Source organism: Bos indicus, chromosome 13, assembly GCF_029378745.1.
Source record: "Bos indicus isolate NIAB-ARS_2022 breed Sahiwal x Tharparkar chromosome 13, NIAB-ARS_B.indTharparkar_mat_pri_1.0, whole genome shotgun sequence".
NCBI classification, from domain to species: domain Eukaryota; kingdom Metazoa; phylum Chordata; class Mammalia; order Artiodactyla; family Bovidae; genus Bos; species Bos indicus.
This window is the reverse complement of record NC_091772.1, coordinates 68,368,280-68,440,368: the sequence shown is the minus strand read 5'-3', so window position 1 is coordinate 68,440,368 and position 72,089 is coordinate 68,368,280. Positions and strand designations below refer to the sequence as shown.

Here is a 72,089-nt window from a genome sequence, read left to right as displayed (position 1 = left end):
ATGAAACATTGTATATAAATATAAAATGTCATGTAGTTTTACCCATGAGAGTGTTTGTAGGAAAGAATGCCTTGTTGAAGAGTTCTTCTTCAGCTATTTCTGGTCAGAACTTAGATTTAACCAGTAAGAGCCTAAAGATTTCACTGAACAAAAAACGTCAAGAGGGGACTTTTGTTCTTAATCTCTGTGTCCTGTGTCTGTTCAATATTGAAGGAAGCCTCAAACCATCCCCTAAACTCCTGAATATCCTTTACCTGCCCCATTCTCCAACTGCTATTTCTTCCTAGTTTTCAATAATATCTGTCTTTGGCACCTGCCTGAAAGTTCCCTGAAAGAAAACCTTTCTGACATCTTTGTAGCTGCACCCATGATGTCTAGATAGTGATAGACTTCCCAAAACATAATTAGTAAATTAGGGACTGTTTGCCCCCACTAAACTGTAAACTACTGCCTCATCATCAAATGTCCTTCTCTTTCCCATCAGCTAGTTAATACAGAGTTGTGGTTAAGAACATGGCCTCTAGACACAGCTGCCTGGGCTCAAGTCTAGGGCCACTCATCATTCTTTGGCCTCAATCTCTTTTTCTGTGAACCAGGAGTAAAAATGGTACCCACTTCACTGGATTAATCAAGGGTGAAATCAGTTATGAGTTTAGACACCTGGTTACTATCCTTGGGATTCTATGGTAAAGGACAGCTCCTCAGAAAGGTTTTTGCCACCCTCTCCCAGACTAGATTAGGCCACCCCAGACCTCCTCTAATTTTCTGTCCTCTGTGTCATGCATTTATCCTAACAGTTACTTGTAAATTGCTTTCTTAGGTCTCCTATTAAACTTTAAGCTCCAATATGGAAGGATGGTGTCTCTATAGTTCATTGCTGTTCTTTAGTCGCTAAGTGGTGTCTGATTGTTTTGCAAAGCCTCTCCTATTCTCAGCAGAGTTCCTAGTTTGCAGAGATCCTTCATACAGTGGAAAACAAAACAAATTGAATTACTGAGTGAATGAATGAATGAACGTATTCTGGTGGACAGGGAACTCACCATAAGGGCAGAAATTGTGATCCTACATGTGCCTACGCCAGAAGCTGACACACTGTAGCCTTGGCTATAAAAGCTTTGTTGGAACACAGCCACACCCATCCACTGACATAGTCTATGGCTGCTTTTGCACTACAGTGGCAGAGTTTGAGTACTTGCAACAGAGACTTAACTGATGGGCTGCAAAGCCTAAAATATTTACTCTCTAGCGCTTTACAGAAAACACTGCAGAGGGGTTGGTTCTCAAACACGAGAATGCATCAGAATCACCCGGAGATCTTATCAAAATACACATAGTTGGACTGCACCTCAGAGTTCCTGTAGGTTTTAGGGTGAGGTCCCAAAATGTGCCTTTCTAACAAATTCCCAATTTAGCCTTCCCCTGCTGGTACAGGGACCCACTTTGAATCACATCAGTCTTTAATATTCAAGCACACCTGTATGATTCCCTGTGCAGCTCTGAGTACACACAAAGCTGAAATGCCAGGACCTAACATTGACAATTCCTGACAATGAGGTGATCCATGATTCCCTTCAGTTTTAATCAAGTAGAAGACCCATTGCCAAGACAACTTAGGGGCTAATTTTGTGGCTTTGATCATCCCCAGGATTTTGAGGAAGAGCTGGCCCCAGAGATTCTGCTGAAGTACCTGGGTGACCCTAACAGGACTACTGCCCGCAAAGCACAGGCTGAGACTTCTGTTGTCATCACACTAATATCAGCATGAGAAAAGGTGAATGAGTGGAACCTCTCCCTTCTCTGACATACCACCAAAGATACAAACAACAGCAATAAAGGCTAACTTTGAGAGCATGCTATCTGCTCTAGAAAAGAGCTTTATGCCAGCATGTGAGGTGTGTGCAATATTATTTTCATTTTACAGGGGAGAAAACTGAGATTCAGAGAAGTCACACCACTGTTTCAGGGTTGGACAGCTGGGAAGTGCCTTAGCCAGGCATAGAAGTTAGTCTAGCTCCAGAGTTCATTGTTGTTCAGTCTCTCAGTCACGTCAGACTCTTTTTCACCCCGTGGACTGCAGCATGCCAGGCTTCCCTGTTGGAGAAGGATGGCAACCCACTCCAGTACTCTTGCCCGGAAAATCCCATAGATGGAGGAGGCTGGTAGGCTACTGTCCATGGTGTTGCTAAGAGTCGGACACGACTGAGCGACTTCACTTTCACTTTTCACTTTCATGCATTGGAGAAGGAACTGGCAACCCACTCCAGTATTCTTGCCTGGAGAATCCCAGGGACAGAGGAGCCTGGTGGGCTGTCGTCTATGGGGTTGCACAGAGTCAGACACAACTGAAGCAACTTAGCAGCAGCAGGCTTCCCTGTCCTTCACTATCTCACAGAGTTTGCTCAAACTCATGTTCATTGAGTCAGTGATGCCATCCAACCATCTCATCCACTGTCGTCCCCTTCTCTGGCCTTCAATCTTTCCCAGCATCAAGGTCTTTTCCAACGAGTCAGCTCTTCACATCAGGTGGCCAAAAGTATTGGATCTTCAGCTTCAGCATCAGTCCTTCCAATGAATATTCAGGGTTTATTTCCTTTAAGATTGACTGGTTTGATCTTCTTACTGTCCAAGGGACTCTCAAGCATCTTCTCCAGCACCACAGTTCAAAAGCATCAGTTCTTTGGTGCTCACCCTTCTTTATGGTCCAACTTCACCTCCATACATGACTACTGGAAAACCCATAACTTTGACTCTACGGACCTTTGTCTGCAAAGTGATAACACTGTTCTACATAGAGCTCTTGTGCTTGCCAGGGAGCGGGGGGTTGGGGGTGGGGGCAGAGATTCCACAGTAGTCTGGATGACTGAGAGGAACTTATATATGCTTCAGTTCAGTTCAATCACTCAGTCATGTCTGACTTTTTGCAACCTCATGAATTGCAGCACACCAGGCCTCCCTGTCCATCACCAACTCCTGGAGATCACCCAAACTCATGTCCATCGAGTCAGTGATGCCATCCAGCCATCTCATCCTCTGTCATCCCCTTCTCCTCCTGCCCCCAATCCCTCCCAGCATCAGAGTCTTTTCCAATGAGTCAATTCTTCACATGAGGTGGCCAAAGTATTGGAGTTTCAACTTTAGCATCAGTCCTTCCAAAGAACACCCAGGACTGATCTCCTTTAGGATGCACTGGTTGGATCTCCTTGCAGTCCAAGGGACTCTAAAGAGTCTTCTCCAACACCACAATTCAAAAGCATCAATTCTTTGGCGCTCAGCATTCTTCACAGTCCAACTCTCACATCCATACATGACCACTGGAAGAACCATAGCCTTGACTAGACAGATCTTTGTTGGCAAAGTAATATCTTTGCGTTTTAATATGCTATCTAGGTTGCTCATAAATTTCCTTCCAAGGAGTAAGCATCTTTTAATTTCATGGCTGCAATCACCATCTGCAGTGATTTTGGAGCCCCCCAAAAAAAAAATAGTCTGACACTGTTTCCACTGTTTCCCCATCTATTTCCCATGAAGTGATAGGACCAGATGTCATGATCTTCGTTTTCTGAATGTTGAGCTTTAAGCCAACATTTTCACTCTCCTCTTTCACTTTCATCAAGAGGCTTTTTAGTTCCTCTTCACTTTCTGCCATAAGGGGGTGTCATCTGCTTATCTGAGGTTATTGATATTTCTCCTGGCAATCTTGATTCCAGCTTGTGCTTCTTCCAGCCCAGTGTTTCTCATGATGTACTCTGCATAGAAGTTAAATAAGCAAGGTGACAACGTACAGCCTTGATGTACTCCTTTTCCTATTTGGAACCAGTCTGTTGTTCCATGTCCAGTTCTAACTGCTGCTTCCTGACCTGCATGTAGGTTTCACAAGAGGCAGGTCACGTGGTCTGGTATTCCCATCTCTTGAAGAATTTTCCACAGTTTACTGTGATCCACACAGTCAAAGGCTTTGGCATAGTCAATAAAGCAGAAATAGATGTTTTTCTGGAACTCTCATGCTTTTTTCCATGATCCAGCGGATGTTGGCAATTTGATCTGTGGTTCCTCTGCCTTTTCTAAAACCAGCTTGAACATCAGGAAGTTCACGGTTCACATATTGCTGAAGCCTGGCTTGGAGAATTTTGAGCATTACTTTACTAGCGTGTGAGATGAGTGCAATTGTGTGGTAGTTTGAGCATTCTTTGGCATTGCCTTTCTTTGGGAATGGAATGAAAACTGACCTTTTCCAGTCCTGTGGCCACTGCTGAGTTTTCCAAATTTGCTGGCATATTGAGTGCAGCACTTTCACAGCATCATCTTTCAGGATTTGGAATAGCTCAACTGGAATTCCATCACCTCCACTAGCTTTGTTCATAGTGATGCTTTCTAAGGCCCACTTGACTTCACATTCCAGGATGTCTGGCTCCAGGTGATTCTCACTGAAATCTCTAGCATAGCAAGGAGTCATTGAATCAATTAGCAATTGGGTCTTATTTAGAATAATCTATTAGATAAACCCCTGTCAAACTTCCAATCAACCAAGAAAATGGCATTCCTAGTCCCCTAGCAAGATCCCAGTGGACACTGTGATGCACCACCCAAACCGTGTTTCACGGAAGGCCTTGCTGCCTTAGCTGTTAGGCAGGCCTTCAGCTGCTGAGTTAACCCATCTCACTCAAACTTGCCCTGAATACAATGACAAATCAATGCCATCATGCTAAAAAAAAGACCAGCCCCTTAGCCCGACTGGGGACAATTCTGAAAAATCATTCTAGCTCCAGATTTCTCCATGTGGTCAACCAAGGTTGTCCCTAGAGGGCATCACAGCTGAATTCTTCCCTCTGCCCACCCCTGCTTCTATCACCCACTGTCCACAGATGCAGATCCCAGGGGCATTGCTAACGAACATCATCCTTGTCTCAGCCTGTGTCCCAAGGAACCCAACTGGCAATAGAGACACCTCCTGTCTGAAGCCACTTACAGCACACTCTTACCTTCTACCGATAATAGTAGCTCCATATTCAGTAGCTCTATGAATCCAGCAAAACTTTCCAGCTGAAACTGCTTCCTTCTCTCCTTTTCAAAATATTCACCCCATTATCATCATTTATGGTCTCCTATTCCAGCAGGAAGCCCTGAGGAGGGTTAGTTCAAATGGTGCCCTGCCATGGAAACTCACTCATAGATCAAGGCAAAAACTGTCTGGAGTTTGCAGCCAAATATAGTAAAAAATGTTGAATATATCACTTTCCTTCACCAAAATGGTACTGCGTTAGCAAGTCTATTTCTTCCTCCACTCCTTGATTTAGTGGCTTCCTCCGGTTTATGAAATATTTTTCACCCAGGGCCCACTGAAAACATCTTTATAAAATAGAGTTCATCTCTGAACAGGTCACTTTCCTATTGAATTTTAACATTTCAAGAAGGAAAAGGGGAGTCTTTCTGACCCAGATATTATTTGAACAAGTACTTAAGTGGGTTCCTAGATGCCAGGATTTAAGCTCCGTTGACAGCCAATATAATCATCTGCTTGTAAAACAAAATCTTAAGTTCAAGCCTGTATAGAGCACAGTGAACAGGCCCTGCTCAAATCACTCCAGTGATGTGACACTAACAATTTCATTTCTGCCTGTGACCATAGCACCAGTCTTGAAGTCAAACAGTTAGTAAGTGACAAAGCCAAGACTGCTAAGAGACGAGCCTGAATACCTAGGCCATGATATTTTAACCATACTGTGCAATTCAACCAATATTTATTGGACACCATTTATGTGTGGTTAAGTATAGTATTTCTGAGATGCCTGAGTATGTGCTTTTCTCTGTCTCTCTCTCTGTCGTTATTTCTCTCTCTCTCTCTTTCTCTCTCTCTCTATCTCTGTTTTGTCAGTGCAGTTCCAAAGCAGCTTCTCTGGTGGCTCAGTGGTAAAGAATCTACCTGCAATATAGAAGACAGAGGTCAAGAAGATCCCCTGGAAGAGGGCTTGGCAACCCGCTCCTGTATTCTTGCCAGGAGAATCCCATGGACAGAAGAGCCTGGTGGGCTGCAGTTCATGGGGTTGCAAAGAGTTGGACATGATTGAAGCAACTGAGCATGTAATTCCAAAAGAAGGAGCCCGAGCCTCTTTCCATTATGAGCAGGAAGAGAAAGCCAGTTTACTCTTCCCTTGGGACTCTGAGATAAAGGTGGAGGGTAGCTTTTCTGTTTGGACCTTGGAGGATTATGGAAGAAAGAAGGGTAGTGGCCAGTGGGAGATCGGATTCTTCTTTCCTTCTTTGCACCAAGTAGGAAAGTTAGAAAGCTAAGAAGAAACTTTGACCTGACCCTCATCGTGGGATACTTGCAAGAGTAAACCTAACAGGCTGCCCCCACAAGGGCCTGAAGATGCCTGATTCAGAATTAATGTAAATGAGTGAACAAAGAGAGTGCTTCTCGTGGTACTCCTGGCTACCCTGACTCCCCTGTAGTGGAGCAGAAATCCAGAAGTTTCTGCATAGTCCAGGAGGTTAAAAGTAGCTAAGAGTCTACCAGGAAGGTCTGGCCAGAGGGGTCATGGAATGGTCCTTCTTGCTGGCAAAGCCCAGCCTTGGCCCTCCTGTTGTTGCCGGTAGATGGTGCTTTCCACTTAGTTCCCAGTCCAAAAGCCCACCGGGAACCCTCGCACCACTCCACTAGGGAATCTTTGGTCCATCACCCTGAAAGGTTACTGACAAATAATTGCTATACTCCATCTGTTCATAGTTACTTTTAGAAATACTTGTGATGTGGCAATCTCCTAAATGTTTTACATGATAAAGTATTTAACCTCAACAACTCCTTGAGTTGGGCATTGTTTTCAACACCTCCTTTCAGAGAGGGGGAATCAAGGCAGGGGGAGAAGTGGCTTGCCCAAGGTCACGTGTTGGCAAGAGGCAGACCTGGGATTCAAACACAAGAATCCATGAACTTGACCATTATGCTACATGGGCTCTCCTTCACAGGAGCTGCTCAGGAAAGCCAAGTATACCAAGGACCGAAGCCATCAATATCAAAGTGTATTTTGATAATATACTTTCACTCTGCATTAAGAATTGCAGAAACAGCTTATTAAAACTCAGGTTCCTGGGACCCTCCTAAACAAACTGAATCAAAATTGGGGCAGGTGATTCTGAGGCAAAAACTCCAAGTAACAGACTTTGAGTAACTCTCTCTCACCTCCCCCTGTGTCTTTCCCTTTCTCTTCCCTAAATAGTAACTAGGTGGTTAAGGCCATGCCCCGTGGACAGCTCAGCTCCTAAGCTGCTCTATTAATATAAACAAGCAGAATTCTGAAGATGGGGACAAACAGCTTCAGCCCAGGTAAACATCTGTCCACAAGGAATATCCACCTGTTCCAGGAAGTGTCCCACAGCTGGCACAGAGGAGCCTCAGGTTTGAGGGCAGGATCCCTGCAAAATCCCTAACTATGTAGGGATGTTCACAAGGGCCCCAAGGAGGGACCCACCTACCCTGCGCAAGTGATACACATCATCCCTGGGTGTCACATTCACACATCACTGGGCTCCAGGTCCATCTTTCTGCTCAGCTCCCTGGACCCTCAGGCTGTGCAAGTCAAGATCTCAGTCTGTATCCCTCTAGGGAGTTCCCAGAGAGTGTGCTGGTGATGTTTATTACTGGTCACTGCCTCACTGATGATTGTTCAGTGAACCTTTGCAGCTCAGCTTAAAAATCTCAGACAGGCAACTTCTGAGACCTGGGTGGTTTAGGGAGGAAGAGAAGACCAGGAACCCAGATGATGGTGCAGGGGCCTGGGTCATCCTGCCTCAGTCTCAACTGAGTGTGTACAGTCAAGGAAGTGAATGAGAGATGCAAGATGAGAGATGCCCTCATTCACCCCATAGCCTACTGAAGCAGGTAGCCCTCCCCATGGTCTTCCTCTCACTCTGCCTCACCTTCTCAAGGAAAAATCCACAAAAGTAACCCTAGAAGATAATAGAGACCTTGGGAAAATGAAAAGCTATTTTGAGGACTTCTCACCTTCCTTGGATAGAGGAGCAAACCAAAGCCCAGAGAGGAAAGAAACTTGCTTGAATCTTGCAACCAAAATCAGGAAGGATCCCAGAGCTCTTTCCATACCTGCTTCTGTCTGGAGGATATTTTCAAGAGTCCAAAGAGCTCCAGAAACAGAAGAAACCCTTGGCTGAAGTGGAGATGGGAAGGGGCAACAGTTTTAAAAAAGGATGTATCCATTTGACAGCATATTTCCCCAGGAGTGTTTCAGACCTGAGAAAAAATGCTAGGCTGCTCCCGGCTTATAGCACGACCAGACTGCAATGGTTTCCTTCAGGTGACCATGAAAGGCCAGGGTGGTCAGAGGTCAATACCTGTTGTGTGTAAGGCCAAGGGAGCAATTTGAGAGACGCTTCCTTGGGGAGAACTGAAGCAAACACCAGAAGCTGTTGACCCAAAGCAAGAGGAAGAAGAGCAAGCTGGGTACCAGTCAGAGAGACATGGAGGTGTCCAGAATGAGAGGGTGAAGTTGAAGCAGATGGTGAGCTTGACCAGGACTGACTTCCCGGGCCAATGAGTGCAAATTCAGCTTGGCCTGTGATGCACTCACCATTGCCAAAATCATGATAACTATTTTAAGGATACTGTTTCAAGTACAGGTATGCTTCAAAATCCAAATATGTCTGGATCCTGGGTGCAGGGAGGGGTTGAGGATAAGGAGGGACATCTCCAGTTTTCCTCTGAATTTCAGAAAATGAGCAGCAAGAGTTTGGATGATAAGGAATTTATTCATAAAGGTATCTGGATCTGTTTAGTTCCCATATTTAGATAGAAAGAGTTTGGATAGTCAGAGTCCAACGAGTGAGGCAGACCTGTACGGTGATTCTTTCCAGTTTACCAGTGAAGAAAGTGAAGGTCACAGAGACAATATAATTTGTCCAGATTAACCCATTAGGGATGGAACCAGCATTGGTGCCCAGATGTTTCTGCCTCCAGATTCCAGTTTGTTGTGCTTCCTCCTAGCCTTGCAGGAATGGGATCTCAGGATTAGTTGGGAGCTGAGCAGGGGATTTGGGTGGGATCTGAATGGGGGCTCCCTGAGGGGCTCATGAGTAACTGTGGCATCTGAGAGCATGGAATTGGGGCCAATGGCTGAAGACAGACTGTTTTTAGCCTGATACCCTTTGGGCTTTTCTTATTTACTTTTAAATTGGAATATAATTGCTTTACAATGTGGTGTTACTTTCTGCTATACAACAATGTGAATCAGCTGTATGTGTACACATGTCCCCTCTAGGTCATCACAGAGCACCGAGCTGAGCTCCTTGTGCTGCCCAGCAGCTCTTTTGACTTTCTCAACCACATGAAGTATGTACTGAAGCATCTTTTTTTCCACAGATCCCAGGCACACCAGTGTGCATCGTCCCAGCTGTTAAAACCCTCGTTCGTTTTTAACCAGGCCCAGTGAATGAAAGGAGGGGGGAACTACTTTTCTGACTGGCAGAATTCATCAAAATGAATTGGCAACACCTATCAGCCTGAAACAGCAGTTTGCAACTTGCCCAGTAACAAATCTTTCTAGGGACGTTATCTCACAGGAAACGACACTGGATAAATTCTTATTTCAATAGGATGCCTCCCTCCCCTTACCTCCTCCCCACTTCACAAAGATTTAACATCTAATTCAGCTTTTGACGAGCCGCTTCATCTCTGTAGAAACACTGTTGATCTCTGTCGGACCCCAACGGCCTTGGGCAGAACAAACTGAAGAGATGGGGGAGCGTGGACCGTCAGCAGTGATAAATAAATACATTACCCACCGCTTCTGAAGGAGCACCGTGACCTCCAACACAACTGGCAGATGGCAGCGGTTTAACAAAAGTCACCCTATTTTCCTACAACCTCAGGGTCTTTGAGAGCCAAAGTAAGAGAAAGATGCTCAGGGAGGCAACCCCACTCTATCAGGATCCAGAAAGAGCTGGGCTTGCTGGCTCTTGTCAGAGCCTTGCCTTGGATTTCCAGAACAAGACAAACACCTCCCAGGAGATAAAGAACAGAAGGAAGCCTGTGCCTGCAAACTCTTCCCAACCAGGAAACAAGCTCTAAAGAACCAGGTAAACTGGCCAAGGCCAGGAAGCTAGAAAATAGTTGAGTGAGAAACCCAGTGCAAATTGTGCTTAAAAGTAATTTCACCGGAGGAATGGGTTTCATGGGGCTCATTACAACTGTTGTTGTTGCTTTAAAGAAAATATCACTTTTTTCCTAGTGAACTTGATCCATGGTACCATTTGGGAGTTTCAATCTTTGCATACACATGAATATAAAATAAATATAAAACTGATTGTGGGAAATAATGGCTGAATAGTAATTACTTAAATTAATTAAAGGATTGAGACTTTCAGAATAGGACCATAGTACTGCTCTAATCTTAGGGTAATTGATAATCCTTACTGGAAAAAAAAAAAGGAAAGATATCCATTTCTAAGTAAAATATAAACTCATGAATTGATAAAACAAACAGACTTGTTTGAATTCCCCAGAAAAGCTACCTTGTGTGTGCAGTTACCTGGGAGCTGGAAGAGACGTCAGCTGTCATCTCATCTTCATCTCACAGACTGAAAATGGAGAACCAGAGATATGGATTGAGCTGCCCGAGGTTGCAGAGCTGGTTCACAGCAGAGCTGGAAAAAAGCAGCTGTACCTTCACTCTCTGCCAAAGACATTTCCTTTGACCACTCCAAGTTGTCTTTTTTTTTCACAGAAGAAAATAAAACACAATGAACTTGAACCATGGAATGCTTTTGTTAACAAGAAATGCACCAACCCGTTTGTGACAAGCACTGTTTTAACAAAGAGTCAAGTGGGTCTGAGAAAATGACCAGAAGGAAGGCTTTTGTCCATGAGCTTGACTAAGAACTCACTTAACCTAACAGATAGCACCATGCCTGGCACACAGTAAATGGGCCATAAATATGTGTGGGGCAGATGAATGACCCTTCACATAGGACAAATGAACAGTGCAGGGAATATCTCAGCAGTGCCCACGCTAGACAGTTCTTTGACACTGAATCTTGTTTATCCCCTACAAGTGTCTGCCATTGTTTATTTCCCGACTTCTCTTCCTTTCTCTCTCTTTACTTGAATATTTCTCTAGAAGGTCAAGAACCATATTGTTTATTCACCAGCCCACCGGAAGCATCAGCCATCTCTGGATACTCAATAAATGAGCAGAGGGAATGAGTGTGCCCGCCGGACTTCCTTGCTGCGATTGTCCTGCGATATTATCTGTCTCTCCTGTTTGATTTGTAAGAGCGATCCATTTATTCATAAAATGTTAGCATCCAAAGAGATCTGAGTGCTGCCTCTCTAATTATTCAGTTTAAAAAGGTTAAGTTTATAGACAGGGATTTTTTTTCAAGGTCATCTATCTTGTCTATAGCAGACTTTAGACTAGAATTTAATTCTGTGTTTATTTCATGATAATATGTATATGTCTATATATGAATATATGTGTGTATTAATGAATATGAATATATTCATATGAATAAATACTTCGTGGCTCAAATGGTAAAGAAATTGCCTGCAATGCAGGATACCTGGGTTCCAAATTCCTGAGTGGGGAAGATCCCCTGGAGAAGGGAATGGCGATCCACTCCAGTATTCTTGCCTGGGAAATCCCATGGACAGAGAAACCTGGAAGGCTGTAGTTCGTGGGGTCGCAAAGAGTCTGACACAATTTAGCAACTAACACATATATATGTGTGTGTGTATGTATCATCTATTTGTGTGTGTATGTATCGTCTACATATGTGTGTTTATATATATATATAAAAATCTGTGTGTGCATAGTTTATGCTTGGTCATAGTCTTATAGTGAGCAAATGTGTGTGCGTGTCTGTGTGTGTTGGGAAGTTTGACCACTGGCTTTGTCACAGACACTTTTATGACTGAGGTTTCCAGAAAGAAATCATCTCCGTTGTGGCCGCCGTGGAGCTAATCTGCTCAAATCTCCCGTCATGGGAACCTGCCGCAGGGACCATGGGTCCCCGCAGGGACCAGGCTTCAGCTGCCACACCTTTGAGTCCATCTCTTTGATTATGTCAGGTCAAGATTCTGGGGCTGCTCCCAACAAATGCCAGCACAGCAGGGAGTGTTGGAACCAGGTTTCCCAGATGCCTCTACTGGGCAACTGCGGCCCTGAAACTCCCTGCAGATCGGACCGGCTGGAACTTCATCAGCACCATGCTCTAGCCTGAGGCCCCAGCCCTTCCCTCCCTCCATCCTTTCTTAGACCTGCAGACAACTGCAGAGAGTATGTGGAAGTCCCTTCCCCATGGAAATGAAAGGACCTGCCACGGCCTTCCTGCCTCCCAGGACCACTCGCATCTCTGGCTACAGCCTCAGGATGCAGAGAAGGGCCCTTGTCTCTATGAGAAAGGAGCGGGGAGGGACATTGCTAAGCCCAGAGCACCTACTATGTGCCAAACACTGATACATAGTGGAATAAGAGGCTGCATATCCCCCAAGGGTCTTACAGGCTAGTGGAGTGTACTGGCATGCAGTTACAGAGTGACAGCAGGCCCCAAAGGGGCTAAACCCAGACAAGTCATTTGTTTAAACAGCCCATTCATTCCTCAGGAATCACAATGAGCCAGGTACTGAGTTAATCACTTCGCCTGCATTCTCACTTTTACTAATTGCATCTGTTGCTATCATGTCCATCTGCAAGCTGAAGATACCTTTATGGAAGCTAAATTCTTTACCTAAGGACACCCCACTAGCAACTCGGTACATCTGACCCTAATATTTATACTTTTAACCACCAACATTAAAAGGATGCATTCCTAAAAGAAATCAGGAGCTGGTCACAGGGCAAGCCGAGTGAAGGGCAAAAGCCAGTTGGCACTGGACCTCATGTGGCTCCCTCAGTGGACAAGGAGTGCAGAAGGAGGGAGCAGAGCCACAGGCCTGGAGAAGAGGGGCCCTTCCTCTATAAGTCTAAGGTGATGTGTGTCCTTATCTGGACCCCAGGAGGCAAACCTGAAAAAGTCTTGGAATCAGATCCACAGAGTGTCAGAGCAGCATCAAGGGGATGGAGACACTGAGACCAGAGAGGGAAAGGCAGGCTTCCCCAAGAACACAGCTCTGGGCAGGGACTGAGCTCAGGGCAGAAGCTGAACCACTAACCCAATCATTGCCTTAGCATCCTTAGGGCTCTTATAGACTGAGGTTGTAAATTGGGGTAAGACTTTTTTTTAATTTTATTGGAGTTTAGTTAGTTTACTATGTTGTCTTAGTTTCATTGTACTGTATGTGTGTGTGTTCAGTCACTAAGCCGTGTCCAACTCTTTGAAGTCCCATGAACCGTAGCCCACCAAGCTCCTCTGTCCATAGGATTTCTCAGGCAAGAATACTGGAGTGGGTTGCCATTTCCTCCTTCAGGGGATCCTCCAACTCAGGGACTGAACCACGTCTCCTGCATTGACAGGTGGATTCCTTAGCACTGAGCCACCTGGGATATATCTAACAAAGGCTAAGTCTTTAAGTGAGAGCCTGACCACAGAAGATCTTCTTTGGCCTGACTCTTCCCGGGGCATATTTGTGTGGCTCAGAGGAGATTAAGTGAGACCCTGCTCGAATTACTTTTCCTTCGCTTCCTGTGCTTAGTCGCTCAGTCGTGTCCAACTCTGCAACCCCATGGACTGTAGCCCACCAGGCTCCTCTGTCCATGGGGATTCTCCAGGCAAGAATACTGGAGTGGGTTGTCATGCCCTCTTCCAGGGGATCTTCCCAACACAGGGATGAAACCCAGGCCCTGGTGATTCCCTGAGCCACCAGGGAATCCCAAGAATACTGGAGTGGGTAGCCTATCCCTTCTCCAGGGGATCTTTCCAACCCAGGAATCGAACCAGGGTCTCCTGCATTGCAGATGGATTCTTTACCAGCTGAGCTACCAGAGAAGCCCTAGGGCTTGTCATGAAAGGGCTCCTGAGTTTTCCAGCTGCTCACAGGCCTTCCAGGGTCCTCCTGTGCTGCCTTATTGCATGATCCCACCCCAGAAGGGGAGCTCACATCCCATTACCACCCTTGACTTTAGACAATTTTCCCAACTGTCAGAACAGAAGCCAAAGGTTGAATCCTGCTTCTGAATCTGAGCTGAGCTACTCAGTACTGACCCCTTCATCATCCACCTGCACATACACACACATACACACATGATGTGCACACACTTGTATATGTACACACATGCACACACCTACACACACACACACACACACACACACACACACACACATAAGCTCACACTCCAGGGTTCTGGCCACCCAGCCTGGCACAGCTCAGCTCTCACAAAGATCCCGCCTCCAGATTTCCGGTTCGCCTGGCTTCCTGGATCAACGTATGAACCCTGCCTGCACAGCTGGTCTACGCCTGCCTTCAAGGCTGAAGAAGCCAGTAACAGGAACAACAGTCCTCAGTGAGCACTAGCATTAGGCTTGGTGCTGCATTCCTTACATAAACTCTCATTTAATCTGCTGAAAACAACCAAAGGGGCTGAAATTATTATGCCACTGAAGGGAATGGCAACCCCCTCCAGTATTCTTGTCTGGGAAATCCCATGGACAGAGAAGCCTGGTGGGTTACAGTTCACAGGGTCACACAGAGTCAGACACGACTGAAGCAGCTGAGCATGCGTGGATAAGGAAACCAAGACTCAGAGAGGTTAAGAAACTCAGTGAGGGTCACAGAGCAGGAAGTAGCACAGCTGCATTTGGCTTCTTTTTAAATTTTATTCACTTATTTAATTTTTGGCTGTGCTGGTTCTTTGTTGGGTCTTCCTTGCCGTGCGTGGGCTTTCTCTAGTTTCAGTTCACAGGCTTCTCACTGCAGTGGCTTTTCTTATTGCAGAGTACATCTCTAGGTGCCCAGGCTTAGTAGTTGTGGCACACAGGCTTAGTTGCTCTGCAGAATCTTCCCGGACCAGGGATCAAATCCGTATCCCCTGTGGCTATGGACAGGCGAATTCTCAACCACTGGACCACCAGGGAAGTCTTTGCCTTTGTCTTCTTAACCCCAAGACAATGTGGATGTGCCTGGAGATTTAAGAAGTCCCAAAGCTGTGACAGATCCCTGATAAAATTACAGAGATAGAAGAGTCTGGTTTCAGTGCTTTCTTTCCAGGAGAATGCGTTTGTGAAAAGATCCACAGGTGAAACATATTTCCCCCAAATGCAACACTGTAAGGAATTTAGTGGATTGACAGCATGTCCTCTGTGTCGGATCCAGTGCAGGAGCCTGAACCACGCTGGGCTCTGAGGATGGTGTCCCAGCTGCATAACCCCTGGCCTGAGTCTTGGAAAATAAATATTTGACAGAAAACTTTTTAAAGGGATGGGGAATGCTCCAGACAGAGGAAATGTCATGAACAAAGGTTTAGAGGGAAGACACAGATCAGTATTTTAGGGAAATAGGATACGGTGAGTATAGCTGAAGGTGAGACCAAGCAAATAGCAAGAGTTCAGGGTTCAGGCCTTTAAGGGAATGAAAAAAAATATGAATCTGATTCTGTAGGCAGCACCTGGGCCCCATGGCAAGAGTCAGCATGAGTGTAATCTGTTCAGATTGTCACTTTCAATAGCTCACTCTGGCAGAGATTCTGATTACAACAGGGACACTGGTGATCCAGTCTATCACAGTGATCATGATGGAAGAAAATGAAGCCTGGGGAAGGGCAGCAGGATCAGTAACAGAAAGGAGCCCGGGGTTTGAGAGCCCATGACCTTGTAAAAATAAGTCTGCAACAATTCAGGAAATAAATGCAAGTTGACTTTACATATGGAGAAGGAAATGGCAAATATATACAGTACATGCAAACCTTTCTGAAACAATCCTGGGACAGGCATAGCAGTGGGCATTTATATTTATTTATTTATATTGGGGTATAATTGCTGTACAATGTTATGTTGGTTTCTGCCATAGGACAAAGTGAATCAGCTATACTTAAACGTATATCCCTCCCCTCTTGGACTTCCTTCCCATCCAACCCCCCCATCCCACCTATCCAGGTCACCACAGAGCACCCAGCTGAGCTCCCTGAACTACACAGCAGGTTCCCACCAGTTATCTGTTTTACACATAGCGGTGCACATTCAGGGCCGCCCAAGTGGCTCAGTGGTGAAGAATCCGCCTGCAATGCAGGAAATGTAAGAGATGTGGGTTGGATCCCTGAGTCATGAAGATCCCCTAGAGAAGGAAATGGCAACCCACTCCAGTATTCTTGCCAGGAAAGTCCCATGGATAGAGGAGCCTGGCGGGTGACAGTCCATGGGGTCGCAAAGAGTCAGACACGACTGAGCACACACACAGGGAGGACGGCACATACATCAATCCCAAATCTCCCAATTCATCCCACTCCCCGTCCCTGCTTCCCCCAAGTTGGTGCATCCGTTCTCTAGTTCTCCATGTGAGTGCTTATGACTACATAAGGATTAAACTCCACACAGAGACCCAATGATGACTACTGTTACTACCACTTTGCAGACGGGAAAACGGAGGCTTGGAAACACGCACCGATTTTCCCAGGGTCTTTTAACTACTGAGTTACAGAGCAGATTTTCAAGGCAGGAAATTCTGACTTCAGAACCCAGATATCTTTTTCTCTGTGTTTTCTCAGGGCCAGAAATTGGAGGCAAAGGTAGATGGAGGGTGGGCATTCAGAGAACCTTTGCATTCAGAAAGAGTGGCCTGAGGGGAGATCACTTTCCATCAGTCTACACCAGGGTTTCTCAGTTTCAGTGAAATTGACATTGTGGGAGGGGAGTGGTGAAGATGATTCTCTGCTGGGGGGTGGGGTGGGGGTGGCCTGTGCATTCCTGACCTCCACCCACTAGGTGCCAGTAGTTGAAATAACCAAAACTATCTCCAAACTTCCCAAATGGCCCTTCAGGATGGGGAGGGGGGACAAAATCACCCCTAGTTGAAAATCCCTGGTCTAACCTTACCCGAGGAGGTCCAGGCAAGAGAAAGATGCATTTGAAATCCATTAAAATTAGAGGCTGACAAGGAGTTCCCAGAGGCAATCGATAATTTGTTCTCTCACCGAGAGCCCTCTGCTCTGCATATTATTACTGGAATATTCCTGGGTGGTGAGATCCACTCTATTGCAGCTCCCTCAGCCCTCTACCCCAGCCATCAGAGAGGACCAGACTTTGAAGAGGCGGTGAAAAAAAAGTCTTCTCTAGGATCCAGAACATACTTCTATGAATTAAAGGGTCAGAGATTAAGTGGGCAATTCTGAGCTAGCCACCTGAGAGCCCAAATTAGCTTTGCTTCTCTGCGTATTAACTCCCCTCTGGTGTACTGTTTAATGATTTAATGATGGTTAACTCTGCGGTTCTTCAAAGCTGAGGAATTTGTACACCCCCTAAGGCAGTTTCTACCTCCCTGGAGCTGGAAGTCCATTGCAGCACCATTCTGGGACCCTCTCCTGCAGGTCTTGCCTGTGGGGCGACCACAGGCAGAGTTTGGGCAAGCCCAGGGCTGTGGGTTAAGTTCCAGGAAGCAGGTCTATGATTCAGAAGAAGAGTTTAGCAGACGAGACGGAGGAGAGAGTGAGTGATGCCTAATGAGATTCTACTGCTCCATTTCTCTGCTCTAAGAAGGACTTTCTTTTTATACTTGATCATTTCTGTAACAAGAATTCGTTTTATATTAAACATTTACATTTAAAGCAGCAGTATGTCTTTGGCCTCAGAAGACCCGCTGTTAAACTGACGTTGGTCAGGAAGATCCCTTGGAGAAGGAAATGGCAACCCACTCTAGCATTCTTGATTCAGAAATCACATGGACAGAGGAGCCTGGCAGGTCTATAAGATTGCAAAAGAATTGGACACAACTAAGTGACTAAATTACAACTACAAGTAACAGCTCCTTAGAACGGAAGAAACGTGGCAGAGACCAAGTACATGTAAACATATAAATATACTTTTGACACAGATAAAGATAAATGAGTTTTACATGTAAATGCATTTAAACATATAATATACATGGGAGGTAGGTCAGTTTACCTCCATTTTACAGGTGAGAAAGTTGAAGCTCAAGGCACATAAGTTCTACTCCCAAGGTCACAAAGTAGACAGAAAAGGGGATTTTGTAATCCCAGATGGTTTTGGTCACTGTATCCCATTATTACTCCCCCAACCTTCCAAACCTCAGCATTTTCCAGTCCCTAGCTACCTAATGGTGTTCCTCTGCCTGCCCAAATTGGACTCTTTGTCTTCATATATGCCAAGCCTCCTTGTGCACAAATACACAAGCATCCTTCATCCTCAGCATCTCCTTCTCTGAGTATGTCTTTGCAATGTAGGTTAGGGCTTCCCTAGTGGTTCAGTGGTAAAGAATCCACCTGCCAATGCAGGAGACATGGGCTCGATCCCGGATCCAGGAAGTTCCAGCGTGCCGTAGAACAACTAAGCCTGCGCACCACAACTATTGAGCCTGTGCTCTCGAGCCCACGTGCAGCAACTACTGAGCCCATGTGACTCCACTACTGAAGCCCGCACCCTAGAGCCCGTGCTTCACAACAAGAGAAACCACCACAGCGAGAAGCCTGCATGACACAACTAGAGAGAAGCCTCTGCTCACTGCAACTAGAGAAAAGCCTGAGCAGCAATGAACACCCAGCACAATCGAAAAAAAAAATAGTGCTCTCTTAAAAGAAAAATAAATGTAGGCTAAGGAGCCCTGACCCAGTTACTTAAAAGGCAAAATGAAATATCCCATGATGGTACCTAGGATAGTACATGTCATCTAGTAAAAATAGAGATAACTTTATATAGCCCTTAAGGCTTCCCTGATAGCTCAGTTGGTAAAGAATCCACCTGCAATACAGAAGACCCCAGTTCAATTCTTGGGTTGGGAAAATCCGCTGCAGTACGGATAGGCGTCCCACCCCAGTATTGTTGGGCTTCCCTTGTGGCTCAGCTGGTAAAGAACCTGCCTGCAATTCGGGAGACCTGGATTTGATCCCTGGGTTGGGAAGATCCCCTGGAGAAGGGAGAAGCTACCCACTCCAGTATACTGGCCTAGAGAATTCCATGGAGTGTGTAGTCCATGGGGTTGCAAAGAGTCAGACGTGACTAAGTGACTTTCACTTTCACTTTTCACTTTATATGCGGCTGCTGCTAATTTGCTTCAGTTGTGTCCGACTCTGTGCGACCCCATAGACGGCAGCCCACCAGGCTCCCACGTCCCTGGGACTCTCCAGGCAAGAACACTGGAGTGGGTTGCCATTTCCTTTTCCAATTCATGAAAGTGAAAAGTGAAAGTGAAGTCGCTAAGTCATGTCCGACCCTCAGCGACCCCATGGACTGCAGCCTACCAGGTTCCTCCATCCATGGGATTTTCCAGGCAAGAGTACTGGAGTGGGGTGCTATTTATATAGCCCTTAAAAATGTGCCAGTCCCTATATTAAGTGTTATGAGTATATTAACTGATTCTATCCTCAAAACAAAGTTGTGAGACTTCCCTGGTTATCTAGGGGTTTGGACTTGCACTGCAAGGGTCATGGGTTCTACCTGTTAGGCAGTTAGAATAGGGAAAAGGAGTCCAGAATGGCAGTGGCTAAAAGATAAGGAAGAGAAAAGCCCGTGAAAATAGAACAAAGGAAGGTCTGAGGACCGGAGTGAGGACCTCAAGTAAAAACAAACAACACTCCTGGCTGGCCCAATTTACATAGGACAGGCCCAGGGAGGGGGAAAAAAAAAACATATAAAAAAAGGAGCTAAAGCTCGCTCGCTCTCTCTCTCTCCCGTGTGCTGGGGCGCTCTTCTCTTCACGTCTTTGGATTGACATGCCTTCACGCCTCAAAGATGGATTTTCCTACTATCTTCTAAATAAAATAGAGCTGTAACACTGAGCTGTAACACTGATTTGTCTAAGAGCTATAACACGGTCCATTCGAGACCTGAGAGCTATAACATGGCCTGAGAGCTCTCGGTCTAGACCTGAGAGCTGTGACACGCCGAGGGGGCTTTAATGTCCGTCACTCCAAATTCTTGTTGTAACGAGACAGAACCGAGGAGCATACACTGGTGTGACATACCCCTGGTCAGGGAACTAAGATCCCACATGCTGCAGTGTTCCTAGCCTGCCCACAAAAAAAGACAAAAACAACCAAACTTGATTATGTTTATTTGACAGATGAGGAGACTGGAGCACAAAGAGATGAAATGACTTGTCCAAGATCCCAAGGCTTACAGGTGACAGAGCTGGCATTTGAGCCCAGACCCTCTGGTCCAGCATCTACAGCGTTCAGTTTAGTTTAATGCAGTCACTCAGCCATATCTGACTCTGTGATTCCAGGGACTGCAGCACACCAGGCTTCCCTGTCCTTCACCATCTCCCAGAGTTTGTTCAGATTCACATTCATTGAGTTGGTGATGCCATCCAAACAACATCCTCTGCCACACCCTTACAGCCCTGCAACTCTACTCAGTAAGTATCGTCCCCTTCTATCACCCTCCCTTCCCAACCTCCTACAGAATCTCTCATCCTCAACAGTAATTTGACAGCTACTGCATAATGCCTTACATTACAATTTCATGTGATCGTCTCACCTACCCAACCCCTCCAAAGTATTTATATCCTGACAGCAGCATAATATCTTTTTGGAAACCATGCCTGAGTTGGGCAATGAGACGTTAGATGTAAAAGCACCAAGGTGAGACTTCAAGTGGCCTCAGCAAGCCTTGGACACCCTATCATTCTGCTGTGTTCCCAGGAAGTTGTCACATTTGAAAAGGTTTTTATAAAAAGTTTTATTTATAGCTGCACTGGGTCTTGGCTGCTGAGTGGACTTTCTCTATTTGCAGTGAGTGGCCTTCTCATTTCAGTGGCTTCTCTTGTTGCAACGCATGGACTCTAGGTGCTCAGGCCCAGTAGTTGTAGTGCATGGATTTAGTTGCCCCACCACATGTGAGATCTTCCTGGACCAGGGATGGAACCCACGTGCCAAAGCAGGGATCACCAGGGAATTCCCTGGGAGGTTTTGCCTCTGCTTACAGGCAAGATATCTTCCTGCCTAAATTATGAGAGTTTTTACAGCCAGAGAGCAGGGGTTGACTATCCGAGGGGAGCCCTGAAAAAGCAGCAGCTTCAGCATGAGGCCACCAAAGTATAATGTATACAGAGTAGAGGCAAGGAAAGCAAGACCAGCACGAGTAGAATAGAATACACGTTTCCCTCACGATCTGAAAGTAAAGCGTTCCTTTGAGATTTCTCGTAAGCTGAAATAATTGCTTCTGGATACATCTTGCTAAAAGACACATGAAACAAACTGAGATAAAGCACAGATGCTCACAGACACAGTTCAAAGCCATAGCAGCTTGATACAGAGATGTGGAGTGCGGTTCCCAGGAAAGGATTTAGGGGTGCCTCTCTTGCTGTTTGGGGTACATGCTACATGCTATTTTGACTTTTGTCTTTTTTCATAAAAATGAAAAATCTCTTTGGATTTCTTTCAGTTAGTGAAGACAGGTACAGATGTAGGTCTTTTGTGAAAGCAGAGCAGCAAAAAGCAAACTTTTAAAAAGTGATAAAGACCTGTATGACACTACTTAAGACAGTCAAATATAGCAAGGATTTAAAAGACACTGGCCGGGACTTCCCTGGTCATCCAGTGGTAAAGAAGCCACCTGCCAATGCAGGGGACAGGGGTTTGATCCCTGGTCTGGGAAGATGCCACATGCCGTGGGGTAACCAAGCCTGTGCACCGCAGCTTCCGAGTCCATGCACTGCAACAGCTGAAGCTCTCGGGCCCTAGAGCCTCTGGTCCGCAATAAGAGAAGCCAGCACAGTGAGAAGGCTGCAGACCACAGCTAGAGGAAGCATGAAGCTTCGAAGCAACAAAGACCAAGCACAGCCAAAAATAAATAAATTTAAAAAAAATATATACTAGCCAGTCCATTCCAGTTGAAAAGATGACAGAAGATGCATCTTTACTTAAAGGGCAACACATGGGCATCAGTTTTCAAAGGCTTGCCCCAGAGAGTGAACTGTAGACATCACCCTGTATGCAGGTCAGATCTGGATGCTTCTACATAGTAAAGTATAACCAAACATAGGTTCCAACTTCTAATGCGCTGTGAGCAGGACTCACTGGCTGGCCGAGGGAAGTGTATACAGCATGCGGGTATATAATAACTAACATTTACTGCCTTTTTAACCGTGAGCCAGGAACTTCTCTAAGCACTTGGTACACATTAACGGGTTTAACTGCCACTTCAGCTCCATGATGTAGGGAGGCATGACCAGCGCTGCCCTCATACCTGAGCAAAAGAAGATTATCTCCTGATTATCTTGCCATTTAGACACTGCATTCCACACACATATACACAAAAATAGGCTTGTTCAAATCTCATGGTGGGGCTTCTTGGAGAAATAGCTGATTCATGGACAGAGACAGAAAATATACAAAATGAGCCTGTGGCATCTTATATAGAGAGGGAAAGAAAGGAAGTGCTCAAAAAGCTTAAACATACATACACACAGCAGTGGGAGTATGTCGAAGGGTTATAGAAGACAACTGGAAGGGATTGCAAGGACCACAATTTGAGGGAAAAAAAAGTAGTGTTAGACTATAACCAAAATATAAGATAAATACCCATGAGTCTACAATGATATCAATGCATGATTTAAGACAAAAATAAATGGAAGAGAACAGATGAATCTCCTATGCAGAAGACGTTCAGATAATTTATGTAAAGACTTCATCCTCAAGGAGGTGAAGCCATCTTCCCACACCTGAAGTCTGGGCAGTTTATGGTGATTTCTTTCCAAAGAGCACAGAAGAGAAAGGGGGAGGGGGATAAGTAACTTGATACGGAGGAAACTGACAAACACTACCTGAGTCAGTGACCAAGGTCAACATCAGCAGTAATAAGTCCTGTAGATACTATGTGCGCTTAGTATCACTGGATGAGAACGGTACACCACCTGCAGTCTTCTTCCTAAAATCGGTAAACCCAGTATAAGTGTTAAGTAAGTAAGTAAGTGTTAGTTGCTCAGTCGTGCCCGACTCTTTTCGACCCCATGGACTGCAGCCCACCAGGCTCCTCTGTCCATGAGATTTTCCAGGCAAGGATACTGGAGTGGGTTGCCATTTCTTTCTCCAGGGGATCTTCCCAACCCAGGGGTCGAACCCAGTGGTCTCCTGCACTGCAGGCAGATTCTTTACCGACTGAGCTACAAGGGAAGCTAAACCCAGTATAAACATAAGAAAAACACCAGACAAATCCCAATTTTGTCTCAAAATTCAAATCTCAGATTTCTCTAGGCCATCAGGAACAAGGAAAACCTGAGACATTCACATGCCAAAGAAGCCTCAGGAGACATGACTCCTAAGTATAATGTGATATCCTGGAGGGCACCCTGGAACAGAAATAGAATATTAGGGGGAAATTGAGGAAGCCTGAATAGAGTATAATAATGCACCGATATTGAGCTTTTAACTGTAACAAGGATACCATATGAATGTAAGATTTTTAAAAGAGGGCAAACTTAATGTCTATGAATTTCCTGTATTATCTTCGCAATATTTCTGTTAATCTACAACTATTTTAAAATCAAAAGTTTATTTATGTAAAAATTTTAAATACCTCGCAGCACTCTGTCATGTGGGACACAGTGCGTGTCAGTGTCACTCTCATCATTTACACTATTTAGATCCCAGAGAAATGTTTGCCACCATCCTCGCCCGATGGATGACCTTGACACCAAAGGACACTGTATTTGAATGTCAATAGATCTGAGGGTTCCACTGTTTCCATCTTCAGAGATGGATGCTGCTCTGGAGTTGGGAAGAATTTGAGAGGAGAGAAAAGATAAATGAATTAGCTTGTCAGATCTTTCCTACCCACTTGAATGCTATACCCAAATATTATTTCCTGGTGGTGACAAGTACCCATTTTCTTGCTTTTCATGTTCCAATTTAGAGTTTTCAAGCTATTCACAAATCAGCGCAGTATTCACAACCATCGCACATAGCAGCCATGGAATGTTTTGCAATGTTAAGCAATTTGTATTACTCTGAAATTTGAACACACGTAAGTCTAGACATTGCGTGCATGAAGCATGATACCACTTCGTTACACAAATAACTAGATGAATATTGAATCCCAGGGTGGTGATTGTTTTTGCAAATTTCTCCATGAAACTTTAATCAAATTTTTCATAAATAAAAATGCAACTTTATTGAAATGTTATTAGATTATTGACATTAATTCAATTTAATATGTGTTTGCCCTTGTTTTTATAAATAAACTTTTAATTTTGCTTTTAATAAGTACTTTTCAATATCCTAGAATATTGTTTTGAAAATATTTAAAACTATTTTTATATTTTACACTTACTTTTTTAAAATTTATATTGACATTTACAGCACTGACTTTGTTTGCATTTTTCATGGATATAAAATATTACTATATGAAAATATATACTGTAAATAAATCATATTTTATGTTATAGTTGTTTAGGTCATTATTGCCAAAAGGACAAAAATTATGTGAAAATCCAATTATAATAGCATCATTAGAGATTTTGCTGACAAAATTGAAAGGATAAATAAATTTTACAGAATAAATATAAAATAGTTTATGAATCACATTATCCTTAGTTTGTTACTCACCAACATCCCTATTCCACAAACAGCACATTCAAACCCATGCAATAATAATTATATAGCCATCTTTTCTATTTTGATGTCTTTTAATTATTTAAATAGGACAACTTTACACATTTTCATTTGGAAGGTATATGTATCAAAGTTGAAGGATAGAAAATACTTGTGTTAAGAGCTTGCTGGCTCGATGCACAGCTTTTAAATATTTAGTCATTAGTGTGAAGGTCTCATGGCAACCCACTCCAGTGTTCTTACCTGGAGAATCCCAGGGACAGGGGAGCCTGGTGGGAGGCTGTTGGGGGCCAGCTTGAGGCACTCCGCCCATGGCAAAGGTCATGAGGAAGGAGGCTCGACATACACAAAGGCGGGATCGAGCCTCAGGAGTCCCCCTGGAAATCCTTGAGCATCTACCCCCATAACCAGAGCCTGCCTACTTTACTACTTTGTGCTCTCACCTACACCTCTGACTTTACGGGGGGCTGTCCCCCACCACCTCTTTCAGAGAAGGAGTTAACTTAGAGCTCTGGTTAATAAAAGCTCCCGGGCATGACAAGAGTGTTTTAACCTACAAACTCCTCTGAAGGTTCTCTAGCCTGCCTGACAGGCTTGTCCGGCCACATGTGATTGCTCACAGCTTCCCAACCGTGAGAGGCACGAGATGCTTTAAACCTTCTAAAAACAGGTTCCTTAGAAAAGTTAGAAAACCATTAGTGTAAGTATAGTGAGCTGATTAGAAATTGTATTGGTGAAGGGTTTTTCATTTGTTGATCCAATGTTTGTTGCTAAGTCTCCACATCCCCTGCCCTTACACACATTAATGAATATATAGAAGAAATAAGTATTAACCTTTGATATCAATCACGTTAGACCTTAGGCTAACTAAATTCTTTCCTTAATTAAAACCCACTACACCCTCACCCTATAGGAATGTAACTTTATCTGGTACCTTCGGAAGGTGGAGTCTTTTTTAAGAATAATCACCCCTGGAGAAATAAGTGTCCTGGTTGACTGACTGCTGTCACAAGGAGAGGGTCATAAATTGTCAGCAGGCCCCCTGGCCAGAAGATGATGTAACACCCCTAAGACCTCTGTATACATTTGTATGAAGCACCTGACTTTGATAAAAGTCAGGACTGCTGACCCCACGTGACTTTTGCATAACACCTCAGTGTATAAAAGTAGACCATGGAAAATAAAGAATTGGGATCAGGTTCTCGAAATACTGGTCTCCCCATGTCGCTCTCTCTCTCAAACTCTGGCTGAGTCTCCATCTGGAGCACGGAACCCACCAAGCTTACTAATTTTGCCTGGGCTTCTAAGATCCAACCAGGGAGGCTTCAGTGTCTCCTCTCCTTCAGGAAAACTGAAGGATGCCTGCGGCCTACGTAAGTGGTGCAAGCTTCTTGTCTTGAAGTTTTATTGGTCTCCCACGTAAACCAAGCTACTCAGCCTCTTTTCTCCACTGAATTTTCCTACTGAGCTATCCTCATTCTATTACTCTTTACATCTCTAATTAATATCTAATTGAAGCTATTGTATCCTGATCCTCGACAACGCCGTCCCCGTTTCGAACTCCCTGGATCAGCCGGGGCTGGACCTCGGCAGGAGGCTGTCTATGGGGTTGCACAGAGTCAGACATGACTGAAGCGACTTAGCAGCAGCAGCAGCAGCATGAAGATCTCTGGACCCATGTCCAGGATCTGTGAACATCAGGGGCTGGGACTGTAAGGCCATTTTACAGACCAGAACACTAAGGCACAGAGCAGTTACAGTACTTGCCTGATTCCCCCCAGCAGGGAACCCTGACAGAGCTGGATCCAAACAAGGGGCAGCCCAGGCTCTCAACCAAGACACTGCCTTCAGAAGTAGTTGCTGTGGGAGCCCTGATTCCAGTTAAAACACTTGCCTCCTGGAGACCCTGAGTATTCTCTGGAAGGACTGATGCTGAAGCTGAAGCTCCAATATTTTGGCCACCTGATGCGAAGAGTTGACTCATCAGTAAAGACCCTGATGTTTGGAAAGATTGAGGGCAGGAGGAGAAGGTGACAACAGAGGATGAAATAGTTGGATTACATCATTGACTAAAATGGACATGAGCTTGAGCAAATTCCTGGAGATAGTGAAGGACAGGGAAGCCTGGCATGCTGCAGCACATGGGGTTGCAAAGATGTGGACATGACTTAGCGACTGAACAACACAGAAGTTTCTCAAGGCTTCCTTTTTAATAGGAATTGTGAGTCCAGGGGGAAAATACACAGAGAAAATATCCCGGGGCTGGAGCAGAGGGTGAAGAACACCCCTTCAGCACCACTAAACCACAGCCTCTCTCCCCCATCTTTACAAAGTTTAGAGTCCTATCTCAAATAGTCCTAGAGAGAATATAAAACAGCAATGACAACAAAAAAAAGCCCCTAAGATCAACCTTGAAGTGAGGAAAAAAACATCTCTCATCTAAAGACAAAACATATATTCTCTCCTTTCACTCCCACAATAAGACCTACTGCCATCTCCTTTCTCCCAGACCCATCTCTCTGGCCATCTCTGTGAGAAAGGAAGCAGAAAGGGTCCCTGCTCCATCCCCACACCCTCTGTTTCCACTTTCTTTTCCTGACAGCACTGGCAGTAGCAATTGCTGTCAGGCTGTAATTTAAAGCAAACCAGTGCAAACTTGAACCAGCTTTAAGTGGGTGATTGATGTGTCGAACTGGATTTTTTTTCCCCCACTTGCATGAGACTCTTGCAAGTAGGTATTATGATCCTAACACCTCTAATATTATTCCTTAATCTACTAAACAGAAATGTTTGGCATCTAGCTTTATAATAAAAGGTATCAATTAGGAGCTGTCGATGTTTTCCAAGGCAATATCTAATTATAGTCACTTGCTATAGGCTATCTTGTTAGAAAATTTGAGCAGAATGAGTAAGTATTCCTGACAAGTTCAATGCATTATTAAAGGTGTAATTACTCAATTATTGCTCATGTAATCCTGAGTTAATTATGTGACTTCAAAATTCATCACTTTTATGTTTATTGAACTTTGATAAGTTCACCCATATCTGATTTATCCCGATGATCCATTCCTTTCCTTATTTCAAACTGAATCTTTCAGACCAATTGGTGAGAAAGTGAATAGACTTTGGAACATGCTAGACCCAGAATTGACCACAGTGGTTATCCTTGGACTGCTGAGGCTGTAGCCAAGATGGGACTGACCTGTCGCAGTGGCCAGAGCTTTGCTCCTGACATTAAACTTGAGAGAACTCAAGAGTCAAAATGCTGTTAAGTAGAGATCTTAATTCTGATTCACACAAACCTTGAGGAAGGTGGTTCCAAGCAGCTTGCAGATAAGTGCCAGGTGAGGAACACAGCACAGAAGAGGAGGGAATGGGCTGCAGTCAGATGAGGCCATACACCACCTTCTCCTGGGTGCAGCATGAGAACTTCCTGTTCTTCCTCTGCTCTTGAGAGCAGATTCCTGTACCTTAGCTTGTCTGAGCCTGAGTTTGCACACCTGAAAATGGGGTTGAGCATCCCTGCCTTGCCTGCCTTTGAGAGTCCTTGTGAAGCAGAGGTCTTTACACATGGCTGATGAGGAAAGCCTTCCCTGGACTGTGGCCCACAGCATCACATTCACATCTCCACCTGCCCCAAATACCCTGATGTCTATTCTAGAGCATAGCAAGCAACTCAGAGGGTGGGAGGCAGCCTCTAAAATGCCCCCCATGACCCACCTCCAGTACTTCTCCCCCAGGATAGTTCTCTGGTTTGAGTGGGGTAGATCCCAAGTTTCATTTCTAACAGAAGGGACAAGATGTCCTTTCTGAAATTAGGGTACCAAAAGATTGTGACTTCTGTCTTGCTCATCTTGTTCTCTCTTCCTCTCTTCACTGGTAACTCATAGGGAAGCCTGCTTCCATGTTATGAACTGCTCCATGGAGAGGCCCCTGTGATAAAGAACTGATGCCTGACCAACAGCCATGTGAGTGAGTTAGGGAGGGCACCCTCCCTAGTCAGGCCTTCAGATGAAACCACAGCCCAGGCCCAGCTTGATGCAGCTTCAGGAGAGACCTTGAGGCAGAGGCACTCAACTCAGCTGTGCCCACAGACACTGGGAGATAAAAAGCATTGCTTATTCTAAGGCACTATTTCTTTGTTTGATTTGTTGGGCAGAAATAGATGATGAATACACAGGTCCATCCAAGAGACAGGTTTCTAAAGCCAACTTGGTTGATCTCAGGAGATAATATTACATAGTACTGAAAAAAATTACATTTTATGTCTGACCTGAGTTTAAACCCTAATATTGTGCGGCCATAGATGTAAACTCTGTGAGGCTTCATCCTCTACTTCGTAAAAGAGAGGTTGTTGTTGTTCAGTTACTATGTTGTGTTGGACTCTTTGCAACCCCATGGACTGCAGCACGCCAGTCTTCTCTGTCCTTCACTGTCTCCCAGAGCTTGCTCAAACTCATGTCCATTGAGTCAGTGATGACGTCCAACCATCTCATCCTCTGTCATCCCTCTCTCCTCCTGCCTTCAATCTTTCCCAGCATCGAGGACTTTTCCAATGAGTTGGCTCTTCACATCAGGTGGCAAAGCTGAGCTTCAGCTTCAGCATCAGGCCTTCCAATGAATATCCAATGAATATAATTAACAAGGTTTTAGTTCTTATCTCATTGTATTGTGAGCATTAAATAAGATGATATCTGCACAGCATTTCACTGGATAGCAGCCACTGTGTTTTCCTCAATTAAATGGTAGCTGTTATTTGTTACCTTCATCTCCTGGTCTTCACAAGACACCCAGTGACCTTTCATAGCTCTTCCTCTGTCATGGCAGCCCCACTGGATGCCTCTTGGGCAAATCTAAAGTCCCTCTCACTCTTCTACTTGACATTCATCTCTTTCTTATTTTACTCACAATATAAACTCATTTCTAGTCACATATTTCTTGATAAAAACACACTACAAGCAGTGACTACCTCTTCAAACAGGACTTGTAGAGATCATTTTTCCAAATAAATAATAATATATGATAATTACCTTTGAAGAGGACCTTATTCTAGAGGGTCAGACACATAAAAGTTCAAAGAATACTATAATGAAAAGCATGAAAATGATATCCTGAGGCACAGAGGCAAAACCCACAATTTCTGTCTTGAAAGATGAATGGATAATTCCCAAAAGAATAGGAGAAGTTGTCTTTAAGGAGAATAGGTTTGTCAGAGGTAAGTTAATGAGCAAAGGGCACCACATTCTTGGGGAAGGAGTGTATGTCGCTGTGTCTGCATCATAATGAGGTCTTATAGGAGGGGCAAAGGAAGGAGGAAAACCAGACTGGAGCCAGATTGTGAGGGACATAGTGTTCCCTTCCATGAGTTCTCTATTTCAATTTCAGAAAACAGAGTAATTAAAGTTTAGATAGAGGCTAACATGGCCTGACTTTTCCAGAGACTACATTATGAACTTCTCAAAGAATATCTTATTAAAATCCCTGTTAAATTGGGATTTTCTGTTCAGTTGATGTGTAAAGATAAATGATGATGATGATGATAGATAGGTGGATGGATGGATGGATAAACAGATAGATAGGAATTTGTTTTGTTTTGGAAAGAATTATGGGAAACTTAGGACCTCAAAAATGTTCATTCCCTTGAATCCAGTCTTATTGAACACAATCCTAAACTTTTCTAATCAGTTCTGCTAATAATTCCTTGTTTGTTAATTGTACCATTATCTCTCTTCCTATGTGAGGCACCTTCATTCTGTCCATTTCAGTAACTCTGAAGGTCGTTCTCACACATCCTTTGAACATTCCTTTCTCCAAACAAAATGCTCTCAATTCTTTAATTGGTTCTCAGATGCTATGGTTTCTGGATGAGTCTTGATTCTGGCCATCACTCCTTGAGTGTCAGGACTCCGATATGATCCCCACAGGTACTGAAGGCACTCCAGGTTTGTCCCAGCAGATTCTGGGGCCCTTGGTTTGGCACTTTCTAGGAGTTTCAGTGCTGTGTGTGTGTGCACTCAGTCATGGCGGACTCTTTGGGACCCCATGGACTGTACCCTACCAGGCTCCTATGCCCATAGGATTCTCCAGGCAAGAATACTGGAGTGGGTTGCCATTTCCTCCTCAGGGGATCTTCCCTACTCAAGGATCAAACCTGAGTCTCTAGCATCTCCTGCATTGGCAGAGGGATTCTTTTCCACTGCGCCATCTGGGAAGCCGCTTAATGCCGTAGGCAATGGCGAAGGCTAAAGATAAAAAGTAGGCCTGGGAAGAATTACTTTATTTTAAATTGCCTGCAAAAACAGATGAGTAGATCAGACTTGCCTTTATTTATCCTATTTCTCAGAATAATTTCTCATCATCCTTTGCTGGAGCAATCTTTGCCCACATCCTGAATGGATGTATCACTCAGGTTATTGCCTGCCTGGACCTCCTCAAACCCTCAAAAAGTCAGCACATGTGGTACTACTGACCTGGATCCCGGAGACATCTGATCTACCAAAGAAAATTCAGGCAGACAAAAATGTGGTTATTACCCAGGCTGAGGTGATAAATCCTACTTTGTTCCTGTTTGGAGGAAGAATCTTCAATTAAGTAAAAATTGATTTTCTAATGATTTTTTTTTTTTTCTCCCTCTGGCCATTGGTAGAGTGCTTGAATCAGCTCCAGCTCTGCCTCAGAGGAGAAAAATTAAGTCGCTGCCACCACTGACAAAAGAACTGACCTCAAGTATGGGAAACAACTTAATCCTTTTGTTTTGGGCAAAATAGAAGACACTGCCCATCATGGAAGGGGAAATGGTTCAGTTGACAAAAACCAAAAATGCCAAGCCCTTTGGTTGGAAATGTGAAACTATGTGGGTGCTAAGGTCCTTTTGTGACCCGGTGGTCTCGGTCTGAGCCACCTAAATACTATCAGGTACGACTAAGAATCTTGTTGTAGAGACTAAAGGACATGGCAGAGCAAGGAGAATTGGATGCAAATACTTTTTAATGTGTCTGTAAATGGCATTTCTTCTGAGAATCTAAAATCTGGACAAAGAATATTGAACTTTTTGGAAAAATCCTATGTAGGATGTTGTTTCTTCCTAATCTAATAATAAAGAGGAAAAATAAACTTTTAAAAAATAATATCGTTTCAAGTTGTCTGCAGTTATGTGATTTAAAATGTTCCTGCTCTGTTCAGAGATATAAGTAGCAAACTCATAAAGTAGTAAAGTTAGAAAAAATATCCAATCAGTCCAAAAAAATACAAAGAACCACAACCAAATCCTAAGTTACAACTTTCCTTTTATATCTATAGTAAGTATTAAAAAATCATATTTAGGAAAAGTGTTTATAAAACTATTGAGCCATAAGCTGTCATAAGCCATTTCTCGTTTCCATTTGCTACAGGAAAATGCCCTCTGCCACTCAGGCAGCCACCAGATCTGGATTTTGACGTGTGTGCTCACTCATGGGCCCAGAGAAGTGAGAGAGAAGACAGGAAATGCCAGCTAGACCTCTGTTAGAAGAGGCAGGTCAGATCACTGATCATAGGACAGGTTAGACGTAGAAAGTTCTTACAGCCTGCAAAACATGAAGGCAGAGTGGGGTCTTCTAGAACAGCCCTTGGGAAAAAGGGTGCCGGTGCTGAGAGGGGTGTCTTAGGACTTAGGGCATCGAACAGGCATATTGTATGGATGGGTACAGACGGCATCTGCTGCTGCGGGCTAAGTTGGAACTAGGACACCAGGCAAGGAAACCAGGACTGTTTTGGAACATGGAGTCCAAGGTGCATTTAAGACTCTAGGATAATGGCTTGAGAAGTGACTTATTAACAAAACAAATGTAAGAATCCAGTCTTAATAAGTATTAGGTATATACCCGAATGAGGGATGGTATGGGGAGGGAGGAGGGAGGAGGGTTCAGGATGGGGAACACATGTATACCTGTGGTGGATTCATTTTGATATTTGGCAAAACTAATACAATTATGTAAAGTTTAAAAATAAAATAAAATTAATTAAAAAAAATAAACATATACATATACATATATACACACATGTATATATATATATACATGCAAATATAAAATATATATGCAATTAACCCATATAATATATAATCCTAATATATAATAACCTGATGGGAAGAGCCAACTTATTGGAAAAGACCCTGATTCTGGGAAAGATTGAAGGCAAAAGGAGAAGGGGGTGGCAGAGGATGAGATGTTCAGATAGCATCGCCAACTTAATGGATATGAGTTTGAGAAAACTCCAGGAGACAGTGAAAGACAGGGAAGTCTGGCATGCTGCAGTCCATAGGGTAGCAAAAAGTATGGCATGACTTAGCAACTGAACAACAATAACAACAAATAATTTAAGTATATGTTATATAATAAAGATTTATATTTATAATTTATAATATAGTATTTATAATTATGTATTATAATTTATTTAACATATTTGATGTTATAAATACTATGGCATAATTGTAAATGTTAAATGTCTATATTTAATATTATAAATATATATTCTAGTATAAATATATAAATAACATACATATAAAGGCTTCCCAGGTGGCATAGTTGGTGGAGAATCAACCTGTCAATGCAGGAGACACAAGAGACTCAGATTCGATCTGTAGGTTGGGAAGATTCCCTGGAGTAGGAAATGAAAATCCACTCCAGTATTCTTGCCTGGAAAATTCCATGGACAGAGGAGCCTGGAGGGCTACAGTCCATGGGGTCACAAAGAGTCAGACGTAACTGAGCATGTATGCATGCACATACATATAAAATATATATGTAAGTTAGTATCCAGCCAGTCTGGACACACAAGGGAACCATATTTCAGGCTCTTCTACAGAGGGAACCCGCAGCAGCAAATAGAAAGACCCTGCTTCTGGCAGGTCACACCCTTGGGGTCACACACTCTCTGCTGCCACTTGCTGGGATCTGAACTTTATCCTCCTGTTAAATCCAGAGCCTTTAAGTTTCGCTTCAGAAGGAGATACTTCTCTTTGTCACCCTTTGAGGCACACTGCATTTCCTTAAAGTTTTTTTCTCAGCTGTCAATCAAGTTAACATCCCAGGCTTGGAGTTCAGGGACCTCATTGTCACCCTAGTGAGCCAGGTGAGTGTGCCCTCCTGGGAACAAACTCCATCTCATTACCAAGTTTAACTGTTCAGCCATAGCCCTGACAGCCCCGAAACCTCCCAAGCAGGCACAGCCAGCATGGGAAAGATTGTCTTTCCCATGTGGATTCAGGTGAGCAGAGGGTTCTCAGGAGAGAGGTAATCTCAGTCTCACTGTCTTTTCCATAAGATTCTGAAAATGTCACTGCCTATGGAACCCTTTGGGGCTTCCCGCCGTGGTTCAGTGGTAAAAAAAAAAACAAAAACAAAAAAAAACCCTCCTGCAATGCAGGAGACCCGGTTTGATCCCTGGGTCAGGAAGATCCCCTGGAGGAGGAAATGGCAACTCACTCCAGTATTCTTGCCTGGAGAATCCCATGGACAGGGGAGTTTGGCGGGTAATAGTCCATGGAGTCACAAAGAGACATAACTGAAGCGACCGACTTAGCACACAGAAATGCATGGAACCCCTTGAAGTCAAAAGACATGGGCAGGAAATAGAGTGCGGGGTCCTGTGGCCAACACTTCCAGAGCGCCTCCTGTTCTGGCAACTCCAGTCAAGTCTGGATGGTAGTTTTTGCCTTTTCACAGCCCAGCCTCGTTCAGGAGTGCACACCTGAGCCTGTAAAGGAGGATGACTCTCTAAATGAATCTGATTGCCTTTAAGATGTTTGACAAAACAGACCCGTCCTTGTTTGATCCTCCCGTGGACTCCTCTTAGAATCTGCTCTGACACTTTCAAATACACATCCCTCAACCTCAGTTTCCAACTATGCCCATTCCTCTTGCCCTCCTTTTCGTGACAAGTCACTGATTATCGTGGTGCCAATGAATCACACTGGACCTGTGCCCCATGTAATGGGATTTATAGCTTCTATCACTGAAAGGTGGAGCTTATTTCTCTACCTTCTTGAACATGGGCTGGTCTTGTGAGCTGATCTGACCAATAGAATGTGGTAGAAGTGACCTTGTGTTCCTTCTAGGGCTTAAGAGGTCTAGAAGCTTCTACTTTTACCCTCTTGGAACCCCCAGACTACCAAGTTGTGAAGAAGCCTGGGGTGAAGGACAACACCTATAGAGAGAGAGAGAACTGGCTTGAGTAGCTCTCCCAACTGTCCCATCAGCTGATGGAAACTGGAGAAGTGAATTGTGGTAAGCCACTGTTTTGTGGATGGCTTGATATGCAGCAGTGGATAAATGATATTTTCCCAACTGCAGAACTCAAAGTTTCAATGACAAAACTCCTCCCTCTTAGCTTTCCTCTCTCCTACATGTGGCTCCCTATATGAAAATGTATCCTAAGTCTTCACCCAACCTCTTCCCCATCCCAAAGAAGAGATATTTTTCTTCACCAAAGGTAACTGATACTCATGATTCTATCAACCGGTCCTGACCCATGGACCTGACTCCTGTGGTCATACCTGTTCCCAGATGCCACCACCACCCTCCTCTCACCACCTACTGGCAGCAGTGGCCTTGCTTTCTTGAGCAGCTAACATTGAAAACAAAACAGGGCTGGACCACAACATAGCTTGAGCATCAATAAAGCCTTTGCCCTTGATACCATAGGTGACACATTGCCTCAGAGAAAGAGAGAGTCCTCATTGGCCCAACCGAATGGTACAAACACCTGTCCTGAACCATTTCATAGGTGAGACTGGCCTCTAGTTGGTGTCCCACTAGCTTGGCTTCAAAATAGAAGCCTTGCCTCTCTCTCATCTTCACTACAGAACTTAGCACAAGGCCTTACTTCTATAAGGAAAAGAAAAGAATGGATGGCTTGTAGCCGTAAAGGAACCCTTGTTGATGGAGTGAATAACTGACATGGCATACGCTGGGTCCCCTGTGACCCTTGTAAGTGTTTACAGCATATAAATAAGTCAGGTGAGTATCTCTGCTTCACAGATGTGCTCCTTTTTTTTTACCTGAATTATTCAGTCTTTTAGGGACACGATTCCTAATCTTGACCATATGTTGCTAAGGGGTTTGGGGACCTATGATTCCCCTTAGAAAGAGAATAGGAATGAGGAAAGGTATGGAAATCCCAACGCTCATGCCTGTTTTTTTCCATATTTTGTTCAAGGATGGGACTCAAGAGGGTAGGACTACCCTGGGAAGGGGGGTGAGTGGAATGTTGTCTGCACAGCTGTATAGTGTGTGTAACTCAGAAGGGTGAACCCGCTCAGACCACCCACAATCCAGAGCAGAATAAGAATAGGAACCTTGAGGATCTGGTCTGACTGAAGAAAGGCCAGTTTCTGGGGTTTGGCGCTCTCCCCCATTAAACAAACATGGAGCTCCAGCTCCTTTTATTAGGTGAATGGGAAGAGAGAAAATTAAAGTGTAATAGAAAAGTAGCTCTGCACAAATTTTATTTCGGCTACTAAAGCGCTCTTTAATTCCACCCATTTTACTCTGAAGCCCAGTATCTGGAATAACTCAAGCAATGATGGCGAGCTCAGGTATTTCTTTTAATTATTCCAGCGCTACCTCACAGGCCAGCCCTACTGCGAGCACTCAGCTACTCCAAGCAAAACCATTCTAACAACTTTGATTAAATCCTGGCCTCTTCCCAATTGCACACAAATTAAAAGCATTACTGGACGATTCTAGCTCCAGCTCTTGGAAATGTTGTTATATAAAGAAAGAGGAAGGTTGCCAAAGGCTTGTTGGCATTTCCTTAGCCACAGGGGAGGATTAACCCCCCTGGGTTTCTTTAGGATGGAGAGATTCTCTTTTCCTCCCCATTTCAGCAGTCCTTTTTTTTTTTGTTTTGGAATTGTTCTTAACTGTTGTTTTAGCAACTGTTTTTAACTATTGTCTTTAACTGTGCAGACACACTTTAAACAGATTTGTGATGTGGGAGGCACCAATGAGATCTTAAATAGCACACATTTTGCCCAAATTTTGGAGTATAGCCCCCAAGACTTCATGTTTCTAAGATAGTGTCTCTGCTTGGCATGAGTTGACCAGTTTCATATTGTAGGGGATGTCTGGCTTCAAGGACCTCCCCAGGTCACTGCCTCATTTATTTGGGGACTTGAATAAGGGCTTCTGGGTTTACTTGACTTGATTGTCAGTCTCCCTTAGAGACTAGAGGAATCCAAAACCATTGCTCAAAGCTCTGCTCTCCATGGCCACCTGATGCTGCAAGCTCACAGTGCCCACCTCTCTCCCCTTTGGGGCAACAAGACTGACAAAAGGCAAGAGGTGGCAGAGAGGGCACCCAAACACACCTCAAGGAGAGACTGAGTCCCACTCACCAGACCTTCGAACAAAGTTGAGGCTCACAGATACAGGAGGTCAGTTTGGGGACACACATCCCACATGTGGCAAAACCTGAAATCAAGTCCAGGTGTTTGGACTCCTCTTACAACTTGTTTTTTCACTTTGCCCTGTCGCCTCGCGGTAGAGAAATGCCCACTGCTGGTCACAGGAAGATGTGATGAGTCAAGAAGGCAAAGGTGTGAGGCAAGGAAAATGGAAAGAAGGATCCAAGATGACAGGAATTCTTTCTGGCAGGTATGCCTCTCTTTATAAGACTTTATAAACTTTTTATTGATGTGCTCTTATCACAAGCGTAGGCTTCCCAAGTGGGGCTAGTGGTAAAGAATCCCCCTCCAATATAAGAAACATAAGAGGTGTGAGTTTGATCCTTGAGTCAGGAAGATTCCTTGGAGTAGGAAATGGCAACCCACTCCAATATTCTTGTCTTGGAAATCCCATGGGCAGAGGAGCCTGGTGGGCTACAGTCCATGGTGTCGCAGAGTCAGACACGAGTGAGCACTCACTCATTCACTTATGACAAGTGCACTGCTGGATAAATGTTCCCAAAACTAAATGCACTCATAAACTAGAGGCAATCAAAAAGCAAAACATGATCACCCTCCAGAAACCGTCCTTACCTCCTCTCCCAGCCACAACCTTGCCCAAGGTAGTATCACTCTAATATTTAACACCATAGAGCGGTTTCATCTGCTGTTGTGACTTAGCTCATAGGAACCACACGATATGCCCTCTTTTGTGTCTGTCTTCTTTCATTTATCATCATCTCCATTTATCCTCATTTAGGGATGTGGCTATAGACTTTTCTATCTCGTTGCAGTATAGTATTTCACTGTAAATAAAACACAAACATAGAAAAGGTAAAATGTATCTGCTTACTATAAATGACCACTTGCAATTCCAAATATGTTTGATTGGCTCAATGCTTTTGTGCCTTCAAATTTTGCCCTGTGCCACCATCAGGCTTTTCTTAAAAGTGAAATCATCTCTGCATATTGTCAAGTGGATGCCATTCTAAGACTTTCCCTCCAAATTCTAGGCTGTAGTGGGGATGCTTTGTTTTTCCAGTAATTTTCTTATCCCTTAAAGGGATAAAATTCACTTGGATTTTTTTTCCCCCAGCTATCATCAGAGACGTGCTTAAACCTGAAAAGAATCATTGATTCCAAGGATGAGGAATAGATTTCAACTGTCCTGCCCCAACTCTCATCTACTGAAAATGGCATCCTGGACTCTGCAATGAGAGCTGGAGTCTCCCTCCTAGCTCAGCAGCTACGGTTGATTAGTAGTGTCTGCCACTGATGAGAGTAGAGGGGAATGGTTATTGTCTGATGTTTTGTTCGACTTTCATTATGCAGACAAGTATCTGGGCAAGTCAAGGAGTGAGCTGGGTGTGGACCCATTCTCTCAGTTTGTCACTGCAAAATCATTGAAATTGTTGATTTGTTATATGGCACAATGAAGAATTGTTAAAACCTATTAGGGAAAGATTTTGGAGGCATGAACTATCCTTTCTTCTAAGAGAAGTTTCATCAGGAAATAGAACAAAAGAAGAGGGGGAACCTGCAGACTGGTACCTCGGCTGCCCCTTTGCTACCCTCCCTCCCCATTCATCAGTGCCCGTGTCCAGCCTGGCTGCTCTCGAAGGGCAGCCAAGCTCTGTGGCCCAGGGCCAGAGACCAAATCACTGCCTCCCGCACTTAAGAAAACACTCTCCTGTCTCCATCAATCAGTGGGCTCCCACTCAGAGCCCCTCCGCCATCCCCTCCCCAGAAAGGCCCAGATGTTTTATTTATGGGCTGGTCTCTTTAGGAGGGAGCCGAGTCAGACACATATCTTGCTTCCTATTATTCATGAGCTTTAGGTAGAGGGAGGCTACAGAGGCAGATGAGAGAAGCCTTCAATCAAATCTTGATGAAATAAACTAATTAAGGAGATTACACCTCCATAATGATGTTAATTGTGCAGACAGGAAATCACAGGCTTCCTGGCCAATTCTGGTGCTGCCTCCACAAAGGCATCCTTCAGCATCTTTAGAAATCAGTGGTGGTCCCTGCCTGTGTGTGCAGGGGCTGAGCCCCTGCCTGGAGGCCAGGGCTTTCCTCCATGAAGACCAAAAGCCTTGGTTCTGAAATTCTCTCACTCATCCTGTTGTAAGGAATCGGAGTGTGTTCAGGGCCCTAGAGAAGACTGATTTATTACTGTTGTCCTCATCATTGTTAATCAGCTAGAAGTAGAGTGTCAGATGACATGTAAGAGTCAGGCTTATAGGAAGCACCCCAAAGCAGACAAAGTGTTTCAAACCTCACTTACCAGTTCTTGCCCAGCCCAGTCCCCACTCCAAGGCCTATTGTAGCTAAAAGGTGTCCATACAAATTCCCTAGGTGGGGGATCAAAATAAAACCTATTCACTCATTCATTCATGCATCCATTCATTCACTGCTTTATTCAACAAATATTTATTTGAAGGCTACTCCATGCCAGACCTCATTCATAGGAGTGAACAAAACAGTGCTCTCACCTCTGCAGATCTTACACTTAATGAAGGGGAGAGAAAAGAAGCACACAGGTACCTGAGTCATGAGCTGGAGAGAGTTAAGTGTTACAGAGAAAAGCAAAGATGAGAGAGAGGCAGTTAGCAATCAAGGATATGAAGAGGAGCCTGGCAATATTTTACTAGAGGCTCTCAGAAGTTTCCCTGCAAAGATGAAGTCTGCACCAGCCATGGGGTGAGGAGGCTTCGGGACAGAGGGACAGCATGCATAGGTACCTCAAGCCAGAATGGAGCTGTGTGAGTCAAGATCATCACAGGTTAATACAGAAGTGGTGACACGCAGTTGCGGGTGATAACTTAATAAACATCTTCCTCTCCCAACGGGCTGGTAGATTCATGTGGGCAAAGTCTGTTTTGTCCTTTTTCATTCCCCTCATTCTTATAGGGAAAAGAGTGTTTTAGCACATTACCTGGCATATGGTAGGTGTTCAATACATGCTTGTTGATTGAATGAATCATTGAGGGCTCCCTGTGCAAACGTAAGGATGGAGACAGATGCTGAAAGGCAGAGGCTGAGTTGTGGGCTCACATGGGCAGAGTTAGAAGGTAAATGTCCCAGTGCCTCTTCTAGGCCCTGGCCCAGGGAGCAGAGAAGCCTCCTTGTCTATCTCATCTAGTCTCCTTAGCATCTTGCCAGCCTTAGTGCTCGAGATGGCAACCTTGAACACGAAGCAGCTGGCTGAGGAGAGAACCATAGTGGTATTCTTCTTACCTGAGGCAACTGCTAACATCAACCCTGAAAAGGCATAAAGGACAGAATTCTACGTGTATCAAATTGATGGTAATACGACCACCCAGGAAGTGTATGTTGCATGCAAAGAGTATACATGTGTAAAATACAGCCTGGAGTGCTGCAGTCCATGGGATCACAAAGAGTCAGACACAACTGAGTGACTGAACTGAACTGAAAGTATGCTTTAAAATGCAAATAAAGCAACTATGAAGTGCCACCATTAACTATTAAGTTAGTGAAAATACAAAATAAAATATTTACACTCCATGCTGGAAAGGAGGCTACGAAACTGTCATCAATTACTGGTAGGCAGAGTATATTTTAGCAACATTTTTTCAGAAACAAAACTAGGCAATAGATTTCCAGACAAATAAAAAAGAGTTTATGTATTTAACTCGGTGGTAATTCTAAGAATGTACTCAAAGTAAAATTCCTAAATATAGAAAGGCTATATGTTTGAAGATACCAGTATTATTTATAACACTGAAGAAAACATGCAAGCTACCTAAATATCCAAAAATAGGGATATGGCTAATTTAATTTAGGTTTATATTTATAGTCATTGGAATTGTGTGCAGTGACCACAGTGAACATTTTCTAGTTGAAATGGGAACACACACACATGCTTATAAAACAAGTGAAAGTGTTAGGCACTCAGTCCTGTCCAGCTCTTTGAGACCCTGTGGACTATAGGCTTTATATATAAAGGCTTTTATATATAGCCTTTATATATAAAAGCTCCCTGTGGAACCTGCCAGGCTCCCTTGTCCATGGAGCTCTCCAGGCAAGCATACTGGAGTGGGTAGCCATTCCCTTCTCCAGGGGTCTTCCCCATCCAGGGAGTGAACCCCTGCCTCTTGCATTATAGGCAGATTCTTTACCAGCTGAGCCACAAGGGAAGCCCAAGGATACTGGAGTGGGTAGCCTATCTCTTCTCCAGCAGATCTTCCTGACCCAGGAATCGAACCAGGTCTCCTGCATTGCAGGTGGATTCTTTACCAACTAGCTATCAGGGAGCCCTTAACATAGATGTCCATACCAAAAAATGCTGGATAATTTTCATTCAATAAGGCCAAAAAGTTACACTTTTAAACTGCTTCTCGGGTGATTTTGACATCAGCCAGCGCTGATAAACAGGAACAGAAGTAGCAGAACAATCAGTGGGAATCCAGGTGCTTCAAATCTTCTAGCAAGGGTGCAATTTACTCAGTGGTGACCAGGCACCAGACGCTATTCCAGATGCTTTGTGTGTGGATTGTTCATATTTTCCTTCTACTCACCTGGAGGTAGGAACCACTGTGATCCCATTTTACAGATGAGGAGACCGAAGCATGGGGCTTCCCAGGTGGCCTTAGTGGTAAAAAACCCACCTGCCAATGCAGGAGACACAGGAGACTCGGGTTCAATCCCTGGGTTGGGAAGATTCCCTGAAGAAAAAAAAAAATGGCAACCCACTCTAGTATTTTTGCCTGGAGAATCCCTTGGACAGAGGAGCCTGGTGGGCTACAGTCTATAGGGTCACACACAGTCAGACACAACTAAAGCAGCTTAGCATGCACACACACAGACACAAGCATAAGGCAGCACAGAAATTTGCAAAGTATAGATGCTTACAGCCACTTGTACAACTGGACCTCCCTTCACTGAGGACTTGGCCATACCAGGGATGTTCCAGGTACCCATGAGTAAATCCAACGGCGACGACTGCATTTCGAGCAGCCATTTCCACAGGTCTGGACACTTACCCCATTGCACCTTTCCTCTGGACATGGCCCCTTCCCTGATCTGACTTATATCCTCCCCTTATCTAGCCTCCACACAGGTCCATTGGAGTCTGACTGACAAGGGAAGAATAACTCACACAGTGGACCCTTAGAGGGAAGGGCCTGCAGGGATTGTGGACCCTGGGGTGTGGAGGAAGGATCCTCGGCCATGTGCCGAGTTCATAGCAGCCAGGGTGACATGCCTTCCTGGACCAGACGGCTCTCAGCCGCTGAAGATTGATTACATGCAAACAGTTTTCGTAGCAATCGGCACTTGCTTTAACAAAATCCAATGCAGCCCAAGTCAGGCTAATTGTTTCAGAGCACAAGCCACACGCTCTTGGTGACCTAGCAGCCCCATGAAGCCCCCAAGGTGGTTTTGAGCTATGGGCAGCTTTTTGTCACTCACATCATAGGATTTGCTCAGCAAGAACAGGAGAGGGGGGCTTTTAAGGTTTCCAATCCAGGTCACAGACCTGTTTCACATAAGGAGTGCCTCTTACTCATTCATTAGGCACAATCAGTAGAAATAAAATGACCTCTCTCTATGGGCCTGACATAGCAATGGGCATCAGGGCAAAAATAAGGGCAAAACTAGACTGGTTCTTGCCATCCTGGATCTCACAGTTGGTTTGGAGGATACAGGCAGCAATTTAAAAATCACGTGAGAAATGTATGTTTATAGCCAGGGGAAAGTGCTATACAACACTGTGAGCATTTAACAGGGTTTTCTGGCCAGTTGAGGGTTTCCCAGCTGGCTCAGATGATAAAGAGTCTGATTGCAATGCAGGAGACCTGGGTTCAATCCCTGGCTCAGAAAGAACACCTGGAGAAGGAAACGGCAACCCACTCTAGTATTCTTTCCTGGAGCATCCCGTGGACAGAGGAGCCTGGCAGACTACAGTCCATGGGGTCGCAAAGAGTCGGACACAACTGAGTGACTTCACTCACTCTGGGCAGTTGGGAGGAGGGGTTACCTGATGAGATCTGAAGGATGCACAAGACAATGACCAGAGGAAGGGAGAGAAGAAGTATGGTCCTTTCTAGAAATGTGAAAATATCCAGCTGAACTTAGAAAAGTCCTAGTTGACAGGGAAAGTGGAATTGGAGCGTTCACAGGACCCTGTCACGAGGGGAGCTTGTAATTGTTGCAGATGATCCAAAGTTCTCACAGTGGGGTTTAAGCTGGGAATGACATAATCAAATTTGCATTTTGGAAAAGATGGCTCTGGCTGCTTTTCAGGGAATGAACCTAGGGTGGGGACAGGAAGGACAAGGGACAGAAATAGGAGGCTGAATTCCTCTTTCAGCCTCTGGAGAAGGAAACCTGGGCCACAAAGAAAAGTGGGGATACGGAGAGAAGTAAATGACGTTAAGAGATCAGTGGACTCGGTTGGGAATTAGAGTGAAGAAGGAAGTGTGTCATCTCCAGAGATTACAGTCTACCTCACATGGAGCCCCACCAGAGTAAGTACTCACTAGATCTTTAATGCGAAGAACCCACTCCAGTACTCTTGCCTGGAAAATCCCATGGCCGGAGGAGCCTGGTGGGCTGCAGTCCATGGGGTCCCTAAGAGTCAGACACGACTGAGTGACTTCACTTTCACTTTCCACTTTCATGCATTGGAGAAGGAAACGGCAACCCACTCCAGTGTTCTTGCCTGGAGAATCCCAGGGACGGGGGAGCCTGGTGGGCTGCTGTCTATGGGGTCACACAGAGTCAGACATGACTGAAGCAACTTAGCAGCAGCAGCAGCAGATCTTTAATGACTGGCTTCTATGTGATTGTCTTTTCTTTGAACTTCAGAAACCTTGGGAAGAAAGTTCCAGAAGATTGGCCTCAATAGTCAAGACTCGAAAGTAATTCCTGGTGTTCATTAGCCTTCACACCACTTTTTGGTCCAGAGGTATTGAGAGAGGGAAGGGGTTGGTTCAAAACAAAAAGAACCTGTCAACTAAAAAGATACACAATCTGAGAGTTGCAAGTTAAGTTTTATTTGGGGCAAAATAAGGACTCAGCACCTCAGATAGCTCTAAGAGACTGCTCCAAAGAAGTAATGTGTTCAGTCACTTCAGTCATGTGCAACCCTATGGACTATAGCCCTCCAGGTTCCTCTGTCCATGGGATTATCCAGGCAAGAGTACTGGCGTGGGTTGCCATTCCCTTCTCCAGGAGATCTTCCCGGCCCAGGGATTGAACTTGGGTCTCCTGCATAGCAGGCAGATTCTTTACCCTCTGAGCCACCACATGCCAAATTGTAGCTGATAAACCTTTCCATATCCTGCAGAAATTGGCTGGTGGTCTGTGCTGTGGGGTGAACTGTTCTCTATTGGAAGTGCAGAAGCCCCAGAACTGAGTCACTGGGGTGGATGTCAGAGGTGGGTCTAGCTGTGTCACTAACTCGTCGTGGTTGGAGCTGTGTCAAAGTGACCGGTTTTGAACCTGGCACTTCAGGTAGAAGGCTTTCTGCCCAGGGTCCTCAGAGTCACTTAACAGCCCCAAGCTCCCTGTACCAAGCCAACCCCGAGGGCTCTGGGGGCTTGTAAAGAATAAGCAAGCACACAAACTCCAGAATTAACAAGGCTGCAGAAGGCCAAGGAAAAGGCAACTGGAGCTCCGGCTGCCCCGAAACAGAGGAAACTGCAACCCTGACCTAAAGGCCTCGAGTCTGCCTTGGAAACCGAGCCCCAGGGGCTGCTCAGAATGAAAGCCTGTCCCAAGCTTTGAAAAGAGCTCCAGAGTTCACATTTCCCCACAGCCAGCAGCAGTCCCAGTCATCAAGAACAATGGAAACAGGGCTGGCTCACCAGACAGAATGAACCCCAGGGAAAAGGCCACGTGACAAATCCATCCCCTTTGCGCACCTGCAGAAGGGCAGCCTCCCTGGCTCCACCCCGCCAGCTCCTCCAAGCTCCACTCCAAGCCCTGCCACGAGATCCCAGGAAGATTTCCATCCAAGACTTTCAATGTCACCACAGCTAGGTGCTGGCATCTTGACAATCAGGGATGTCCCTATAAGGATGTGTGTTTAAAAATGCAGATTCCCAGATGGGACTTGCCAGAGAGCCAACTCTAAGCTGGAACCCAGGAATTTTCATTTTTAATAGGACACCATCTCTAGTCTGTGGGTCACTGCTCTGAGAAATATTTTTGAAGAGTCTGGAAGCATTTTTTAACCTGGTACAGAATTCTTTCCGCGCGCATCACTCAGCCACGATGGATTCCAGAGAGAAGTATTCTGGAAGGTTGACAGACATATGGACCAGTGGCTCCTCCCTCCTTCTGACCTTTCCAAAAGTCTTCTAGTGGTAGCTTGTTAGTTCTGAATTCCTTACCAAGACCTCTTGTTTAAGATAACTCATGCAAGTGGTTGCTATGGTGCTTGGCCAGGTGGGCAGCTTCAGACAGTAGTTCCCCTAATAGAGGGAGCATTCGCTAGGTTTTAAGAACAAGCACATCAGACCTTCTGGTGCTGCATCTCGGTTCTGCCCTTCATTTCTGTGGGACCCTAAAGACATTGTCTGCCTATAATGCAGGAGACCCGGGTTCGATCCCTGGGTCAGGAAGATCCCCTGGAGAAGGGAATGGCAACCAACTCCAGTATTCTTGCCTGGAGAATCCTAGGGACAGAGGAGCCTGGAGAGCTATAGTCCATGGGGTCACAAAGAGTCGGATAAGACTGAGCAACTAAGTGGCGGCCAGTGCAGGAGACATAAGAGTCGGGGGTTCCATTCCTAGTTTAAGAAGATCCCCTGGAGAAGGGAATGGCAACCCACTCCAATAATCTCGCCTGGAGAATTCCATGGACAGAGGAGCCTTATGGGCTACAGACCATGGGGTCAGACATGACTGAGTGACTAACACTTTGACTTCAAGGATTTGACAGATGCTTAAAAGAGGTAGGGAGGAGTTGAAAGAGAGAATGAATGAATGAATGAATGACAATCCTTAAGGATGCTGGAGGAGGATCTTCATTTGGGGCACCTGGTATAAACACTTTAGCATCATTATTCCAGATCAAAATTACATTTTCCAAGTGGAGCTTAGGCTATGTTTTTCAGGCCTTTCATTTGCCAAAGTGCACAGAGGTCACTGAGTTGGCTGATTCAGGAAGCCTTTACCGTATTTCAAGCAAAAGACTTGCCATAAGTTCCCAAGCCACCATGGACCCCGCCTGTCTCAGTTTCCTGCCATTGACAATTAAGTGGGCATTGTTAATTAAACTATCATCACACTTAATTGAGAGTCAGATAACTGTGATTTTAATGAACTTGGATTGCTTTGGGTAAGACTATGCACTGGTTGGAGGAAAAACCTTCTTGCTATATTGCTACTGGAATTCAATTGTATCTGTTGGAGTAGATGACAGTAACATCACCAATACCCTGGACTTTTGTTCTAAGGAAGTGAAGTGGATTTAGCATGAAGGTGGGAGTTAGTTATCCAGAACCTATGTGGTTGAGATGGAGGGGAGGGGTTGTTCAGAGGCCTGAACTTCAGACTGAATAAAGAATTCTGAATTTTCTAGCAATCCATAGTAGCCCTCCAACCAGACCCAAACTCAGTCACGTCATAAATGCCAGTATAAAACATGTCAAAGTCTAGGTTCGTGGATAAATGAATGAATGAATTCATTAATGTCAGTTGCCCATTCTAAAAGCACAACTGCATTATTCTGTCAGGAATGACAGAGGAAAAGACCTAGTGGAGGGATCTGGAGTCAAAGCCAATGAATGATAAAGCAGGGGCCGGGGAAGGTTCTGTAATGAGCCAGAAATTAAATATTTTAGGTTTCACGGGTCTTATGATTTAATCAACTCTGCTGTTATAACACAGTCTTAAATAAATGGATATAGCTGTGTTCCTATAAACCTTTATCAACAAAAACAGGCAGTGAGCTGGATTTGGTGGCCAGAGGTTGTAGTTTAAACAAAGGTAATTTCATTGAGGATACCTAGTAGAAATAGGCAAGATTATTTAACACTTACACATGGAATAGCAATCAGTGCTTAACTAAAGAACAGATCAAAATGATTTGCAATTTTTCATCAATAAACAGATAAATAATGTTACAGGTGTGTTTTTTTCTATTTTAAATTAAAAAAAAAAAAAACTTTTTACAAAGAAAATTCAGAAGCAGAGAGGGAGAAAGAGCTTTCATCAGAGAAAACACAAATATTGAGTTGGCTAAAAAGTTTGTTTGGGTTTTCCTATAACATGGTATGGAAAAACCCAAATGAACTTTTTGGCCTAGCCAATACAAATTACCCTTTTGAAGTATTTCCTTCCAACCAGATTTCAGTGAAGACTTAATATCATTGTCATCATGTCACCATTTAAACATGTTTCTTTTACTTAATGTCATATTTCAAGCATTTCAAAGTTGCTTTATAATGTGCAAGGTCATTCTTTTAAGTATCTGTATAATACTCTATTTTATTAATATTCTATAGTTGTTAACTAAATCATTCCTCTAATGGACATTTTGCTTAATTTCTGTTCTTGTACCACTATGACATCATGATGGTAACAACTTTGTCCGCATTTTGGAGTTGTTTTCAGGGTAGTTTCCTTGAAGTTGAATTACAGAGTCAAAGCATCCAAATATGTTAATAGATACAGATAAAAATGCAAAAATTTCCCCAAAAGTATATGCTAATAGAATCTGTAAATAGCAGTGATCTAGAGTGCTACCCCAAATGGAGTATCTATAGTCATAAAAATCATTCTCTTTAATAGTTTTGAACATACCCGCTATGAGATCCAGGCCTCTTTCGAAGCAGAGACGTCAGTTAACTGTTTTGGAAGAAATGGTAAATGCAGACTTTACTTAGAATCCATCGTAAATTAAATCCATCAGTCCACAGATGTTAGCGAGTGCCTGGCCTCTGCAATACCTCTCCACCGTCTTGCCCTCACCACATAGAGACAGAAAAAGTGAAGTCGCTCAGTCATGTCCGACTCTTTGGGACCCCATGGACTGTATGTAGCCCATCAGGCTCCTCCGTCCATGGGATTCTCCAGGCAATAATACTGGAGTGGGTTGCCATTTCCTTTCCAGGGGATCTTCCCGACCCAAGGATTGAACCCAGGTCTCTCTCATTGCAGGCAGACGCTATAACCTCTGGGCCACCATGGCTCAGATGGTAAAGCGTCTGCCTACAATGTGGGAGACCTGGGTCTGATCCCTGGGTCAGGAAGATCTCCTGGAGAAGGGAATGGCAACCCACTCCCGTATTCTTGCCTCTCACCCACAAAAAAAGGGGCTCAAAGAAATAGAGACAGAAGTGAACCCCTAATCCAAAACTGAATCCAAGAAGAGTTTGGCAGGGAGTCATGGGCAAGAAAAAGGTCTGGAAGTCATCTTACTCCCAGCCTAATTCTCAGTTCATTTCAGTTAAGTGGCTCAGTCGTGTCCGACTCTTTGCCACCCCATGAATCACAGCACACCAGGCCTCCCTGTCCATCACCAACTCCCGAAGTTTGCTCAGACTCTTGTCCATCGAGTCAGTGATGCCATCCAGCCATCTCATCCTCTGTCTTCCCCTTCTCCTCCTACCCCCAATCCCTCCCAGCATCAGAGTCTTTTCCAGTGAGTCAACTCTTCGCATGAGGTGGCCAAAGTACTGGACTTTAGCATCATTCCTTCCAAAGAAATCCCAGGGCTGATCTCCTTCAGAATGGACTAGTTGGATCTCCTTGTAGTACAAGGGACTCTCAAGAGTCTTCTCCAACACCACAGTTCAAAAGCATCAATTCTTCTGCACTCAGCTTTCTTCACAGTCCAACTCTCACATCCATACATGACCACTGGAAGAACCATAGCCTTGACTAGACGGACCTTTGTTGGCAACGTACTGTCTCTGCTTTTCAATAAGCTATCCAGGTTGATCATAACTTTTCTTCCAAGGAGTAAGTGTCTTTTAATTTCATGGCTGCAGTCACCATCTGCAGTGATTTTGGAGCCCAAAAAATAAAGTCTGACACTGTTTCCACTGTTTCCCCATCTATTTCCCATGAAGCAATGGGACCGGATGCCATGATCTTTGTTTTCTGAATGTTGAGCTTTAAGCCAACTTTTTCACTCTCTACTTTCACTTTCATCAAGAGGCATTTTAGTTCCTCTTCACTTTTTGCCATAAGGGTGGTGTCATCTGCATTTCTGAACTTATTGATATTTCTCCGGGCAATCTTGATTCCAGCTTGTGTTTCTTCCAGTCCAGCATTTCTCATGATGTACTCTGCATAGAAGTTAAATAAGCAGGGTGACAATATACAGCCTTGATGTACTCCTTTTCCTATTTGGAACCAGTCTGTTGTTCCATGTCCAGTTCTAACTGTTGCTTCCTGACCTGCATATAGGTTTCTCAAGAGGCAGGTCAGGTGCTCTGGTATTCCCATCTCTTTCAGAATTTTCCACAGTTTATTGTGATCCACACAGTCAAAGGCTTTGGTGTAGTCAATAAAGCAGAAATAGATGTTTTTCTGGAACTCTCTTGCTTTTTCAATGATCCAGCAGATATTGACAATTTGATCTGTGGTTCCTCTGCCTTTTCTAAAACCAGCTTGAACATCAGGAAGTTCACGGTTCACGTATTGCTGAAGCCTGGCTTGGAGAATTGTGAGCATTACTTTACTAGCGTGTGAGATGAGTGCAGCTGTGTGGTAGTTTGAGCATTCTTTGGCATTGCCTTTCTTTGGGATTGGAATGAAAACTGACCTTTTCCAGTCCTGTGGCAACTGCTGAGTTTTCCAAATTTGCTGGCATATTGAGTGCAGCACTTTCACAGCCTAATTCTAGATCTGAGAAAACACTAAAATACAGGCACCACGCATTGTGAATCAAAATTCTAGCTGGGGGCATGTCATCATTTCCCAAGGCTGCTGAGACAAAGTGTCACAGACAGGGAGGTTTAAAACAAGTGAAATTTACTCCTTCACAGTTCAGGACACAAGAAGCCTGAAGTCAAAGAATCCGCAGGAAGAATCTGAAAACTCTAGAGCAAAGTCCTTGCTTGCATCCCCTGGCTTCCAGTGGTTGTCAGCAGTCCTTGGCTTGCAGCTTCATCTTTCCCACACCTGTCTCCACCTTTGCGTGGTCTTCTCCCGCTGTGCCTGTCTCTCAACATCTTTGTGTTTTCATATGATCTTTTTATAAGGATAATTGTCATTGGATTTGGGGCTTACCCCAATCCAGTATACTGCCATCTTGATTATATCTGCAAACATCCTATTTCCAAATAAGATCACCTTCACAAGTGCTGGAGATTAGGACTTGGACATATCTTTGGGGGGCATACAAGTAACCCACAATTGGGGGAAACAAGAAAGTGGATACCATTAAGACTTTCTTGGGAAATTGGGAGTTCTAGTTATTGTACCTTCATAGCACCAGGCTTCATCAAATCCCAAGCTCATCCCTCAAGGAGAATCAGACGATGTGCCTGGGGGTGGGGATGAAGTAGTCACATCTTCTAGGATACTTTCCTTGACATTTCCTGCACTTCATGTGTGTCTCCCATAATGAAAGCATGGCCCTGAACTGTCATGATTTCTTGTGCATTTATAGACGTTGAGTTCCCTGAGGACAGAGGGTAGGGTATTCTTCATTTTGCCAAGCCCTGGTTAGCTGGCACATAGTAGGTACCCAGCAAACTTAGGTTGGGTGGATAGAGGGTGATCAAGCATTCTGCAACATCAGTTTGGACTTATTTTTCTTTAATCGCCTTTGTGTCCTACCAGCACTAGACCAACTGCAAACCGGAGAATTAAGTTCATTAATATTCATTATTCCAGCACCCCCATCACCATCCCTTTGTTTTCTGCAATAGCTTCTTAGCCTGCAGTCAAATGAGCTCAGGGAAAATGATGTGACTTGGCTTTGCAGATAGATTCCTCCGGCTGCCAGAATGGATTTAGCAGACTCGGAACTGGGTCCATCACTCCTTCCAGGACTGCCTCGGTGCACACAAAGTGCTGCGACGTCCCTGAGCTAGGAGGGGCCATTCCAAGGCTCTGATGGATTTGACTGCTTTATGCACTGACTTAAGATCTCATTTCCTGCCACATTCACAAGTGCTTTCTGGGCTGCTGCAGGAAAACCCCTCATGTTAGTTTTGTGTTGCCCCTACCTCCATCCATCTCCACTGGGGCCAAGATTGCAGAGCTCTGAGTTTCTCATCTGAGGGAAAAAAAAAAAAAAAAAAGCCTCAGAAAGATCAAATGATTTAAGAGTTGCCAAAGGTGGTTGCTGTATCTCCCAGCCAACCTTCCTCCATGTGAGTATGTGTGTGTGGATGTGTGATGCTCTTTTTCTTTTGGTTGAGTCCCCCTGGAAATACATCGCAAGAGATGTGAAATCGAGGCATAAATGACTCTATTAGGCAAACAACAAGCTGATGTCCATGGGGCACTCCTGACCAGTTTGCAAAGGGAAAGGAAATATTCTTTGCTGAAATGCCCACTATGAAGTAGGCAGTCTCCTCAGTGTTTATCAGACAGATTTAATATCTATTTACTCTTTTCTCCATCATGTAGACAAACTCGGTTACATTTTCCCATCATCAATTTGGCAAAAGCAGCACTTGCGCCCATTTTCAGAGTTACTCACATTTATTCTCACCGCATCGATGCGTCTCTTCCCAGGTGGAAGGTGGGTTCCCTGAAGGGAGAGTCCTCTTTGGCTTTGTTTACTGCTGAATCAATAGGACCGAGCTGCTGGACTTGGTTCGTAATGAACCCTCTACCTGTAATTCAAGAAGAAATTATTAGTGTCCCCAGTGCTAAAGAGGGCAGCCACAGAAAGGAAAAGGAACCCCTGATTGTCTGACCCAAGTTAAGAAAGGAAGGATGAGTGTAGAGTAGTCATTTTCAAAGAGGTGTCCCGAGACTAGCAGACTTGCAATCACCTGGAGATTTAGTAGAAATGCATATTTTTCGTCCATCACAAACCCAATGAATTTAAAACCTGCTGATGGGGTCCAACAACCTGAGGGCTAAGAAACCTCCTAAGTGATTCTGATTCACACTTAACGTTTGAGAACCATGGAGAGATAAAGAATATATATACAAGGAGGCACGTCCACATGCTGGGAGTGAAGGAGGCAGCTCTTAAATTTACTCCAGTAGTTTTGAGTCAAGAGAATGCAAAATGTGTTGCAGAGACAAATGAAGTTCCAGAATACTCAAGTGGGAGACAAAAATAGTAGCTTTGAGCAAAATCTCCCATCTGGCAGCCAGAGAAGAACAACTACTAAGTGTCATAAACACGACGACTCTGTCAAAAGTACATAACATATGCGGTCATTCAGGCATATGGGTCAGTTTGTGTGGGGGGATGATTAAAAATACTTTCATTCATTGGTACAAAACATGAAAACCTATCACCTACATGCTAAGCCGCTTCAGTTGTGTTCAACTCCTTGCAACCCTATGGACTACAGTCCGCCAGGCTCCCCTGTCCATGGGATTCTCCAGGCAAGGATACTTGAGTGGATTGCCATGCCCTCCTCCAAGGGATCTTTCCCATCCAGGGATCAAACTCACATCTCTTGCATCTCCTGCATTGGCAGATGGATGCTTTTCCACTGCACTGTCTTGGAAGCTGCTTATCACCTACAACCCCAAGTAAACAGCACCCCCTTTTCTCTTCCTTTTATACACAAACTCTCTCCAAAAAATCTCAAATGCCTGCAGTGGTTCATGGGAAAGACATAATTTCAAAGTCCAGGAATTTGGTGAGATTGGAATTATACACTCATAAAGACAACTATTTGTTCATATGTATATACTTTTTCTCTTCCAGAGGTCATAGAGATCCAGGAGTAGGAGCGGGGAGAGAAAATGGCAGGTCTGATTCTGAGCTGGAGATGAGGGACCAGTAGATAGAACAAGAGGCTGATGGGAAGGAGGCGGGTGATGGGTTGAAATGACTGGTTATAGACCCAGGTTGAGAGGCATTTCTTTCTTTATTTACTTTTTTCAAAAAGATTTTTTTTTGGCTGTGCTACAAGGCATGCAGGATCTTAATCCCTCAACCAGAGTTTGAATTTGAGCCCTCTACAGTGGAAACAGGGAGTGTAATCCCTGGACCACCACTAGAACCATTTAAACCAAAGGAGACAGATGTCCTGAGACACTGGAGAAGATCTCTGTATCAGCATTCTCCCATGTGTGGATTGTGTGTGTTATCTGAGGCGAGGTAGAGATGATAGAGAGGGTGGAGGTCACAGCCAGCCACACTGAGTGCATGCTCCAAGACGTCCTTCCGTACATGATCAAGAACCATTTACAGTGGGTCTCTTTGGTGACAACCCCTGCATCCAGTACTGGATATGTGACAGAGACACGAGTACTGCTAGGATCCTACCAACAGCATGGCTTGTCTAGCTCTCTTACCAAGATAGGCCTAACTTGAAGAGAACTACCTCTTCCACCCAGAAGGAAAGTTAGAATGCCTTCTGACACTCCATGTCCATGAAGGATGCTGAGAAACACCCCTTGCCTGGTCTGGATGGCTGAGCTGCACATTTTCTGGGCAGTAGAGCAGAATGATGATGAATCTGCCCTGGAGACAGAGAGCTGGGTTTGAGTCCTGGTCCACCTCTTCTTAGCTACATGACCTTGGGCTCCGTGGCTCTCAGCTCCTCCTCTTCATCAGCAAAATGGGGGTTTTGATGACTGTTAAATAGAGCAAAGTAAAGTACTGAGCCAACTCATTGGGAAAGACCCTGATTCTGGGAAAGACTGAGGGCAGGAAGGGAAGGGGGCGAGAGGATGAGATGGTTGGATAGAATCACCAAATCAATGGACATAAGTTTGAGCAAATTCCAAGAGCAAGTGAAGGATAGGGAAGCCTGGTGTGCTGCAGTCCATGGGGTTCCAAAGAGTTGGACACGACTTAGCAACTGAACAACAAATAACAAAGCATTTCATAAATGTTATCATTATTATCCTTAATGAGGACAAGACAGTCAAACTCAAAATCTCTCAGCTACAATTGTCTACATTCTATGTAACCCCCATCCCTCCCTCCAGGCCACCTCCTACCTCCTCACTTGCTCCCTACCCTTCTCCCCCTCCTAGTGAATGCACAAGACTAAAATTGCACCTCCACTCAGCAAGCACTTAGTAGCACTAAGTTACTGCTTTCGCTCCATTCGGACTTCGTGGTCCACATTTGGGCTTCCTGCTTCATGACAAACTTAGCTATCCCATAAGAAACCTTCCGCAGGAACTGGCCTGGGCCTGAATTCCCTATACCCCCTATATTCGAAAGCAAAGCTTCCAGATCTTCCCAGGACTCTCGCGGCACTACCATTGGGCCCAGGGCTTCCATCTCATCCATTAATGAAGATGATTGTCTTGGGAATGAATAGGGGCTTTGTAGGAAAGCTGGGATGCTCAGAGGGAAGCTGGGGGAAGCAACTCCAGGCAGAGGGAACAGGGTACAAGGCGCCAACACATAGAGATGTCCTTAATAGCTGGAAAAGAGGACTTCCGGAATGCTGGAACACTGGGATGAAACCAAAATGCGGGGGACCTGACCAAGCTACAGAGAGGACAGACAGTGGGCAACAAGGAGACAGTAAATGGTCAATGTACGCAGGATGGAATTTTCTTGTAATTAACACCCTCCCTGCCCTTGGGTGTCATCAGCAAATCAAGAAGCTATATTGGATTTAAGTATATATTTTCTTCATTGTTTCTCTCTGACATCTTTCTACCTTTCTAATCTGCTGAGAAGTCACAGCCCACTTGCCCTAAGGTGGATTGCTTTCCAAGGAGACTGTACTGGGGTAAGCCCACCATGCCCCTCCAGGGTTAGGGGCAGCTGCTTCTTAAGGCTCCACTCTGATCCTCTGGCTCCTGCATTTTCATGAAGGCATGTGTAGTCTGCCAACTTCATTGTCATTTATTCCTGGACAATTTGTTAACTTCAAGAATCCTTGAATGCCAACCTGGATGTCTTTATAATTGCTGTCTCTGTCAGAGCCTGTGTGAAAAATGTCACTGGGAGAATGAAATCAGAAAGCGAAGTTGCAGCTTGTTCCTCAGCAAGGTGACAACGACCGAAAGCATTACTTGCTTTCAGGACAGTTTTGAGAACATTTCCAGCTCCTGAAAGAAAAGACATTTGTGAAATTGGCAAAGCTAGGCTGCTGACATTGACAGCAAATTCATAATGCGCATGCTAATCTACTGGAGAGGAGCAGACACACGCCCCAGAGGAAGGCTCTAGAACCAGTTAGAAAAGGCTTTCATCAAAGGCAAGAAAGTTTAAAAACTTTTACAGACCAGAAAAACTAGCGCTGCCCACCCCTCCCCCATCTCTTGAATATTCAGGTAAAGGGAAAAGATCTCTTTCTGCATAACTATGTCTACTACCCAGTCCTACATTTGGGGGTGACTCCCTCTTTACCCCTGGGTCTGGAAGATCCCCTGGAGGAAGAAATGACTACCCACTCCAGTATTCTTGCCTGGGAAATCTCATGGACAGAGGAACCTGGTGGGCTACAGTCTATGGGGTTGTAAAGTGTTGAACAGAACTGAAGTGACCTAGCATGTATGCAAGCATGCCTTTTCTTTGAGCGTGGGGGTTAATTTTCTTATTTGTAGGAGAATTGAATGAAAGTATTCTCAATAAAAAGTCAGGTTTTCTGCAGAGACTGTCTACACTTACAGTTATATTCTCTTACAAGGATCATTTTAGGGCAAATGCTCAAAGCTGCTCAAATAACTTCAGAGGTGGAACTCTCACCATCTGCAACTGACTCATATGAAAAGACCCTGATGCTGGGAAAGATTGAAGGCAGGAGGAGAAGGGGACAACAGAGGATGAGATAATTGAATGGCATTACCGACTCAATGAGTTTGAGTAATGAGTTTGAGTAATCTCCGGGAGTTGGTGATGGATAGGGAGGCCTGGCATGGTACAGTCCATGGGGTCGCAAAGAATCAGACACGACTGAGCAACTGAACTGAACTGAACTGAACTGAACCCCCTGTCTGTTTTTGCAGATAAAGTTTTATGGAAACAGCCACACCCATTGTCTATGGTCTGTGGCTTCTTTCCTGCTATAAGAGCTGTTTGGGTAGTTGCCACAGAGACTGAGGAGCCCACAAAGCTGGGTATCTTTATCTAGTCCTTTCCAGAAAAACTTGGCCAATCCAGGTGCTAAAACAGCCTCTTAACCTTTTCGTTTTGTTTTGGGCCATCCTGTACTACATGGGGGACCTTAGTTCCCAGATCAAGGATGGAACCCTGTGCTTCCTGAAGTGGAAGCACAGATTTTTAACCACTGAACCACCAGGGAGTTCCACTTCTTAACTCCTGACCACTCTAAATATTACACAATGCTTCCTTCACTAAAAAGCGGTTTCTTTGGTCAGAAAATCAGATCTAGTGAGTGCAAGAAATGCTATAGCAATCCCACTTCTGGGCTTACATCCCTAATCTCAAAGACATATCTTCAGTCTCTTGTTGAATGCAGCATTATTCACAATAATCAAGAGATGGAGACAATCCAAATGTCCATTGGTGGATAAATAAAGAAAATGTTATCACTACAAGCACTGGACTGTTAGCCCTAAAAAAGAAGGGAACCCTGCCATTTGCAACAATGTGGATGAGCACATTATGCTAAGTGAAATAAACCGGACACGGAAACACAAAACTGTATGGCCTCATTGGTATCTAGAATCTAAGATAGTCCAACTCAGAAGTGGATGGTAGATTGGTAGTGGTCAGGGGTTGTGGGGAGAGGGAAATGAAGAAGTGACAGTCAAGGATGCAAAGTTGCTGTTATGCAAGATCAGTAGGTTCTGAAGATCTACTGCAGAGCAGAGTTCCTGCTGCTGCTGCTGCTGCTGCTAAGTCACTTCAGTCGTGTCCAATATAAGTTTTTCCTTATATTCCTCAGAGATCTGTGGACCTGGGGATTCTGCCCTTTGGACTCAGCTTTGACCCCTAGGGTCCCAGAGTTCAGTTCCTCTTCCACAGGCAGTTCTCTGAAGAATTAGCTGAGAAATGTTCCTGGGAGAAGCATCTCCAATTCCTCCAAGATTCTCTCATGGGTTATAGTTTAGCACTTCCCCTCCCCGCTAACCCACCTCTGGGCATCCATTGTTCCTTGTGCCATCTGTTCTGTGAATCCTAACCCTGAGCATGAGGACCCAGATATCCTGGGACTTTTAGACATTCTAAGATTGAGTCTGGGCAGGGGCCACTTCCTACCACTGACATGTTCTGTGTGTGCTTCTGATATTAAGCCACATCCTCCCAGCCTGTTAGAGTGTAGTTGGGTTCCAGGTCAAGCATGGACGTTTGCATGTAAAATGCCAAATGTCATCATTTATTTCAATATTTCCAGCTAGATTTGGATCTAGGCATTGCACCTTCTCTACCCAATCAGTCCTAGAATCATGCTTACATTCCGGCTTAATAATGTCTCAATAATTTCCCCTTCCACAAATGCTCTTCATCCTGAACTATTAAAGAGTTGTCTGAGCAAACTATGTTCCCTCTTACTGCCATGTCCTTGTCCCTGCTGTACCCTGTCAACCTGCTGTGTGCTATCACGATTGCCCCTCCCTTTCTATCTGACTAATTTCTCTTAATCGTCCCTCAGATATCACATCCTCCAGGAAACCTTCCCCAATCCCAGCATTTGGAGTTCACCTCTGGACAATGTTCATTGTATCGAGAGCTTATGTACAATACATTAGGTACCGTACAATTGTACAATACAATTGTTCATTGTATTGAGAGCTTATCAATGGCAGGAATCGTGTCCTATTCATCACTGCATCACCGTTGTCCAGCACAGGGTTTGCGCACCACAGGCACGAAGTACATTTTGTAAATGAACAAATAAATGAATGAAAGAGTAATTCAAACTGAGAGAGCCTCGAAGGCCGTTCTGAGGAATCCAGAAATGGGGAGTGGGAACAATGTTTAGCTGGGTCATGGCCCATCACATGCCGTGATCAGCTGAATCTTAGAGAGAGAGGTAAAGTCACTGTGAAAGTGAAAGTATTGGTCACTCAGTTGTGTTCTACTCTTTGCAAACCCATGGACTGTAGCCCACCAGGTTCCTCTGTCTATGACATTCTCCAGGCAGGAATACTGGAGTGGGTTGTCATTCCCTTCTCCAGTGGATCTTCCTGACCCAGGATTAAACCCGGGTCTCTCTTGCAAGCGGAGTCTTTACCATCTAGTCGAGGCTGAATATATTGAAGGGGCAAAAATGAGAGGTAGTTAACTCAGGAGTAGGATGACAGAATCCAAAGGGCACCAGTGGAGATGGAGAGGGGGAAGTAGAATCAGAATGACCACCTGAGGCAGAACTGGTAGGACTTGGTGATGAATTGAATGGAGATAATGGTGACAAATTACTCCTGAATGACTAGACTCTGTTCAGAGTTGAGTTCTGTGCTGCCCAAGTGCCTGAAAGCTCTTTGCTGCCTCTATCCATTCTGCAAACAGGTAACTTATTCCCAAATCTGGCTGACAATTCAGAATCACCTCAGGTGCTTTTAAATTAATACAGATGCTGAGGCCCCAGGTAAGACCCACTGAATCAGAGCTGTTTATAAAGCTCCTAGGTGATTTACATGTCTTGCCAGGTTTGCAAACTCCCGGCTTAAGTGTCTAGTTCGTCAAAAATGTCCTTCCCTGCCTTCTTCTAAGCTTAGGCTGTTGTCTTCTCTAAGTCAGGATGGATGTGACCTCCCTTTATATTAATCCTCTCTCAAATTTTATTTTTTTATCTTGACTGGTTTACAAGATGTATTGATGTCTCTTTCAGGATGTTTATTTTCTCTGCACACATCTCCTCACTTCTGGCATTTACTAAAATTAATGTGTGTTAAGCCGCTTCAGTTGTGTTCAACTCTCTGCGATCCTATGAACTATAGTCCACTAGGCTCTTCTGTCCATGGGAATCTCCAGGCAGGAATACTGGAGCGGGTAGCCATGCCCTCGTCTAGGGGATCTTCCTGACCCAGGGATCGAACCCCACATCTCTTATGTCTCCTGCATTGGCAGGCGGGTTCTTTACTAGCGCCACCTGGGAAGCCCAGTAGAGTAATAATGAACATGTTTCCCTTAACCTGTCTAAACTCAGTATTCTCACCTGTAAAATGGAGATAACACCACCTCCTCTTTGCCGCTATTGTAAGATATATCGAATACGCAAGTATACAGTACACGTATGAAACAGACTGGCTGCTGAATAAACATTTGGTCTTCCCATTTCAGCTAACTGCAAGGACTTTTAAGAGAAGAAGCATGTCTTAGGTAAACGTCTTTTATATCCCAAAGGAGTCTAGACCAATGACTTGTGCATACACAGGGGATATTAAGCTAATGAAGAATCAATCAACCAACTGATAAATCAATGGATGAAGAATAAATTAACAAATGAAAATATTGGTCTCTAATAACCATTGGTTGTCTATAAATGACCATCTCTGGTTGTCTCTAGGCTCATGGCCTCCAAAGCCAGCTGTACATTATAATTTTCAAGGGCCCTAAAAGTATATAGATCTCAGTTCTAATCCATGGGGCGATTCCCCCAAATCACCATCACCACCAAACAGTTCTCTGGACACCAACTGGATGCCCTACAATTCAACCCAATTCTGACACTATCTACCTGGAAATAGCATCAAAACCCCCAGGTTATGGGTTCAGTCCCACAAGACAGCCCTACTCAATCCACCCACTTAAGATACCAGTTGAAAGCCCAGGTTTGTGAATCAAACCATCTGGTAAGTGGAGGCCCGAGAATCTGAATTGTAAAATATCCTGTCTTGGATTCTGATGCACGACTGATCTGGGGAAACCAGATGGGTTTCCCTGTCACCTGTGTTTCTGACCAACTGGTTATACATCAGAGATTTCCATGACCCCCTCCTTCCTTGGGTTCCATTAATTTACCAGAGCAGCTCACAAAAGTCAGGAAAGATTTTACTCTCTTGATCACTGTTTTTTTAAAAAAGGATATAACTCAGGAACAGCCACATGGAAAAAGGGCATAAGCCAAGATGTGGGGAAAGCATGAAGGCCTTCCATGCCTTCTGTAGATGCATCAGTCCTCCAGCACCGCCCTGTATTCACCAGTCCAAAAGCTCTCTCAAGTCCATCCTTTTGGGCTTTTCAGAGGCTTCATTACATCAGCATGTTTGACTTCACTGGCCTTTGGTTATTGATTCAGTCTCCAATCTCTCTCCCCTCCCTACAGGTGGGGGTGGGGCTGAAAGCTCTGACCCTTCAATCACAAGATTGGTGTCCTAGCATCCAGCCCCCATCCTTAGGTGGGGTCCAAAAGGCACTTCATACCTGTAACAAGAGACATCTTTGTGGTTCTCATCAGTAAGGAAATTCCAAGAATTTTAGGAGCTATATGCCAGAAACAAGGACCCTAAATTTCTTATTATAAATCATAATATCACAGAATCCTTCAAAAATTCAGATGCCTAAATTCTGTCCCAGGTTTGTGAATCAAACCATCTGGTAAGTGGAGGCCTGAGAATCTGAATTGTAAAATATCCCCTCTTGGATTCTGATGCACAACCCATCTGGGGAAACCACTGCTCTAGAGAACCAGTAAGAGGCCATATTGCTTTGTTTAATGTAAGCAGATATGTTTTCTTGTTCTACAGTAGTTATTGAAAGTTTCATTTCAATTGATTGTTCAAAACATGTCCATTAAGGTCCAACATCTGTTTAATAGATATATCCCATTACACTCTTGTACTTAGGGCCGCAGTCAAGACCTGACATAATCGGAGACATGGTTTAAACAAACTGATTACATAAGGGAACCCAGGGGTTGTGCTGAGCAGGGGTCATTGAACATGACATATGCCTTTAATCAAAACCAGGCACCGGGGGAAAATAAGATATCCCAAGCTGGAGTTACGCAGCACGGGGATTCTACAGCAGGTATTCCTAGGGCCAGCCTCGTGGGCGGACTCTGTGAACAACATTGCTGCCACCACCACCTCCCACTGCCTCAACATTTGACATTTCCGAAACCAGGCTGGACAAAGATTGACTGACAGACGGCAGAAAAAGGGAGCGATCTGGCAAATAAAGAGACTCTCACACCTTTTTGCCGGGGTGTTCTGAAGCATAGTATTGCGGAAAAGAAATCTCTGGGGTGGCTGAATGATCAGTTCTGGCCCTTCATGAAGTGGTAGTCACAAAGGTATTTGCTTCCATTTTTCCCCACCTCACTCTCACAGCCTTGGGATTTGTACTTTCCAGTAAGACATTAGCATTTTGTCTCAGATTCTGTTCTAGGGCATCCAGGCTAAGACATTAATTGCTAGGCACTTTTCTGTGTACTTTATATACACTACACTTTCTTTAAGTCCATAACCATCCATCTAACATGAGTATCAATATGCCTTTTTATAGAAAAGAAAACTAAGGATAACACAGTTAACTTACCCAAGGCAATTCACCCAATATGTGGCAGGGACAAAATTAAAACATACACTCTTGCACTTCACTGCTTATGTTCCCAAAAAGTATACATGATTCCATACTCCAACTGGTGATGGGGCTTTCTGCAATCAGTTAAATATGGCGAAGCTTGTTGGTAAGCTTCTCCCAGCATGCTTCCATAAACTACAGCAAAACGACTTGGATCAGCCTCATTAGGTTGGACTATACAGGAGATATTTTCTGTTCCATACACTGTGAACATTTTAACCAGGACTGCCCTTACCAGGTAGGCTTCCTCAATGGCTTGGCAGGTGAAGAATCCACCTGCCATGCAGGAAATGCAGGAGACAGGGGTTTGATTCCTGGGTTGGGAAAATCTCCTGGAGGATGAAAGGCCAACCCGCTCCAGCATTCTTGCCTGAAATATCCCATGGACAGAGGAGCCTGGTGGGCTACAGTCGCAGAGTCAGACATCACTCAATACACAGAGCACACGCACCCTTGCCAGGTGGATTCAGTTACAGAAGGCACATATTCACTTACATGTCTGCCTGCCCTATACCTAAGCTAAGAGTTTCTGATGGGAAAAAAATGTTATATTTATCTTTGTCTCCATGGAGTCCATCACTGTGTGTGTATTAGTCGTTCAGTCATGCCCGACTCTTTGCAACCCAATGGACTGCAGCCTGCCAGCCTCCTCTGTCCATGGAATTCTCCAGGCAAAAATATTGGAGTGGGTTGGGGTTTCCATTCCCTTCTACAGGGGGGTCTTCCTGACCGAGGGATCGAACCCACACGTCTTATGTCTTCTGCATTGGCCACTACTTAGTCGCTCAGTCATGTTTGACTCTTTGTGATCCCATAGACTGTAGCTTGCCAGGCCCCTCTGTCCATAGGATTCTCCAGGCAAGAATACTGGAGTGGGTTTCTGAGGCTCGATCCCGCCTTTGCGGGTTTCAATTCCCTTCTCAAGGGGATCTTCCTGACCCAGGGATCAAACCCAGGTCTCCTGCATTGTAGGCAGATTCTTTATTGTCTGAGCCACCAGGGAAGCCCTGGAAGGTGGATTCTTTACCACTAGCACCATCTGGGAAACAAATGCTTAAGTAATAAACTGAACAACGAATTAATATAATATTTTAGAAAAGGTACTTTCACTTTGTTTATGCCTATAACATAATAATTATTTGAAAATGAGTTAACCACAGAATGAGCTTAAAAAGAAACTACATAGAGTTTAACTTAACCACACCTTAAAAAGTTGACCTGAACCTACAGTCCTTCCTTAACTAGCAAGAGCCACATTCCCCAGCCAATTGTGTCACGGCTGCACATGACATCCTGGTTTGCTGGGCCTCTTCTTAGATCCTCTTCCAGAATTGTTGATGTCACTTATCAAGATCTTTACCAAAACTCTACCAGGTTCAGAGTCAGTTTCAAATGTCTGTGATGTTTTGCAGAGTAAATGACTTTGAAACAGACCAAAACCTCAAGTGTTCATACACAACTCAAACATCCCTTAGTGTAAAAGCGTTTCCTGTAGGTTGACATTCAAAGTGATGTTTGGCTACAGCCAATCTAGGTTTCACTCCCACCATGTGCTGCCTTTCCGTTCCTCGTTGGTCCTCAGGTTAGTCCTTCCAGAATGAACTCTCCCTTGACTGATCTTCTGGTCCCATGCTCTCCTACTGCTTGCTGGTGAATACCTACCTTCTGTAAGGCGTTTTCTCTCCACTTTCTACTCTCATCAGATGCTATGGTTCTTATCTAGAATGAGCCATTTCTTTTTGAACACCCCCTGCCCACCATAAATTCTTCTAAAAGATGAACAATTTGACCTTGATTTCCTCTTGCAATGTGTTATATTCACCAGACTGGAAACCACATTTCTAACTCACCTGCAAGAGAAAGAACCCTTGTGTAGGGGATATGGTTTCCCCAGGGCAGAGCCCTAAGCAGAGAAAGGAGTCCAACACAGAGGCTGTGACTCACACAGACACTTTGTAGCTGAGGAGTTGTGCCTTTTTTGGTTTGAAATATTTCCATCATATTCAATAAAATGGATGGCAGAAATTTTATTAAATTATCTCTTTACACACTAAGGCTTGGTGTCTGATTCAGTATTTTGGTTCTTGTTTTGTTTTGTTGGTTTTGGTTTTACTCTTCATTCAGTTACATATACTAAGTCAGCACGTACACCTGTTAATTGTTACTACACACTTGGAATGCTTCTGGGTTTTACAAGATTTGCACTGGAGGAAAATTAAGGAAAATTATGCAGTGATTCTTGACCCCTCCTTCCCATCCAGCCACACAGTAGAAGCACTGGGATCCCAGCCTCAAAGCTCCTTCTCTTCTCTTAAGTGACTCAGGCTTCCCCACGTTCAGTGGTAGGATTCTCTTCTCATTTATCTATGATACGATGACAGGCTGATTAATTTTTTAAGAAAACACCAGACAGTATAATGCAATAAAAGGTCTGGGAAAGGAGGGGAAGTCCTAGTACAAATGTTCATGTCCAGAGCTCCAGCTACCAATCAAGATTGTTGGAAGAGCTGTTTGAAGGAGGAAATGCAGTGAGTGTGATACTGCGAAAATCTGCAACTTCTCTGAAACTAACATTCACCACCTGTGAAATGGAAACAATACTAATAACAATAACACACTTTCTTTCTAGTGCTTCACAAGTCAGTTATAAGGGAAAAAAAATAAGATAACATGTGTCAAGTGCTTGATAAACTGCAAAAGTTCTAAGCAGATGTAAGTTATTACATCACACCCAGAGTTCAGAAAGACAATTAGGCACCCACATTATACCACGGATTCAACTGTGATTAATGCATTCACTTTGGGAACTCTAGGAATTAATAACCATTTGCCATACATTCATTATGATCACATTAATCATTATAATTGATTGGTTAATTAGCTAATTATGGTTATAATGTAGATGTCATATGCATTTCCATAGGAATTCTTTGGTAATTCAACATTAATTAATGCCTGACCTTATCTTGATGCTAAACAGATCATGGGAATGACCTTCTAGCATCTGATTTGGTCCAAAGGGGAATTCACAGAAGAATACAATGAAGCAGGCATCATGATTTTCTGAACATTCGGTTTTAGTTGAAGAATAAAAGGAATTTTTGAAAAAGTAAAAAGCTTAGAATCTTTTCTTTTTTTAACAGGTACTTTCAAATTTTCTCTTTGTACAAACCTCAAGCGGGAAATAGAGGTTTATTACTACTGTCCTAGTTCCTCAAAGCAAGATTTTTCTCAAAATGGGAAGGAGAGTATCTGAGAGAGAAAAGAGAAACAGTTACCAAAAGCTAACTACCTGTCCACTGCTTTGCTGGGAACCACAGAAACACGAGAGTCCCTATTCTCTGTCCCCAAGAATCTCGCCATTTTCTAGGAGTCTCGAATGTGTATAAGAAACATAGAAAAATATCAGGGATGTTTGGGGGGGAATTTTTTATTTTATTTTATTTTTATTTTTTATTTTATTATCTGTTTTGTTTTATATTATTTTATAAAATAATATAAAATATTTTATCTGTTTTATTTTATTATCTCATTTTATATTATTTTATTTTTTATTTTATTATATGTTATCACTTGTTGTGATAGTTTACAAATTTGGGAATAATGGTAAGGTGTTTAAGGGAAGTCAGAAATAATGTTTAAATGAAGCAGGGGAAATCAGTTATTTACCATGGTGAATTGGCAAAAATTACTATATTTTGAAAACCCTCAAAATTTGGAAGTCAGCTAAATCTAAATTAATTGAAAGCTGGCAAGTACAACAAACAAAGGAATTACACATACTTTCTGTGAATCCATTGACTGCTGTTGTATACTTCTGGGTGTGTATTGTCCTAAAAGTGAAATATCTTAAAAAAAAAAAAAAAAAGTAGAAACATTGATAATCAGGGTTTCCTGGATGATTAAATCACCTTGGTCACCAGTGAAATTTAAGTCATGTAACATTTGGAACACATTACAAAACCCATGAAATGTGATGTCTTACAAGATTAACATCTGAGATTCTAACTGCTGCTATCACAAAAGCACGTTTTTTAAAAATTATTTGAATGTATCCATTAGCACAAAATATTCATTTCTTCCTAAGACAGAAAGTTCAAATATAATTATGTTTAATGCATTAACAGAAGAATTTGGTGATTTTTACTGTGATTAAGGGATTTGAGCCAAAACTGCTTTTTTTTTTTCCCTAAAGGAAAGGTGAAATAAAGCTCTAGTAATACATTTGGAATAGTCCCAGTTAAATTAAGAACTTGTAAGTAGAGTCATTTAGGGTGATAAAAGGGCACACATAGAATTAATCAGCTGATGGAAGCCAACCATGTGTAAGTTACTCCCTTGAGAAGGGATTGGCACTGGCTCAGGTTCTTAGAAAAGTAGGTGCTAAGGCAGGATCCAAAATACAAGAGATGCATTGGAAGTAAAAGTAGAGTGAGTTAGAGAAAATAGAGTCTTCAGACCATGATTCAGATCTGATATCTGCAAAGGACTGTAGGAAGAAAGAAGGATTAAGCAGTAAAGACCTCAAGACTTCTGAGCAGTTTCAAGAAAATTCTCAAGTCAGTTAGGACTAGGATAAGAGCCCACCCCAATACCTCCTCCGTTGTGAAGCCAGTTTCTTGGTTGCTAAGCACCTATGAGTGGTACTGGCTGAAGATCTGTGGGAAGAAAAGGCAAACTCTGACTCAGAATAGGTGTCCATCTCTGCCAGGAGATGGCGGAGATCTGCTGACTCTTCTGGGAAGGAAGGAGCCACATGAAACCAATTTGCTAACAAATGACCATTTGGTCTCCTTAAGAAATAGCACTTCAGTGTTGATTGTTGTTGCTGGGAAAGTTGGACATATGGGGGCAGCCACAGCTAGACTGGCTGGGTCCATAGTAAACTCCCATCTGTCACCATGGTTACTCTGTCCACATGCTCAGCTCTGGGGTGGCCAGTAACGAAAGCTGTTTAATGTCACCAGGCTGAGTCATTTTGTCTACTTGGTTGTTCCAGGGCTTCTTGCACAGTTAATGCTTTTCTGTTTGGGACTGAGGTGTGACACAGAAATCCTTAGGCTTTCTGCCCACGCTCCCACGTCCATCCACATGCCTCTACCTAAGACTTCCTTGGCTTAGACTGTCTAGGCCATTTCATTCCAGGTCCCTGACCATATGGCCAAGCCATTCACCACTGCCTTGGAGTCTAGATACACTCTCCCCTCGGGCTACTTAGCGTTCCACACAAAGCTGATGACTGGGTGACTGGATTATAGGCTGAACTGTGTTCTTCCAAAATCTACATGTTGATGTCCTGACTCCTGGTGTCTCATTAGTTCAGTTCTGTTCAGTCGCTCAGTCGTGTCCGACTCTTTGCGACCCCATGAATTGCAGCACACCAGGCCTACCTGTCCATCACCAACTCCCAGAGTTCACTGAGACTCACGTCCATCGAGTCAGTGATGCCATCCAGCCATCTCATCCTCTGTCCCCTTCTCCTCCTGCCCCCAATCCCTCCCAGCATCAGAGTCTTTTCCAATGAGTCAACTCTTCGCATTAGGTGGCCAAAGTACTGGTGTTTGAGCTTTAGCATCATTCCTTCTAAAGAACACCCACAACCATATTTGGAGATAAAGTCTTGAAAGTGATAATTAAGCTAAAATGGGGTTTTTATGGCCTTAACCCAGTCTGACTGGTGCCCTTTTTTGTTTGTTTTGTTTTTTAATTTTTACAGTGTTGTGTTAGTTTCTGCCATACAACAACACGACTCAACCATAGTTATACCTACACCCCCTCCCTCCTGAGCCTCCTTCCCCTTCCCCCATCCCATCCTCCACATCATCACAGAGCACCGGGATGCTAGGGCACACTGGGCTCCGTGTGCTACAGCAACTTCTCACCAATTGTCTATCTAACATACAATACGGTGTCCATAGTTGAAAATACTGTACCGTAATGCCAAAATTTGCTAAGAGAGTAGAACTTGAGTGTTCTCACCGAAAACAAAACAAAAAAGGGAAACGTGAGCTTACAGATGCACTAATTAACTGGGTAGTGGGAATCCTTTCATAATGCAGCCATATATCAAACCATCACGTTGGACATTCTCTGCATACGAATGAGGTCCATTCCAAGAGTGTGTTCCTATGTTCAGTTTGTTTGTAAGTCCAAAAAAGTTAGCCTAGGTTCCCAACTAACACAGTCAGTTATATTGTGTCCGACTTTTTGTGACCCTTTGGACTACAGCCTGCTGGGCTCCTCTGCCCATGGGATTTTCCAGGCAAAAATACTGGGCTGGGTTGCCATTTTCCTCCTCCAAGGGATCTTCCCGACCCAGAGATTGAACCCACAGTCTCCTGTGTCTCCTGCATTGCAGGCAGATTCTTTACCCATTGAGACATTGGGAAGCCCCAGCTATATAGTACTGTACTGTAATAGGTTTATAATACTTTTCACACAAATAATACATTTTAAAAAAACAAACATAAAGAAAACATTTTAAATCTCACAGTACAGAATCTTGAAAAGTACAGTACAGTACAACAGCTGGCACACAGGGGCTGGCACTGAGTGAACAGTCAAGAAGAGTTACTGACTGGAGAAGGGAGAGAAGGTGGGAGACAGTAGAGCTGAAGGATCGTCAACAATAGGAGATGAAGGGCAAGCCGCAGTTTCACTCACACCTGACGGTGATGGAACACACGTTTGCATCTTTGAAAGTCTGCAACTTGAAGATTCATGTATAGGGGACTTATTGTATTATAATTTTATTTGCCAATTATACCTCAGTAAAGCTGAAAACCAAAACTAAGATCATGGCATCTGGTCCCATCACTTCATGACAAATAGATGGGAAACAGTAGAAACAGTGTCAGACTTTATTTTGGGGGCTCCAAAATCACTGCAGATGGTGATTGCAGCCATGGAATTAAAAGACGCTTACTCCTTGGAAGGAAAGTTATGACCAACCTAGACAGCATATTCAAAAGCAGAGACATTACTTTGCCAACAAAGGTCCGTCTAGTCAAGGTTATGGTTTTTCCAGTAGTCATGTATAGATGTGAGAGTTGGACTGTAAAGAAAGCTGAGTGCCAAAGAATTGATGCTTTTGAACTGTGGTGTTGGAGAAGACTCTTGAGAGTCCCTTGGACTGCAAGGAGACCCAACCAGTCCATTGTAAAGGACATCAGTCCTGGGTGTTCTTTGGAAGGAATGATGCTAAAGCTGAAACTCCAGTACTTTGGCCACCTCATGCGAAGAGCTGACTCATTGGAAAAGACTGTGATGCTGGGAGGGATTGAGGGCAGGAGGAGAAGGGGACGACAGAGGATGAGATGGCTGGATGGTATCACCATCTCAATGGATGTGAGTTTGAGTTAACTCCGGGAGTTTGTGATGGACAGGGAGGCCTGGTGTGCTGCTATTCATGGGGTCGCAAAGAATCAGACACGACTGAGCGACTGAACTGAACTGAAAGCTGAAAAAAAAGTCATTCATTAAAGGAGTCCTAAACCTTGCAGGAATGAACCTGCCTTAGCACCCCCTACTGCAGTGACTCATTGGTGTCTCACGGGAAGCATGGCCAAGGTGCCACTCGGGGCAGATCCAGAAATGCCGCAGCTGGAAGTCATCAGTCAACAGCACCCCCCACAGCAGGGGATGTGAGCACAGCGTTTTCATGGCCACCTCCGGGCAACAAAAAGGTAGAGACAAGATGCCACATTAGTGCCCCCTACTCCTCGGAGGACACAAATGGTACTGTTTACCAAGTGGCCTGATCACTAAGTCCTGGAAAGCTTTAGGACTAAGTCTTGAGTCTTGTGAGAGAGCTAAGGCATGGGGGAAAACAGGATGACTTCTCCAAAGCACCCTTCCTTTGTTCTTCCATCAGCTGGGATCAGCTGTTTGACAGGGAGAAGAGAAATAGAGAGAGAAATGAATGAGAGTGAATCATTGAACTCACTCCCACCTCAGGGAAGCATTTTATTGGATTTGTTTCTCTTTGATGCCAATTAAGCCCATGGGGTAGAACAGGTCAGTGAGTGAACATGTGGGCTGGGGGAGTGGATACAGGATCTGCCTATGGTTACTGCACCATGGTTATAATTTATTATTAACTCTCTCTTCTGTGCCATGGTCTGTTGGACCCATCCAGGGGGCCAATTCCTGGGGCCAGGACTGTGGCTCATCCAGGCAGATCAGACAGAACATTTTATTTACTTGCTTCGCTCCTTAAATCTGGGATGACTCAACCTGGCCCAAGGCAGAAAAAGTTTTCTTGACCTTGGATGAAACAGTGAGCTCTGGGAGAACTCAGAGTTAGACTACCAGCTACCCTGCTTCACCTGTCATTTGACAAATCAGAAAGATCTCGGTGGGAGAAATTCATAACTTTGATTCCATCGCCTTGTCCTAAGAACCTAAATAAACATTTTTTTAAGTGTTCATTTATCATGTTCCAGATGTGGTGTTACACTCCCTGAGTTCATTCATTCACTCAACAAATATCTACTGAGGGTTGCTAGTGGTCCAGCCCTATGCATACGAAGTGTGAGATATACAACCTGGAACAGAACAGACAAGATCCCTCCTTGGGTGATGGCGAAATAAGGAGTACAGAATATCAGCAATATCAAAATATCATAATTTCAGATGGCGCTCACCTCTATGAGGTAAGTGAGAGCCCTACGTTATAAAATTTAATCTCCTCAAATCATCATGGTAGACATGGGCTAATATTCCTATGTTATCTCTGAGGGAAAGGATGTTCAGAGGGTTTATTTAGCCTACAGAAGTTCCAAAGAACAGACAGGAATGGGGATCTGACCAATATTTGAGCTAATATACCAAATTCACTTGGGCCAGAAGAGTTTAAAATCTCAGATCAGCTTTCAATTACAGCAACAGTCCCCTCTCCCTGGTCTTTCTTTTTTTAAAGTGTTTATTTTTAGCTGCACTGGGTCTTTGTTGCTGTGTGTGGGCTTTCTCTGGTTGCAGTGAGCGAGGGCTACTTTCTAGTTGCGGTGTGTGGGCTTCTCACTGCAGTGACTTCTCTTGCTGTGGAGCATGGGTTCTAGGGCCCACGGGCTTCAGTGGTTGTGGTGTACAGGCTTAGTTTCCCTGAGGCATGTGGAATCTTCCCCGACCAGGGATCGGACTGGTGTCCTCTGCATTGCAAGATGGATTCTTAACCACTGGACCACCAGGGAAACCCCTCCCTGGTCTTTCTTTTGCACTCTATGTTCCAGCTAGGTGGCATTTTGCAGTTTCTGAAAGACTCCCAGCATCCTCTTCCTCCAGTCCTAGGCACAGGCTGACCAAGAGCTTTCCCAGGCTTGGGGTGCTCTTGTATGTCACTCTGGGTGATGGATTTACATGGCACTCGGCCACATCTTTGAGCAACACTGACTCACATAGAAAGTAATTCTCTTTTCATCTCTTTTTCTCTACTTCTGATTTTATTGAGAAGAGAGTTTAGTACTAGACAAACATTTTTGACCACTTGCTGAATCCCTCTTCTAAAAAAAAAAAAAAAAAAAAAGACTTACTGAGGCACAATTGGCATACACTTATCACAACTTTTTTAAATGTGTTTGCTCCTTTTAACATCTGTGTGAGTTCTGGCTGGGTTTCAATTTATCTTTTTCCTCATCATGGGTCATAATTTGTTACTTCGTTGCATGCCCAGTAATCTCTAATTGGATACAAGACATTGTCCATTTTACTTCGTTACGACTGGAGATTTTTATATTCCTAAAAATATTAGATTGTTCCTGGATATAGTGAAGTTATTTGGAAGCAGTTTAATTTTCTGGGATCTTGTTTCTAAAATGGGTTAGGTAAGATCCGAGAGGGCTTGTCAGGTGGTATGAGTGGGAAAGAACCCACCTGTCAATGGAGGAGACAGACGCGGGTTCAATCCCTGGGTTGGAAAGACCCTCTGGAAGAGGACACAGCAACCCACTCCAGTGTTCTTGCCTTGAGAATCCCATGGACAGTGGAGCCTGGTGATCTACCGTCCATGGGATCACAAAGAGTTGAACATGACTGAAGCGACTTGGCACACATGCCCACACAAGATCAGAGATGTACTGATTCCCTGCTTCTGTTACAGAAGCCGTTTGTGTGTTTAACCCCTTGTTCCACAAATCACGAGGTTTCCAGTCTGGCTGATGGGACTAGGCAGTCCTCACACAGGGCACGCTTAGCTTGAATCCCTTCTTCATCTAGGTGTGGTGATCACTACTTAATTGAATGTCTGGGGGAAGGGGAGCCCTCTGCAGATACCCGGGGTTTCCTCTGCAGCTCTCACCCTCCCCCCAGCCCCCCAGAACTCTGCTCTGTGAGTTCTAGCTGCCTTCATCTCCCTGGACTCTCAGCTCTGTCTCCTCCACTATCAGACTCCACCTGGGCTTCTCCTCCCTACGCTGCAATCTGGTGATTTTTATATTCCTATAAATATTCTTTAGCTTTAGAATGAAGTTAAATTACTTGG

The 72,089-nt window shown here is 44.2% G+C and overlaps 2 long non-coding RNA genes across 2 annotated transcripts; both read right to left on the bottom strand.

The window, feature by feature from the left end:
- Nucleotides 1-37,685: 37,685 nt before the first annotated feature.
- On the bottom strand, nucleotides 37,686-51,289 carry LOC139186407 (uncharacterized). The gene is made up of 3 exons (XR_011569951.1): nucleotides 51,240-51,289; nucleotides 47,860-47,904; nucleotides 37,686-37,889 (listed from the first exon to the last, which is right to left on the bottom strand). It is a non-coding gene; the product is annotated as an uncharacterized lncRNA (long non-coding RNA).
- Nucleotides 51,290-51,724: 435 nt separating this feature from the next.
- On the bottom strand, nucleotides 51,725-66,436 carry LOC139186406 (uncharacterized). The gene is made up of 3 exons (XR_011569950.1): nucleotides 66,208-66,436; nucleotides 55,068-55,227; nucleotides 51,725-51,854 (listed from the first exon to the last, which is right to left on the bottom strand). It is a non-coding gene; the product is annotated as an uncharacterized lncRNA (long non-coding RNA).
- Between the last annotated feature and the right edge of the window lie 5,653 nt (nucleotides 66,437-72,089).